General features: G+C 43.7%; 1 protein-coding gene across 1 annotated transcript; it reads left to right on the forward strand.

Annotated features, from left to right (window-relative positions):
* Window positions 1-5,202: 5,202 nt before the first annotated feature.
* On the forward strand, window positions 5,203-54,191 carry N4BP3 (NEDD4 binding protein 3). The gene is made up of 5 exons (XM_040406882.1): window positions 5,203-5,328; window positions 46,801-47,235; window positions 48,037-48,606; window positions 49,816-50,076; window positions 52,253-54,191. The coding sequence occupies exons 2-5, from the start codon at window positions 46,828-46,830 to the stop codon at window positions 52,841-52,843; spliced, it is 1,830 nt and encodes a 609-aa protein (XP_040262816.1). The 5' UTR covers window positions 5,203-5,328; window positions 46,801-46,827; the 3' UTR covers window positions 52,844-54,191.
* Window positions 54,192-72,089: the final 17,898 nt, after the last annotated feature.

Raw genomic sequence — 72,089 nt, forward strand, 5'->3', positions numbered from 1 at the left:
CTGTCCTCTGACATCATCTGTTGGGGGAAAGTCGGGAGCTCCCCACACTGTGGCCTGAACCTGCCACTCTTGGCGGGTCGGGCCGACAATACATTAATGTGTATGGTGGCTTTTGAAGAGGTTATCCAGGATTGACCTGTTCTTATAATACCGCCCCCTCCCTGCTGGACCTGTGAAGCACACTTGCCAGCTCCCTCGGTTCTGGCTCTGCATATCCTTGGCTATCTTCACCATATTTGTGTTCCAACATGTAAACTTCTGTCCTGTATTCTCATGACATTATGTTGTGCCATTCCTCTTTTATTCCTACTTGAAGTTTATGAATAAATGTACAACTAGATGTTATCAGTTGGGGGGGTTGTGTGCAAAGTCGTAAATTGTTTAATCAATGTTGTAAGTGGAAAATTGTTCAGGGACATAACCCCTCAACTTGTAACACCCTGTTTTACCTTTATATATAAACTTCTAGTAGGAATGATAGAGGAACGGCATAACATCATAAGAATAAATGCTCCAAAATTGTAATTTCTTGTGGTATGCAAGTAGACATGCACGGGTGGCACACTTTCGTGTGCATGAGCCCAAATTCTCTTCTTTTTGAGAAAACTGAAGGATTGTATAATCCCAAAAATGGCAGCAGGCTGAAAATCTCTTTACACGGCACTTCTGCTAATCAGCCCAACACTGGACAAGAACAAGAAATAACGCTGTCCAGGGGCAATTTCAGCCTCTCACTGTCAGCCCTATTTTTTTATATGTCATGACGAGGAACTGGTATTTGTGTTCTCTGCCTATAAGATCTCTAAATGTACCACTTAACATGACTACCAGGAAGAGCTCCATCATAAACCCTATGATTCATAAGAGTGATGTCACCAAATAGGGTGCCTAGGGTGGTGCAAGGGCCATATGTCTTAGATTGTTGCTCCCTTTGACCAATATAGTGCCAAGGGTACAATTTAAAATAATTGCTGTGCTATTAATAGCCAATTCCTTAACTGACTCTCGTTCTGCTTTATCTGGACAGATGACATATACTTCTACCGTTCCAAGTACAGTCATTTAGCCTCTTGGGATGCTTGGTTCCATTGCTACAAGTGCACCTAGCATTTATTTAATTAAAAAACTGCTAGAGCAGTCCTAAAATCCTGAGAAAGAGCTGACCTCCCTATCCGAAAATGACTGTAAAGTCGCAACTCCTAAGCCTCCTGCTTTATATCATCTATCAGACGCAATTAGAGGAGGACAAAATGTGGCAGCTATTCATGGCCACCACAGAGGAACAGCTTCTGGGGAGGTATTTTGTGCTGCACTGTGGTAATTGGTTCTGTGGGATGATAGTCTGTGCTGCACTGTGGTATTACTGACCCTACCAACTTGTATTGGCCCCATATACTTGTGTTGACCCACCTTCTGTCAATTTGGACCCACCTACAATGTTTGGGCCACTTTTCGTTATTTTTTTCCAGGGCCACTTTAAGTTCCCAGTCCACCCCTGTGGACAACCACACTTCTCTTGGCTGAGCTTCTACGTGTTTTCAGTGAGAAGAGAGGCCTCCAGACACCTCTGATATAACTCCCACCAGAACGATAAGCTTGGGTGTTATACGAAATAAGCGTTCAGCCATCTACCTTTATACTAGTATGAGTGCCTTCATCCAACCACAGAAGGTTCCAGTGATTTGGATATCTACAAATTCGGTAGATATATACACATACATGCCCGGGTCAGCCAGGCATATACAGTATGTTTTTTCATTGAAGGGAGAGGAGAAAGCCACTGGCAGACAATTCTGGAGAAGGCCTATGTCCTGGGAGAACAACAGGATCAGATGAAAAAATTCAATCTGTCTGATCCTTCTCTCTCCTGAATTCATCAATAGGGAGAGATTCAGGAGCTCCTCGTACACATTAGTTTGTATGGGGGCTTCAAGTAACAGAAATGTTAATCAGGATCGGATACACCCTCCAGTGTACCAAAGGATCTGAAACATTAATGAGTCCAAATGGTTCAGTAGATGGAAGCTCCATTTACATCTGGATGGTGGTAATTTCCGAACATTTTTATGCAAGGAGTAAGAATGTTGCACCACCCTCTTTTTGGGACTTTTTGAACACCCATGCAACAATATTTTGTTGCACGACAGTTTTCACACCACGTTTGACACGTAGAGGTGTCAAGGGTGTGTCGGGGACCATGACCTGGAAACAGGCATAAATGTTGGCAAAAAATTACTCCAGTCAGGGGTTGGTCTAGTTTTTATGCCAGGAGCACAGAATGCTGAAGGTACGCCTAATTTATGACGAGGCACATCTTTTGCCAGCACAAAAGGAGAGTAAAAGACTGGCGTAAAAAGCTGGTCTTTGTAAATGACCCCAATCACTTTTTGATCCACAATTAACCTACCGAACATATGTCCTATGCGGAACATTTATCAGATCTGCTACACTAGTTTTGTGGCGTAAAAATCTTGCAAGCGATGTTATGTGTGACATTATTATTTATTTACTTTATTTTATACACTTATATAGCGCTACTATATTCCGCAGCGCTTTACAGCCCCAATGGGGCTCACAACCTAAGTTCCCTATCGGTATGTCTTTGGAGTGTGGGAGGAAACTGGAGTACCCAGAGGAAACCCACGCAAACACAAGGAGGACATACAAACTCCATGCAGATGTTATCCTTGGTTGGATTTGAACCTAGGATCCCAGCGCTGCAAGGCACTAGTTTTTGTCCTGGGTGGGCCTGGTTTGATTCTTGCTATGGGGCCCTTATTTTTTTATGCACGCCACTGCCTTCCTATATGTATAATGATGGCAAGAAAGCTTATGAAGCTATTAAACTTGGAGCTGCACAGCTTCCGTGCCCTTACAGCCTCCATGCACTGCAGTGTACCTTCCGTCTGAGTGTCTGGGAGAGAATATCTTCATAACACGGTGTCTGATGGAGCATGCTAGGATTTTTTCAGTCAAATTTATACATAGTATGAAACCATAGGCATACAGAGATACAGTAGAGGCTGTGTGCACCTCTATGGCACCTAGCCTTTCTGCTGCCTGAGGCGAAAACTAAAACGATGCCACCCATGCCAATTTCTTAACCTAACCTCTTTGCCACAATGAAAGCGCTCGTTGCCCATGGCCCTTCCGCTGTCCCCCTCTTGCCCCTACCTGGTACTGCCTGAGGCGATTGTCTCACCTGGCCTCATTGGTGGTGCACCCCTGCTCTATGGAAACCCTGTTCTGGCTCTGAAGCCATAATATGACCTTGTGCATTACCCTGAAGATGCCAATAGAGGTACAATGTGGTAGTAATCCGATCAACGTTCCTCCATTTGCTGAGATAGAGATAGCTATACTTCCCAAATTCTGATATTCTATGGTTGTATACAGTTTCTTGGGTGATAGTCAACTAAACATTATTTTTTTTACTGCCGTATGAGAAACAACATAGTATAACCGCATCTATTATGTTACCATTATCGCTAATCATCCAAAAACCGTTTGGATTATTGATACCATTATGACCAGTTTAGGCACAAAAAACTAGAGAGCAGTGTAGCTGGTCTAACCAGCGTGGGACTGGCCCAGCAGAGGATCCTCCGGTGGTCGCAGGCCCTGATACTAAAATGGTCCACAAGAGAAAAAACCAATTTGAAGCTTTCTTTAGAGCCAGTCACTTGCCACTAGGGTCTACAGTGTTTCTTTGAATCAAAACCTATCAGACTTTATTGATAATATGGGAGTTGGGCGCCTAGAATAATTTTCTCTGGCGGGCCAAAGGGACCCCAGTGTGATTATAGGAGGTGCAGAGGTAGCAGTTGCTACCGGGTCCAAGAGCCTGAGGGGGCCCAAAGACCCTTGTGCCACATAAGACATCGGTATTAGGGCTCATGTACACAAACGTTTTTTGCGTTCCGTATACGGACCGTATTTTGATTCCATATACGGTCCGTATACGGAACCATTCATTTCAATGGGTCCACAAAAGATGCGGACAGCACTCTGTGTGTTGTCCGCATCCGTTGCTCCGTTCCGTGACCCCGTAAAAATTATGAGACATGTCCTATTCTTGTCCGTTTTGTGGACAAGAATAGGCATCTCTACAATGGGCATCCTGTTCCGTAAATTGCGGAAGGCACACGGGCGGCATCCGTTTTTTATGGATCCACAATTTGCGATTTGCGAACCACAAAATATGGCACGGTCGTGTGCATGAGGCCTTAGGCTCCATTCAGACGTCCGTATGAATGGTCAGGATCTGTTCCGCAATTATGCGGAACGGTTGCGGACCCATTCGTTTTCAATAGGGCCGGAAAAGATGCGGACAGCACACAATGTGCTGTCCACATCCGCGCTTCTGGTCTGCAGCTCCGCAAAAAAATAGAACATGTCCTATTCTTGTCCGCAATAGCGGACATGAATAGGCATTTTAGTGTTGGATGGCCTGTGTCAGTGTTTTGCGGATCTACAAAACACTTATGGAGGTGTGAATGGACCCTTATAGAAAGTGCATGCAGGTCAAGTTACACCTCTAGCTGGAGGGAAGGGGTTAGGTCAAGAATTTGGCATTAGGGAGGGCCCATGAGCCTTTAGCTATGGCCCTTACCGGGTCCAGAGATATAGGACTGTCTTAGTGACGCTGCGCTAGCTATCCGATTTACTGTCAGCATATCTGTGGCCATGCTCAGGGTTTTCTTTTTTTTCTAAACAACTTGGCCCAAAATCACGGACAGCCAATATTTTTTTACGGACATGGTGGAAAACCATAATGAATGATAAAAATGATAAGGAATACATGTCTACAGCTCAGTATACTGATAAGGACTCATTACCAGCATTTACTGTGAGCTGAGAAATAATGGTAATTACCACTGAAATATTCAAATCAAGTGCCACCAGCCTAAAAAAAAAAAATCACAATGACAGTCATTTTTTCCCCCATATTTTTACAGACTGTGTAGAAATCTCTGGACGGTTGGCAGCCCTGGCCATGCTGTGTAGATTAGAGGACAAGACATAACCATAGAAGATGATAGTAGGAATGTTCCTGTCAGTGTATGCAGAGCGCTCCCTCAGCACTCCCCTCCTGGGCGCGCTGCCATCTGCATGACTGCAGTGTGTGATCCAGGACAGGTTTTCTGTCAGGCGGCAGCAGCAGCAGGGATTAGAGCAGTGACTAATGGGAGTCCAGGCCGCAGCTTGTCTGTGGCTGGAGAACAGGACTGGTGGCCCTGGTTTCACTGGGAGAGGAGTGTTCAAATCTCAGAAGTGTGCGAGTCCGACTCCGCAGCCGCATCTCCCCGGGACCTTCCCAGGACTATGGTGAGTGCCGCGGGATTACTAGAGATTACTATAGTCCCATATCTGCAGGTGGAGGTCGCTTGCACTCCATGGTGGCAGATTAGATTTGAACGTTCTGCTTCATGGAGTCCTTTATGTGGAGGGGGGTCCCTGGTGCTCACCCCTCTCTGTTCTGGCAGTGCCCTGGTCACATGGTGGGATCTGAAGTTTGGGGAGGTCTAGGATGTCTTTCTAGCATGCCCCAGAGTGGGGTCACAGATTTTTTCTATCATGAAGGGGATGTTTTCTGATTTATTATTATGTATTCATCTCTGCAGTTTGTTTGGGTGATGATTCCTCAGACACTGGATTCCTGCACATGACTAGATCTTCCATCCACCAGTCTGACATTCCTGTCTATGGGGCCGTGCACACATCTGTATATTTTTGCAGATCTGTGCAGCCATTACGTAAATGATAGAATACGTCCCATTCTAGTTTGTAATGAGGAGGAGAATAGTCCTCTCTATTGATGGGAGTGCACATGGACGATACGGACAAGCCTTACGCAATTACAGTTTGTCCTTTCATCCTCGGTTTGTGCGCCGATCAAGCCTTGAGACTTTTTAGTACGGTGCAGTGGAGTGTCTTTAAATGTATCCTCCAATAATCCATATGCAAAGAGGTAAGAAAAAGGACCAATAATCCAGAAAGTCTTTCCCGCTCAGAACTGCGAAGAGACGGAGCGCGATATAGGAGTGCTTCTCTCTTCTCATTCTAGGGATCAGTGGGGTCTCAGCACTCAGACCCCCCAACGATTAAAATATGATACCCACAAGTAGGGATGAGCGAACTTATGTTTTAAGTTTGGCATACAAGGCTCAGGTCATCTAAGAATTCCGTTATGGATCCCGCTACCACGGACCAAAGGTTATGGTCCGTGGTAGCGGAATTAATAACAGAATTCTTAGATCACCTGAGCCTTGTATGTCGAACTTGAAACCACAAGTTCGCTTATCGCTATCCACGAAATATCGAAAGTTTTTTGAAAACTCAGTGACGCTTTAACAGTTAGGAGACAGATTTTGTCAGAATGATGAAAAAATAGTGTAGCATGCAGCATTATCTGTTTCTGACAAAAACATGGGTTAGGCCTTATACATACGACGGTATTTTTTTTTTTCTGCATCATTTTCGGATTGGACGTGCATCCATTCATTTCAATGGCACCAAATATAATGAGGATAGCACACCATGTGCTGTTGGTGTTTGCATGTCCGTCCCGTAAAAAAAATTGAACATGTCCTATTGTTCATTTTTTAGACAAGAATCAGCATTTTGATGATAAGGCCCCTGTAAATTGCGCAATGCACACGGCCGGTATCCGTATTTTGTAGACTGCAAAATACATACGTGTTGTGTTTATGAGGCCTAACACTGTGGGGCACATTTACTAAGCCTGGCTTTTTATGCTGGTCTTACTTCCCCCCTCTCATTGCCACAAGATTTCTCGCCTCGTCATAAATTAGGCCTCTTTCACACGAGCGTGACGGATTAGGTCCGGACGCGTTCAGTGAAAATTGCACCATTTTGCAAAGCATGTTCAGTCAGCTTTGTCTGCAATTGCGTTCAGTTTTTTCCACGCAGGTGCAATGCGTTTTGATGCGTTTTTCATGCTTGGGATAAAAAACTGAAGGTTTACAAACAACATCTCTTAGCAATCATCAGTGAAAAACGCATCGCACCCGCACTTGCTTGCAGATGCAATGCGTTTTTCACTGAAGCCCCATTCACTTCTATGGGGCCAGGGCTGCGTGAAAACACAGAATATAGAACATGCTGCGTTTTTCACGCAACGCACAACTGATGCGTGCAAAAAAACCACTCATGTACACAGACCTATTGAAATGAATGGGTCAGGATTCAGTGCGGGCAAAAATGCGTTCACATCACGCGCCGAAATTTCGTTCGTGTGAAAGGGGCCTTAGGTGCATCTATGGCAGTTCTTGCGGCTGGCGAAAAAACTACTCGGGCTCCTGGATGGTGTAGTTTTTCACGAACATACTCCTGTAAATGTTAGTAAATTTGACTAAATATTGTCGCACGACCAGTTTAAAAAATGGACTTGTGACTATTTTAGTTAAAAAAAGAAGTCGCCAGTCCCTTGATAAATGACCCCCTGTGACTTTTTGGAGTGAGGCTAATTGAACTGATGAGCCAGAGCTGCAGTCCAGGGGAGTACATCAGGCTGGCTGCAGCTGTCACTCCATACCTAAAGTCAGTTCTTACTGCAGTACAAAAAGTCGCAGGGTAGCCCGGCAGTTATACGGAATGAGTCGGGATCTGTTCAAGGAAAAACCTTATGGTTTTGTGTGCGCATTCCATGCGGATGCGATCAGCGCTTGATGCAGTTTTTACGCACGTGAAGAAAAAAACTAAAGAATAGCAACACATCTCCTAGCAAACATCCGTGAAAAGCACATTGCATCCGGAGGCCTTCTGTTTTTCATACAAGTCCCATTCATTTCTATGTGACGAGCTGCGTGAAAAACGCTGTGATTTTTATTTTTTATTTTCCTGAATGCAAACGTGAAAAATGATGCTCATTTGTACAGACCCTTCGAATTGAACGGTCCTTTCACATCGCGCATTGCATCTGGACGGAAAACTCGCTTGTGTGAAAGAGGCCTTAGGGCTCATTCAGACGACTGTATATTTATGTTCGCATCCGTTTCACAGTTTTGCGGAACTGATACGGACCCATTCATTTCAATAGGTCCACAATCCATACAATAGGTCCGCATCCATACTTCCGTTCCGCGGCCCCACAAAAAAGATAGAGCATGTCCTATTTTTGTCCGTTTTTGCTGACAAGAATAGGCATTTCTATCATAGGGCTGGCTGATCCGTGTTTTGCGAATCCGCAATTTTCGGACCCTGAGGCTGCATGCACACGAACGTTGTTTGTTTCCGTGTCCGTTCCATTTTTTTTGCGGATAGGATGCGGACTCATTCATTTCAACGGGTCCGTAAAAAACGCGGACAGCACACCGTGTGCTGTCCGCATCAGTATGTCTCTTCCGTTGCCCCGCAAAAAAAAAAGTGCATGTCCTATTTTTTTTCTAGTTTGCGGACAAGGATAAGCATTATTACAATGGATCCGCAAAAAAATCGGATCCGCAAAAAAAACGGATGCCATACGGAATGTCATCCATTATTTTATTTTTTATTTTTTGCGGATCTGCAATTTGCGGACCCTAAAACACATACGGTCGTATGCATGTAGCCTAAGGGCTCATGCACACGACAGTATTTTGCGTTCAGTATACTGGACGTTTTTTGAGTTCAGTATGCGGAACATATACTGAACCATTCATTTCAATGGTTCAGCAAATAATACTGAAGTGTCTTTGTGTGCATTCCGTTTCAGTATTTCCGTACTGTGAAAAGATAGAACATGTCCTATTCTTGTCCGCAAATCACGGTGCTTGGCTCCATTCAAGTCAATGGGTCCGCAAAAAAAACGGAACACATACGGAAATGCATCCGTATGTCTTCCGTATCCGTTCCGTTTTTGCTGAACCATCTATTGAAAATGTTATGCCCAGCCCAATTTTTTTATGTAATTACTGTATACTGTATATGCCATACGGAAAAACAGAAAGGAAACGGAAACACAACGGAAACAAAAAACGGAACAACGGATCCGTAAAAAACGGACCACAAAACACTGAAAAAGCCATACGGTCGTGTGCATGAGACCTAAAACTGATGTGGTCGTCTGAAAGTGAACTCCAGTTTCTAAGCACTATTGGGAAATAGCATAGATAGCAATTCCTAGATGTAGTGTTAATCTGGTACCAGCTGTACTGACTGGAGCAATCCAAAGGATCGGAGACCCTGCCCACTGGCATCCCTGCAGGGGTCATTAGCAGAAGTGTGCAGCTGCAGTATTCTTTCAGGGCACTGCCCCATGGGGCAGCTGTGGTGCCAGGCAGCCATAAGACGAGGAGCGGGGGGGGTCTTATAAAATTCCATGGACTCCTGCAGAGATATGGGTTCACACTTGTAAATGGCACGTCTCGCGTACATAGGTGGTTATCCTGCGGTTCTCTATTAATATTGACAATCCTGCTATCTAACACTTCTCTTCTAAGCAATCTTGGCCATCATCTTCTCATGACGTCTGCCTTGTAGATAACTACGTGCAGAAGCCATTGTTATGCAGTGCCATGTGCTATAGAGGCTAGAATGGTACAGGTGGCACAGTTTACTTTGGGCGTTCAGGTCCCGTAGTATAGTAATTGTGAGCGAGTGTGTTCGAAGGTGTGGTAAACTGGGATGAGCTGGAATATACAACAGGCACACCTATGCAATGTGACAGGATTACCACAAATTGAGGTTTGTCACTGGAATCCCTTTTAACCCTTTCACCGCCATAGACCACACAGGGCTGGTTTTAGACAGAGTTTAGCCCCTGGCAGAAAACTAAAAGTGGGGACCCAAATGCTGACACCCTGTGCGTGCCCCATGAGGCCTGTGGCCTATGTCGGAGAGAATTGCGGGGCAGAGAGGCTAGGGCTTCCGGCTCTGCCATAGAGCTGATACGGTAGGGTGCCTTCACTCACGTCAGATTTTCTGTGATGGGAAAATCAGTTCCATTCACCTGAATAGGGTTGTTTTGGTGGCAGGTGCACACATTTCTGCAAGCCCCATTCAGATGACTAGAACTGCGGCATGTGAAGGCACCCTTAAAAGTGGTGCCCCTCTGGGCATCAGGCAAAAAGTCTCCACAAACTCCCTGCGTTCCAGACTTCTCTCCATGTCGCTATCTCTCTCCCAGACTGCCGCCGTCTGCCCCCTCTCTCAAGGATTCCTCCACATAGTACTCCCACATCCTCACAGACCGCTTTCTAAATACATATCTGTAGTAAAGTGAACACTGTTCCGATTCCTGTGCCCTCCTGGTTCTGTCAGTATTTGCCCACTATTCTTGCATCAGTATTTGTAAGCCAAAACCGTGAGTCCAAAAATATTTCTATTACACCTTTTCTCTGTAGGTTCCCCTCCTGGTTTTGGCTTCCAAATACTGACCATGTGAAAGAGGCCTAAAGATGAGGTAGGGAAGGAAAAGGGAGGACTGTGCAGCTGTAATTGAACAGACACAGTTCTCACTATGATTGGGTAGAGCGCTTCATCAGTGCTGAGCTCAGTCTGCACTCTTCCCTATAGCCTGCATGGCTGTTTAGCTTAAAGGGGGCAATGCTATGGGGACCCTGGGAAAATTTAATGTGTGACTCCCCCCTTACCCAAGCAGGCACTGCTAGTAAGAAATGCCAAAAATTCTATTTGCCAATTTTTTTGGTGGTTATATCTCTGACTGAGTGGCAATCGATATGGATGCCACCCAGCTTCCCCTATGTCTGTGGATCCTTAGACCACTGAATAGAGATTAGAATAGCTCATGGTCCTATATGTAATGGCTATATATCTCTAGCAGGAAAAGCTCCTTAAGAGGCATTTATCAAAGTGGAAAATAAGAGCGATGCCATTTGCCTCTGTGTGAGTGCTTCTTTATTAAAACAATATTAAAGTTGTTACATTCTTCTATATTTCTCTGCTTGTACCCTGTTAAGACGGTAATTGTTGCTTGTACAATTTTCACGTACAACCCATTCATTATTGTGTAGCAGCAGCTAATGGGTGCATTCCTATTGTGCTCCAGTCATTTCCGCCTACCTACATGTGAGAAGTTCACTACACCCCATAGGCATGTCTGAACTGCCAGCGTGCTTGCAGATTTTCTGACAAACCCTGCTATGTTTTCTTTGTCAAGTTATGACTTTGCTGGCAGGTGATGAATTCCTATAGTCCGCTTTATACCGCGCTCCCAATACGTAGACCAGAGCGACAAGAGTCCTAGTAATAAATAGCACCTCGTTGTCTGTATCTGATTAGTTAGTATGGAAAAAAAGCTACTAGTTGTTTAACTTTGCCTTTTATCTTCCATATTCATCATGGCGCAGGTCTTTCATTGTGACTGCTTCAGAGAGTCAAATTGATAGAATCGGAATCGCCTTTTCATAAAGAATGTGACCTGGATGTATTAGGGCTCATGCACACAAACCTATTTTATTTCTGTGTTCGTATGTGGAAACCTTTATTGCAATAGGTCCACAAAAAAAAAAAAACTTAAATTACTGCATGTGCATTCCGTTTCCGTATGTCCGTATTTCCGTTCCGCAAAAAAATAGAACATGTCCTATTACTGTCCCCATTACGGACAAGGATAGGACTGTTCTATTAGGGGCCAGCTGTTCCGTTCCGCAAAATATAGAATGCACTCATCCGTATTTTTGTGGATCGATTGTTTTGCGGACCGCAAAATACATAGTCGTGTGCATAAGCCCTTAGGGAAATTACCAGTTCCCTAAGGCCTGACGAATCATTGGTCAGATAGCCAGTTACACACACAGATCTTTTGTTATACACACCAACTATTGGTCTGATTGGTCAGATAATCTGTGGTTGTAATACAGGCCTAAGGCTTAAGGCACACGACCATTTCTGTATTTCGGTCTGCAAACGACAGATCCACAAAATATGGATACCTTCCATGTGCATTTCGTGTTTTTTATTTTTTTGTATTACTCCCATCAATAGAAAGGACTGTAATATGCGGAACAGAACAAATCCGCAAAAAACACTAACGTGTGCATGCCTCCATAGAAAGGTTTGGGTCAGTGTGCCATCCATGAAGAATGTGGCTGGGACACAGATGAAAATATGGTCGTGTGCATGAGGCCTGATCTACGATTAGAGGTAGGGATGAGCGAATCGACTTTGGATGAAACATTCAAAGTCTATTCGCATAAAACTTTGTTTGAATACTGTACGGAGCGAGCGATTTGTACAGTATTAGAATGTATTGACTCATATGAGTCGAGACTTCGGGTAATAACTTCATAAATTGATTTCTACTGTAAAAAACTATTTCCCGAACCTGCCCAAAAACTTGCGCCGAGCTGTTTAAGGAGGTTTTCAGGGATTTTGTGGTTTTAAATGGCTATACTCATGTAGTTGCGTACCTCATGTTCATCTTCCCCATGCTTTTATTTTTCATTTATTTGGACTCTTGAACTGTTTTCACCATGTATATAAATCACTCTGGATTTGTTACATTCTGTATGTAGCATTTCCTTTTTCTGTATCCAGCTGAACCCATGATCCACTTCTCCTCCTTTCTCTGCCACCGCTCCAGTTCAGCCCCTAACACCCAACTAGTTAATAGCTCCTCCCACCCAGATATTTAAATAGACACTCCCCTATCACTGCCCCTACCAATGCCCAGCTAGTTTATAGTCCCTCCCACCCAGCTAGTTACATAGGGGAGTGTCTATGTAACTAGCTGGGTGGGAGGAGCTATAAACTAGCTGGGCATTGGTAGGAGCAGGGATAGGGGAGTGTCTATGTAACTAGCTGGGTGGGAGGGACTATAAACTAGCTGGGCATTGGTAGGGGCAGTGATAGGCAGTGTTCCCTCTAAGCCTTGGCAGCTGCTGAGCGGGGTCGGCTCAGAGCTGTGCACAGCGCCATCAAAGGTGGGCGATAGGAAAACCTAAGATAATTGTCACTTCAAAGAGCATACAAACCTCTGCGCCATCCCATACAATACAGTATAACCCCTGCGCCATCCCATACAATATACAGTATAGTCCTCTCTGTGATCACTGGACATTGCTCTCCATATAAAAACCATACAGGGAAAAAAAATCTTTGATCCAGAGAACTTACATAGAAAAACTAATAACCAAGAGGCTAAACAAAACCCTGTTTCTGACCCTTATGTTAAAACATAACTTTCATTTGATTGCTCTAATACCTAAACACCTAAATATTTTTTTATTTTTTTTTAAAAAGCTGCTGTTTCTCTAGATGACCTTATGTTAATAGTAGTGGTAATAGAGTCTCAAGGGTCTATAAAAGCAGCTACACTATTTTTTACAAACCATTGAGACTCTATTAACACTACTATCAACATAAGGTCATCTAGAGAAACAGTAGGTTTTTCTTTTTTTTCTTTCTCTTTAGGTGTTAAAACATAACTTTAATTAGATTGCTCTAACACCTAAACGGGGAAAAAAAGAATTTTAAAAACCTGCTTTTTCTCTAGATGACCTTATGTTAATAGTAGTGTTAATAGAGTCTCAAAGGTCTGTAAAAATAGTGTAGCTGCTTTTATAGACCCTTGAGACTCTATTACCACTACCATAAACATAAGGTCATCTAGAGAAACAGCAGGTTTTTAAAATTATTTTTTTCCTTTAGGTATTAAAGCAATCAAATGAAAGTTATGTTTTAACATAAGGGTCAGAACAGAACCGCACACAAAATGTCTCCTGCGGAGTGAAGAAAGACCTTGCTAAGTGCTAACGATACACTGGCTAGGACGTCTAACTTATACATCTTCTTGTATATAGTGATATGGACCATGCTGGTATAACCTGGGCATCTCCTGTATATAATTATATATGTACAGCTGGTATAAGTTATACATCTTCTTGTATACAGTGATATGGAGCATGCTGGTATAACCTGGGTATCTTCTGTATATAATTATATACGTACAGCTGGTATAAGTTATACATCTTCTTATATATAGTGATATGGAGCATGCTGGTATAACCTGGGTATCTGCTGTATATAATTATATACGTACAGCTGGTATAAGTTATACATCTTCTTGTATACAGTGATATGGACCATGCTGGTATAACCTGGGCATCTCCTGTATATAATTATATATGTACAGCTGGTATAAGTTATACATCTTCTTGTATACAGTGATATGGAGCATGCTGGTATAACCTGGGTATCTTCTGTATATAATTATATACGTACAGCTGGTATAAGTTATACATCTTCTTATATATAGTGATATGGAGCATGCTGGTATAACCTGGGTATCTGCTGTATATAATTATATACGTACAGCTGGTATAAGTTATACATCTTCTTGTATACAGTGATATGGAACATGCTGGTATAACCCAGGCATCTCCTGTTGTATATAAAAAATGGTATATCACCCGTTGGTGATGTGAGACAAAAAGCGCTTTTTGTCTCGCATCACCCATGGGTGATATACCATTTTATATATACTTTCCTAAGGAGAACAATAGCTCCTTGATAGACAGCAAGCAGCGGGATCTTCCTATTAAGGTAGATTTACACATCCAAACAATAGGAGCGCAGGGGGGACCTTTTACTTCCTGTTTTATATAGTTATATATGTTACTTTTCCCCCCATTTTCCTTGGCTGAGACAAGCAACATTGCCATTGCAAAACCTGAAGGGAATGCAATGCTGTTCCAGAGAGACTCACTTTAGCCTCTCTAAGATGGCGGCACCAACCAGCATTCCCTTGTTTTGCATTGGCGAGTCTGCTGTGATAAAACCTCCCATACAGTACATGCTGTTTTCATTGCTTTCACAGACATAGCTCCTGCTGCCCACATGAAGGACTTATCACTATCAGGCTAGGCCAGAGACGCATTCACTTCACTCACTCTAGCCTATAGGATTAAAAATAACTTTGATTGTTTAGTGTTCTCCCCTACTACTGACATTCTACCGTCATTGATTGCTGAGCTGGTCTCTCCTGGTATTTCTAGAGTGTGAACTCGTAACAAGAAGTGGAGAACAGCAGGGGACAATAGTGGCACTAGTAGTCTACTAGTGCCACTATTGTCCCCTGCTGTTCTCCACTTCTTGTCACGAGTTCACACTCTAGAAATACCAGGACAGACCAGCTCAGCAATCAATGACGGTTTCTAGGATTTTACTTATTGTAGGTAGCCCATAAGAGAAACTCACTCTCACTGTGTGCCTCTGGCCTGGCTCTAAGATGGCGGTGCCGCCGCCACTATCGCACCTTACTGCCTGCTGCTGCTGCTGCTCAGTCCTCCTCTTCCTGCAAAAAGAAGGAGGAGGCAGAAGTAGCACGTGGTAGCTGGTAGGCGGCGCCCCGCTGTGCTGAGCCGCACAAGACTACGAGGAGGACGTCGGCGCCGTCACGCAGATGAGTCTGACGACAAGTGCTGGCATTTTACCAGCAGCGTTAGCGAACTTAGCGGCACTCTGTAGGCTGAGTGAGCGGGCATTATAAAATTGTGAGCGGGGCCACAATAATTGCTGCGCGGCCGCCCACCCGCGCAGCTTAGAGGGAACACTGGTGATAGGGGAGTGTCTATCACTGCCCCTACCAATGCCCAGCTAGTTTATAGCTCCTCCCACCCAGCTAGTTACATAGACACTCCCCTATTACTGCCCCTACCAATGCCCAGCTAGTTTATAGCCCCTCCCACCCAGATATTTACATAGACACTCCCCTATCACTGCCCCTACCAATGCCCAGCTAGTTTATAGCCCCTCCCACCCAGCTAGTTACATAGACACTCCCTTATCCCCGACACACCCATGGTCATAGCATCACAGGAAATAGGTAAGAGCTGCATGGACATCCCAGAACGGGAGATAGGGGCAATAAAGGTAAAAGGCATACACTGCAAAATCACAGCTGCCTTCATAAATGATTATTTTACTGGATATCGATGCAAACCAGAAAACCCCCTTTAAATATTCCAAAGTGTGGGCTGTCATTATAATAAAACTGATATCTCCCAATTGTAAGCAATAGAAACCAAGGTGTATAGCAGATGTTCTATGTGATGAGAGCGGTTCACTTTCCCATAGTTTGCAGTCATAGTGAGGGTGTCACTCTAGGTGTAGCTCACTACAAGGCCAGCCTGACTTGTCTGGAAATGTAGTAATCCGTGTTCCTTCTGCTTGGTTATTTATAGAGCCGGCTGGATTATTGAAGCCCCAGCCCTATGCTTCCACTCTGCACAGCTGCTCATGTTGAGGTCACTGCATGAATAGTTTCTGTTGGAGATCAACCAGTTTTGCCTGCAGGTGGATTTGTCTTCTAGGTCTCTGGGTTTTCGCTGTTTATGTTACTCATTGCACACATTGCTGCGTTGTTGTTTAGCTTTTGTAATCTGTGCCGATTCCGAGAAGTCGGTCATAGAATGTCCCATATAATTAGACAGCACAATCAGTCATGAGATGAAAGCATCCCTCTGACATTACCTACCGGGGAATTTTCTACATTCTAATCATTTCTTTACCTTTGTGACCTTCATCCAAGCTGGCCCTGAGGAAACACAGGTCAATGATTCCTCTGGCCAGTGGAAGTCCACGTGTAGGGCGGCCGAGGTATCCTGAGTGCCAAGTTATCGTTTAAACTTTCTAAGGGTACTTTCACACTAGCGTTATTAGAATCCGGCAGGCAGTTCCGTTGCTGGAACTGCCTGCCGGATCCGACAAACTGTATGCAAACCGATATCCTTGTTTTCGGGATCTGTATCATCCGGTAATTACATTTTTTTCAAAGATCAAAAGCCATACTAGCTCCTCCTATATCACGGCGCAATGCGCAGACCAGAAAACCGGATCCAACAATTTCCAAAACACTTGGTACCTGATCCGACATTAACACATCTCTATGGAAATTAACGCCGGATCCGGCAAGTGCGGTATTGTTCCGGGATTTCGTCTGGAAAAAAAACAGCAGCATGCTGCAGTATTTTGTCCGGTCAAATACCGTAAAAGGGACGGAGCGGAAGACATCCTGATGCATACTGAACGGATTGCTTTCCATTCAGAATGCATTAGCACAAAACTGATGCGTTTTTTTTCCGGTATTGAGACCCTTTACCGGATTTCAATACCGGAAAAGAATAACGCTAGTGTGAAAGTATACTTTGTGTTGACCTAATCCTTTTTACTGGAAAGTTTAACTCGTTATTGGTTACCTTTAGGCTAGGTCTACACTACAATAAGTCGCGGGACACATAGGGCACAACTACACTGCAACATTTTTTTGCGCAGCAATTTTTATAATAATAGTCTATGGTGTCGCACTGCGACGCAACAATCGCAGAAAAATCTATTTCGAATGGATTTTTTGCGACTGTCGCGTCAGTCACAGCATGACGCATGTTGCGGTGTGACACCATAGACTATCATTATAAAAATTGTTGCGCGACATTGGTGCGACAAATGTCGTCGTGTAGACCTAGCCTTATAGTTGCTGGCCAAACGCTTCTTGGACTGACACCCATGCAAGTTGAACTTGGCCAAGCATGCATTGTAGCAAGCCTCTGCCAGACTCCATTTCTCTGCTCCCATCAGACTCCTCTGGCAGTGGTCTATCTTCTACGGAGAACAAAGGATCAGGCAACAGGTTCTGCAGACTTCATCTTATGTGTATGGGCAATTATGGAGGACTGTACCTGCAAGGGGTTACCTATGCATATAGATAGCTGTATGGAAGGATATGGATCTGTATATATGTTTTACCACCTGATGAATAGTGAAAAGTAGGAACTGAACATTGACTTATAGGATAGCTGCCTTACATCTGTTGGCATTAGAGGCAGAGCTTAAGAGCTCATTTGCATCCCTTCCCTCCTAGAATTCCAGAGGAGCATATATGGCCTATAAGTCTCCTCCCACTGATTAAGGTGCTCGCTCCCTAAGGAGAGTAGTTTCCCCCCTGACGTGGACACAGGCCTCTCGTCCAGTTGAGCCAGTACTCTCTGCTCTGCACTGATGAGGGGCAATCACCCCGAAATAGCTGTCTGCAGATGAGGTGCTGGCTTATTTAATATCCAAGTCATGTTTCAAGGCTTATTTTAAGAGCTGAACATTGACTTATAGGATAGCTGCCTTACATCTGGTGGCATTAGAGGCAGAGCTTATTAAGAGTTCATTTGCATCCCTTCCCAGTAGTTATGCCCAGGTATGTGCTCCCCTTCCCAGTAGTTATGCCCAGGTATGTGCTCCCCTTCCCAGTAGTTATGCCCAGGTATGTGCTCCCCTTCCCAGTAGTTATGCCCAGGTATGTGCTCCCCTTCCCAGTAGTTATGCCCAGGTATGTGCTCCCCTTCCCAGTAGTTATGCCCAGGTATGTGCTCCCCTTCACAGGAAGAAAAAAATAAAAAATACTCACCTAGTTCCTCCGCTGACCATCACCGCTCACGCTCCGCTCCCCAGCATCAGCAGTAGGATACACATAGTACTGCTGTGTAGGTGGAGCACAGGCTGATTCCCGGACCTGCACCGTTCCTTCAACACAGCCCAACAGGGTGGAGGATCGGCAGCTGAGCTGAATGATGAAGTGGGGAGTGGATGGCTAATTGCAAGTCTCTGTGTCCTATGGATGCAGAGACAGCTGAGAGCGGGACGGTTGGGAGTTATGCTTTTGTTCTCTGCGATATAAGCTCCTTCCAGAGGAGTCTGGCAAAAGCTTTCTTCCCACTGAGAACCCATGCTTGCCTGGCCGAGGGGATCAGGAGTAATAGATGTTGGCCTATAGCTACCTTATGTCTAAATGTACTTTCACACTAGCGTTTTTTTCTTTTCCGGCACACTGTTCCGTCAAAAGGGCTCAATGCCGGAAAAGAACTGATCAGGTATATCCCCATGCATTCTGAATGGAGACTAATCCGTTCAGGATGCATAAGGATGTCTTCCATTCAGTCATTTTGACTGATCAGGCAAAAGAGAAAACAGTAGCATGCTACGGTTTTATCTCCGGTGAAAAAAACTGAAGACTTACCTAGTGCTGGATCCTGCATTCAAAATACCGGAATGCCGGATCTGTCCTTCCGATCTGAAAAAAAGGTGAAAAAAATGAATGCCGGATCTGTTTTGCCGGATGACACCAGAAAGACGGATCCGGCATTTCAATGCATTTTTTTGACTGATCAGGCATTTTTAAGACTGATCAGGATCCTGATCAGTCTTACTAATGCCATCAGTTGGCATACGTTTTGCCGGATACAGCGACGGAACTGCTTGCCGGATCACTCTGCCGCAAGTGTGAAAGTAGCCTAAGGCCAGCCTCACGCTTCCTAAGCACATCCTAGATGAGCAGCAAGAAGTTGTCGGTAGCGAATGAATCCTTGAAACTCTGGAGTAAGACGACTCTTATTTAGAAAAATGCCGTGGAGGGAAGTTCCTGCATATCTCGGGCAGGTAGCAAAGTTCAAATGCCAGCTCCAAAAAACAAATGTGTGATGTGAAGTACTGTCCGGTCACAGCTGAGAAGACGTGCAGCAGATGGGCTGCAGTGAGGTATTAGGAACTGCATGCCGGATCCGTCAAAAGGTATGCCAACTGATGGCATTTGTAAGACTGATTAGGATCCTGATCCGTCTTACAAATGCATTGAAATGTCATCCGGAAAAACGGATCTGGCATTTATTTTTTTTTTTATTTTTTTCGATCTGCGCATCCTGTATTGCGTTTTTTTGAATGCCGGAATCTGCACAAATACATTCCTATGGAAAAAAATGCCGGCATGTTTTTTGGATTTTTCGCCGGAGATCAAACCGTAGCATGCTGCTGTATTATCTCCGTCCTGAACAGTCAAAAAGACTGAACTGAAGACATCCTGAACAGATTGCTCTCCATTCAGAATGCATAGGGATAAAACTGATCCGTTCTTTTCCGGTATAGAGCCCCTAGGACGGAACCCTATGCCGGAAAAAAACAAAACGCTAGTGTGAGAGTACCCTAAGGCCTCTGTATTTTCAGTCTGCATCCAATTCACATTTTCTGCATTCCCATTTCTATGGGTCCACAAAAAATGCAGACAGCACATGGATACAGTCGTGTGCAGGAGACCTAAAGAACACCTAATATATGTTAATGGCACACTGGCAGCATGGGAGTGGTCCATTCACAAAGTCCAGAGTGGCCAGATTTTCTTCATGCTCCATAATGAAAAGTTAGGGTACTTTCACACTAGCGGCAGGACGGATCCGACAGGCTGTTCACCCTGTCGGATCCGTCCTTCCGCTATTTCGCCGTGCCGCCGGACTGCCGCTCTGTCCCCATTGACTATAATGGGGATGGGGGTGGAGCTCCAGCGCAGCACGGCAGTGCGCGGTGAGAGGCCGCTGGACTAAAAAGTCAGACATGCAGTACTCTCGCCGTGCACTGCTGTGCTGCGCCGGAGCTCTGCCCCCCCCTCCGTCCCTATTATAGTCAATGGGGACGGGGCGGCACGGCGAAATAGCGGCAGGACGGATCCGACAGGGTGAACAGCCTGTCGGATCCGTCCTGCCGCTAGTGTGAAAGTAGCCTTATACAACCTTCTTCATTGTGTAGCATAGAAAGCTTGTTTACATTACCAGGCTGAAACCCCTTTTAGACATAGTCCTGCTCACACTGCTGAGAAGTTGTTACATTGTATTGGTGCATATAATGGCTTTCAGGCTGAGGTCCAGTGAAGGAGAGAGTTTGTGCCACGACTTTGCCTACAATGATACATTGTAGGCAAACTGTTGCCCTGTGAATAGCACTAGATCTGAAGGGGCTTTCAGCCACTAAATGTGGCTGTATCTTTCCATGCATATATTTTTAAAGGGGTTTTCCAGGTTTTTAATATTAGGTTATCAATATCTGATTGGTGGTTCAACTTCCAGCACTTCCAGAAAATCCTTGTGTCCCATGTGTATGTGGCCTAAAGGCATTGCATTAAGAATGTCTGCACATACCATGCCCAAAAGAGCATGTAGGCCAGTAGAAAGTGACCCTGCACCTCCCTACAGGTTCTGGACACTGGACATGTGCGTGAGCTCTATTTCTTACCATGTACAGTCCTGATCAAAAGACCACTTGAAAAATGCCAAAAAATCATATTTTACATTGTTGGATCTTAACAAGGTTCCAAGTAGAGCTTCAACATGCAACAAGAAGAAATGAGAGTGAGACAAAACTTTTTTTGAGCATTCAATTAATTGAAAATAACGATTAAACTGAAACAGGCTGTTTTTTAGCTGATCCAAATTTTAGGACCACATGCCTTTTAAAAGGCCAAATCTGTGCAAAGATGTGGATTCATTGTCATTTTCTGTCAGGTAGTCACACGTTGTGATGGCAAAGGCAAAAAAACTTTACCTTTTTGAACGTGGTCGGGTTGTTGAACTGCATAAGCAGGGTCTCTCACAGCGCGCCATCGCTGCTGAGGTGGGACGCAGTAAGACAGTCATTTGGAATTTCTTAAATGATCATGAGGGTTATGGAACAAAAAAGTCAAGTGGAAGACCCAAAAAAATTTCATCAGTACTGAGCCGGAGGATCCAATTGGCTGTCCGTCAAGACACTGGACGATCCTCGACCCAAATTAAGGCCCTTACTGGTGCTGACTGCAGCCCCATAACCATCAGACATCTGAGACTGAAGGGCTTCAAAAACAAAAAACGTCTTCAAAGACCTCGTCTCCTTGAACGCCACAGAACTGCTCGTTTGGACTTTGCAAGAGAGCACCAAACATGGGACATTCAAAGGTGGAAGAAAGTTTTATTCTCTGATGAGAAAAAATGTAACCTTGATGGTCCTGATGGATTCCAACGTTACTGCCATGACAAGCAGATCCCACCTGAGATGTTTTCTACGCGCCACAGTTGAGGGGGCGCCATAATGGTCTGGGGTGCTTTTTCCTTCAGTGGAACAATGGAGCTTCAGGAAGTGCAAGGGCGTCAAACGGCCGCTGGCTATGTCCAGATGTTGCAGAGAGCATTCCTCATGACTGAGGGCCCTCGTCTGTGTGGTAACGACTGGGTTTTTCAACAGGACAACGCTACAGTACAAAATGCCCGCAGGACACGGGACTTCTTCCAGGAGAATAACATCACTCTTTTGGCCCATCCTGCATGTTCCCCTGATCTAAATCCAATTAAGAACCTTTGGGGATGGATGGCAAGGGAAGTTTACAAAAATGGACAACAGTTCCAGACAGTAGATGGCCTTCGTGCGGCCGTCTTCACCACTTTGAAGTGATAAACAATAACGGCGGAGCTAATCATTACTGAGTTCATGTTTGGAAGTTGGATTTCTGTTTTGGGGGGGGTTTAGTTTTTTTTTTTTTTTGGAGGTGTGGTCCTAAACTTTTGATCAGCTGAAAAACAGCCTGTTTCACTTTATTCGTTGTTTTCATTAAATTGCTCAAAATTGAATGCCCATTTGAGACAAGTTGCATGTTGAAGCTCTACTTGGAACCTTGTTAAGCTCCAGCCATGCTAAATATGATTTTTTTGCCATTTTTCAAGTGGTCTTAAACTTTTGATCAGGACTGTATGTTCCCGGTTATCAGAAGGGATTCAGTGGAAACTATGGACATTTCCGCAGCATTGGCCTTTGAAGGTTTGGTTACACATTTATCTGCTGATACATTTTCGTAAACTACCACCTCCATATACCGCTCTCCACAGACTATGCACTTATTGTGCAATACAAACTGAACATATTGTGAAGACTGGAAATCCGGGTTTCCATTATTTTGTCTAACTCTAGTGGAGACTACAATAGTAACGCTATGTTTACATCTCCATTAGTTTTTTTTGAGGTCTGGAAATTCCAGAAAGCCAGTGAACCACGAGATAATGAGGTCATAAACTGTATTCAGACTTTCCAGGAAAGTGCGAGGATCTCATGTCATGCCACATTTTGGAAGAGGGAATGCAAATAAGCTCTGCCGCTAATGCCACCAGATATAAGGTAGCGATCTCATAAGTCAATGTTCGACCTTAGAGGCCTTAAGCCATGACTTGGATAACAACTAAGCCAGCATCTCATCTGCAGACTGCTGTTTCAGGGTGATTGCCCCTCATCAGAATAGGATAGCTACCTTACATCCGGTGGCATTGGAGTCGGAGCTTGTTAAGAGGCCATTTGCATAACCTCTTCCCAGAATTCCAGAGGAGCTTGCCTGGCCTATAAGACTATTCATGCCACTTAGGCGCTCTCCAAAAAGAGATGTAGTATTCCCCAAATGCCATATCTGATACCAGTCATTCATCTAACACTTTGCAGTGCAGCTATTAGTTCAGAAACATTGCTGTCTAAGTAACATTTGCCTCAAAATAAAGGGGGACCTAAAGAAATGTAAAGGGGTATTCTTGCCTTCTAATATTGATGGCCTATTTAACTCCCAGCCAATGGCAGGGGGCAACAGGCACACGCCTCCCAAGCCTTTGTTGTTGTCACCTGCCAGTGAAAAAAAAACTGCCAGCACATAGCATCTGTATGCTGTCCGTTTTTCATTGATCGTTGCTAGGTGATGCTGTTATTCTTCACTTTTTCTTCATGTATGCAAATAACGGATGTAAAACGGATGCAATCCTGATGGAAAAATCTCCGAACACAATCGCAGGAAAAAATGATTCAACTTGCCCCTGAACCTGCACTGACACGTCATACATACATTAGTCTTCTGCCGGCCAAACTCACCGAGAATGGTGGGTGCAACCAATATTCTAATGTGTATGTGGGGCTGTCAACTATCTCACAACAAATGAAGTTGGGGGAGAAAAGGAGAGGGCGAAATGAATGTCTTCCTCTGATTCTTTTGTTCTCTTTGGCAGCTGCTTTTTCCACTCTCCCCATAGAATACACGGTTGGCGGAGCTGAAAGTGTATGTATATGTGGAAGCCGGGATGGAGTCAGGAGAGATATGTCGGACGAATGATCTAATGAATGTGTGTGTGTGGGCGCCTTTAGTCTGCCAAACTTGTGGAGGCTGTGGTTCTCGAAACGATCCACTATAGAATCAGTCTGATGTTGGCCATCTTTTATGCATCAGTGGGAACCTCCAAGAACAGGCTGCTATCTCACTCCTGTTCAGATCCCCTCCCCCATATAGTGCTGTACAGAAGATTTTCACCATTTACATCAGTCTCTGTCCCTAATGCGGCTCACAATCCATCACGTCCATATCTCAGCCAGACACACATTTGTTACAATTTTCATTTGAAGCCAGCTAACCTACCAGTGCATTTTTGGAGTGATGGAGGCCTCCCAGGAAAACACTAGGAGAACATAGATGCAGATGTTTCCTGTGATGCACGGTACTAAACACTACATTAAAGGGGTTGTCCCACTACAACAACTTATTCCCTATCCATGGGATAGGGGATGTGTCTCATGGGTGGGGGGTCCAACTGCTAGGGCCCCTGCAGATCACTGGGGCAGGGGACTGTGTTCCCCGTTTGAATGGAGCAACAGCATGATTGGGTGGTTGGTTATTCCACAGGGCCTCTCACTACCCCCTTGATGATAACCCAATCCCGCCCTTCCAACAAAACACACACAGCCACTGATTAAATAACAGTAACATAGACCCTGACGAGGGAGGTCGTACAAGCCCCAAATTTTAAAACATTCCTAAACCCAAACATGGCAATTCCATCTTGCCTCCAGCCACAAAACTCCAGCTCGGAGACACCAACTGATGGACGCCTCTCCGAACCAACTAAATGCCTCAACTATGAAAGTCCAGCCCCCACCATAGAGGCCCTCCCATTTTCCAATACTGTTCAATACTACCAGCTTCTATGACTTCCCACCGCCACGACAGCCACACTACAATACCCCATCTTGACCACCAAACCGACTGCCACCAACCCCACCAAACAACCATACCCGGCACACCCAGGCTCTATACCTATTTCCTCCACCTTCTAAACTTTGTTGTGTTTTTTTATTTATTTTTTTAATCTAAAAAACAACAACATCTAAACAATATAAAAAAGGAGAGGGTGGGCGGGAGTTCGCTTCTCCAACAAAATGGCGCCCCCTTAATGCGGCCACCCCCCTTTTATTACCTAAACCCCACCCCCTCTGCCTAAACCGCTCCAATCCACATTTTAACCCCTTACCTCTCGGCCCTGTACCAAAACCCATAATGTCGGCCTCCCCTTATTTTTTGTCCGGCCTCACTTGCTGGTGTGTCCATTGCTCTATTCCTATGGGGGAACTCAGGAGCCTGTTTTAGTTCCTGTGGATGAGGAATAGTTTGTTGTATTGGGACGTGTTCATAGCCATGTGGTTTGGTGACTCCTCACTTTCCAAAGATAATTCAGGACACTGCACTGATACCAAGTGGTTAAAATGAGAATCTATGTGTTTATTGCGACAAAATGATTGGTTTTGCTAGGTGGAAATCTATTATATCTGATATATAATACATCCTGGTCATTTATAATCACCTGTACCAAGCACTGTTTAGTAAGTTGATCAGTCTTCATTAAAGGCAGGGATGCCCAACCTGCAGCCCTCCAGCTGTTGCTAAACTACAACTCCCAGCATGCCCAGACAGCCTACAGTTATCAGCTTACAGCAGGGCATGGTGGGAGTTGTAGTTTTACAACAGCTGGAGGGCTGCAGGTTGAGTATCCCTGATTAAAGTGAGTCTTTACAGAGTACAGATGTTAGGGTAAAAGGGCCATGGAGATGTACTGCCCACAATCTATCTAACATGTACTGCAGATTAGCTACAACCGTTTGTTCTGACGATAATCGGTCCTTTACTTATACAGAATTTTAAAAAAAGTTAACTTATTATCATCCCATTTTTTCCTTGGAAAAAGTCCATCCTATTTCAAAACATAGTTATCCTGACAGTGGAATGCTCTCCTAGAAAATGGTTGTAGCTGTGGTTAGGGTACTTTCACACTAGCCTTTTTTTTTTTTTTTTTTTCCCGGTATTGAGTTCCGTCACAGGAGCTCAATGGCAGGAAAAAACTGATCAGTTTTATCCTAATGCATTCTAAATGGAAAGCAATCTGTTCAGGATGCATCAGTTCAGTCCCTCTTACGTTTTTTTTTTGGCCTGAACATCCTGAACACATGCCGGATCCGGCATTAATTTCCATTTTCCATTGAAATGTATTAGGGGGGAACTAGTCTCCTTAGGGAGAGAGCACCTTAATCAGTGTGAGGAAACTTAGGCCCCTTTCACACGAGCGAGTTTTCCGCGCGGGTGCAATGTGTGACGTGAACGCATAGCACCCGCACTGAATCCGGACCCATTCATTTTCATGGGGCTGTGCACACAAGCGGTGATTTTCACGCATCACTTGTGCGTTGCGTGAAAATCGCAGCATGTTCTATATTCTGTGTTTTTCACGCAACGCAGGCCCCATAGAAGTTATTGGGGCTGCGTGAAAATCGCAAGCGGATGCTGTGCGATTTTTCACGCACGGTTGCTAGGAGACTATCGGGATGGGGACCCGATCATTATTATTTTCCCTTATAACATGGTTATAAGGGAAAATAATAGCATTCTTCGTACAGAATGCATAGTACAATAGGACTGGAGGGGTTAAAAAATAAAATAAAAACTAATATAACTCACCTTAATCCACTTGATCGCGCAGCCCGGCTTCTTTTCTGTCGTCTTTGCTGTGCACAGGAAAAGGACCTTTGATGACGTCACTGCGCTCATCACATGGTCCGTCACATGATCCATCACCATGGTAAACGCCGATTTGCGTTCCAAAAAACGCAAACATGGAACGCAATCGCAGTGAAAACTGACTTGTTTTAATGTCAAAATCGCACTATTTTCCCTGAACTCATCCGGCCCCAATCCGCAACGCCCGTGTGAAAGGGGCCTTATAAGCCATACATGCTCCTCTGGAATTCTGGGAGGGAAGGGATGCAAATGAGCTCTTAACAAGCATAACACTGATTAAGGTGCTCCCCCCCTGATGTGGACACGGGCCTCTCACCCAGTTGAGCCAGTACACTCTGCTCTGCACTGATGAGGGGCAATCACCGCGAAACAGCTGTCTGCAGATGAGGTGCTGGCTTATTTAATATCCAAGTCATGTCTCAAGGCTTATTTTAAGAGCTGAACATTGACTTATAGGATAGCTGCCTTACATCTGGTGGCATTAGAGGCAGAGCTTGTTAAGAGCTCATTTGCATCCCTTCCCTCCCAGTACCCTTAGGCTCAGTTCACACCTGAGCGTTTTACAGCGCGTTCCTACGCGCTGTAAAACGCTCAACAAGGAGAAACCAATGCTTCCCTATAGGAATGGTTCTCACCTGGGCGTTTTACAGCGCGTACGATCGCGCTGTAAAACGCCCGACGCTCACACAAGTACAGGAGCGTTTTTTTGGGCACTTGTCGCGCGTTCCCGTACATAGACTTTCGGGAACGCGCGACACTGTGTGCACACTTGTCTCTGTATGCGCGCTTGTAAACGTCCGTACAATCGCGCATACAGAGCGCTCCTTTCAGAACGCTCAGGTGTGAACTGAGCCTTACTGACGTGAATAGAAGAAGGTGCCATGTGAAGAGTTCGCCACTGGCCAGCCACCATCTTAGCATGGAATGTGTAATGTTCCTTTTAGCAAGTGTTGTGTCTGCAGAGCCAGCATACAACACCAGAATTGTATTCACAATGGGTGAAACTTTACCCGCCAGGATTTTATTTTTGCCAAGAGCGAATATGGAACAGTTTCTGTTTACAGCTAAGTGGCTGAGGGTTTCAGTGCCAGATAATTGACTTTGATAAAGCATGTCTCACCTGGGAGAGAATAGGAAATGTAGGTGAGTCAGCTGATGATTTATTTAAGAGATTCTCATTTCCCCCCTTTCCTAACAATCAGCGGACTGCTGTGTGACGAAATTGCTTCGGTATCATTCTGGAATTTCAGAAGTAAAATCTAAGTAACACAAGGCTACACAATGATTTTCTTCTTGAAGTAAAATGCCTCATAGGAGGATACATTAAAGGGGTTGTCTCATGAAAAATAGTCTACAGTTTTCAAACCAGCACCTGGATCTGAACTTTTGTAATTGTATGTGATTAAAAATGAGTACAGCCACTAAGTTACTCAATAAAATCTATCTGTATAGCGCCACCTGCAGTTTTCTCTTTTCCTTATTTATCTGTCCATCTTGCTGAAGTGGTCACACATGCTCACTTCCACCAGCCATATCTTCTGTTAGGACAGTGGTTCTCAACCTTTCTAAAGCCGTGACCCCTTAATACAGTTCCTCATGTTGTGGTGACCCCCAACCATTACATTTTTTTCCTTGCTACGTCATATCTAATTTTGCTACTGTTATGAATTGTAATGTAAATATCTGATATGCAGGATGTATTTTTATTGCTACAAATTGAACATAATTAAAGCAGAGTAATTAATCACAAAGACAAAATGTTATATATTGTCAAATATTTATTTCTAATTACAAATAAATGAAATTCTGTATTGAAGCATGGTGTATAAATCAGTGGTGCTTCAAGTCCCCCCCAAATAAATAAATCGGAAGTGCTCAGGGTCCCCCAAATAAATAAATCGGAAGTGCTCAGGGTCCCCCAAATAAATAAATCGGAAGTGCTCAGGGTCCCCCAAACAAATAAATCGGAAGTGCTCAGGGTCCCCCAAACAAATAAATCGGAAGTGCTCAGGGTCCCCCAAACAAATAAATCGGAAGTGCTCAGGGTCCCCCAAACAAATAAATCGGAAGTGCTCAGGGTCCCCCAAACAAATAAATCGGAAGTGCTCAGGGTCCCCCAAACAAATAAATCGGAAGTGCTCAGGGTCCCCCAAACAAATAAATCGGAAGTGCTCAGGGTCCCCCAAACAAATAAATCGGAAGTGCTCAGGGTCCCCCAAACAAATAAATCGGAAGTGCTCAGGGTCCCCCAAACAAATAAATCGGAAGTGCTCAGGGTCCCCCAAACAAATAAATCGGAAGTGCTCAGGGTCCCCCAAACAAATAAATCGGAAGTGCTCAGGGTCCCCCAAACAAATAAATCGGAAGTGCTCAGGGTCCCCCAAACAAATAAATCGGAAGTGCTCAGGGTCCCCCAAACAAATAAATCGGAAGTGCTCAGGGTCCCCCAAACAAATAAATCGGAAGTGCTCAGGGTCCCCCAAACAAATAAATCGGAAGTGCTCAGGGTCCCCCAAACAAATAAATCGGAAGTGCTCAGGGTCCCCCAAACAAATAAATCGGAAGTGCTCAGGGTCCCCCAAACAAATAAATCGGAAGTGCTCAGGGTCCCCCAAACAAATAAATCGGAAGTGCTCAGGGTCCCCCAAACAAATAAATCGGAAGTGCTCAGGGTCCCCCAAACAAATAAATCGGAAGTGCTCAGGGTCCCCCAAACAAATAAATCGGAAGTGCTCAGGGTCCCCCAAACAAATAAATCGGAAGTGCTCAGGGTCCCCCAAACAAATAAATCGGAAGTGCTCAGGGTCCCCCAAACAAATAAATCGGAAGTGCTCAGGGTCCCCCAAACAAATAAATCGGAAGTGCTCAGGGTCCCCCAAACAAATAAATCGGAAGTGCTCAGGGTCCCCCAAACAAATAAATCGGAAGTGCTCAGGGTCCCCCAAACAAATAAATCGGAAGTGCTCAGGGTCCCCCAAACAAATAAATCGGAAGTGCTCAGGGTCCCCCAAACAAATAAATCGGAAGTGCTCAGGGTCCCCCAAACAAATAAATCGGAAGTGCTCAGGGTCCCCCAAACAAATAAATCGGAAGTGCTCAGGGTCCCCCAAACAAATAAATCGGAAGTGCTCAATTAAATCATTGGTGGCAGTGGTGCTCAGCGGCGGTGTCATTAACGAAAAAACTCGGACCTCAGCAGACAGGCGGCCCGACTTACCCGTCCAGACGTCAGGCTCCTTCAAGCACAGGCAGTGATAGGACATCACTTCCTGTGCACGAGGATAAGGGGCCGCGGCCCGTTGTGCGGGCCACTCCCCGGAAAGGGCCGATCGACCCCCACCCAAAGGGGTCGCGACCCCTAGGTTGAGAACCGCTGTGTTAGAAGCTGTGACCGTTACAGGGATAGAGCTGTAGCAGAAAGCAGACTATGCACTGTGATATCGTCCTTCTGTGACAGACTGTATGTCCAATGGACCAGGGCTCCACTTGATTATGAACAGCAGTGGTACAACTCAGTGCATGTTTGTTCTTTGTTGTAAAGTGGAAATCAGCATTCACAGATGTCTTATGCTTCATTGTTTCTACTGTATTTGCAGACATTGGGATGGTCTTCGATGGACTTTGCAGATGTTTGGGCTGTTCTAGGTTTATGCAGATGGTAATCCCATCAGTCCTTGTCCCCAGTCATGGACTCTGAATCTAAGGGCACATCTTCATGGGCCAATACCCAGGGTAATGATTGGAAATGACCCAGTTGTTCATTGCCCACTCGTTTAAAGAGCACCTGTCACCTCTCCTGACGTGACTGTTGCAGTAACTACTTGCAGTCCCATGAAATAACAATTCTGGAACATCTATGATATAGATGACTTAACAGTGTCAGAGTGTGCAAATTCCCCTACTGGAATTTATTAATGGACATCTAGCAGCAATAACCAAGGAGCCGAACAGCAAAGATTTATAGGAAAGGATGCTTCAGAATAGTTAGAATAGTTAATTATTATTTAGTAAAACGGACCTGTCAGGAGTGGGGACAGGTCCTCTAAGCTGTGTATACATGCATTAATCTCCTCCATATGGGGAAGAACTGGCGGGACTACCATTATTCGCCCCTTACAGATACAGATTGTTTAAGGAGAACCTGTCACCTGAGGCCAGCATAGTATGGTGATAGACCCACTGATTTAAGGGATCTGTCACTTTTGAGCTGTCAGTCAATTCTTTTATAGTACTGATGTGTAGAACCTCACAGAGCACTAGTGCTGCGACAGAGAGGAGTCTGATGGGACTTGTTGTCCCTGCCCTCCCTAGCAGGTTTTTTTCCTATGCGTAGCAGGGAAGAAAACGCCAGTCATGGTCAGGAAGCGGGGACCTCATTGGACGCATCTCCCTGGCAGGCCTGGCGCTCGCTGTAACGTATGGTGTGTCGTTACTATTACAGTATTGGCTGCTAGCTCAAATCAGTGGGACTGTCACTATACTATGCTGCTCTCAGTAATGGCAGTATATTAGAGTTGACAGGTTCCCTTTAAGCAGGGCAGTGTGTTTCCAACACGCAATGATTTTGGCAGTGGCAGAAAATGTAAAGGGTAAAAATGAAATTTTTGCTTGTTTTTATTATTTTACGCATATGGAAAGGAGATATATACATATATATACACAAGCAGAGACCTTGTAGCACTCAGTGGGTATTTTTGCTGGAGTAGGGTTCCCACCCCTTTCATCAATAAGTACAAAGACTCCAGTTAGACAGTATCAGATGCGGTATATCCACATGTTACCTTCTTTACTGCGTCCACCCCCTCGTGGCTTCCTCCTCCAAGAGCCATTAGTCTGATGAAGGCACATAGTTGCCGCAACGTTACCTTGCCGCAGCAACCCACATTGAACAAAATAAACAAGTTGCATCTGATACTGGATATAGTACTCTAGATTTGATGGTATGGGGATTTTGAGTCACTTCTCTATTCTTCAAGTTTAGAGCTTGGCAAAAGCCACAACCCCTGAACCTCTAGACCAGTGTTTCCCAACCAGCGTGCCTCCAGCTGTTGCAAAACTACAACTCCCAGCATGCCTGGACAGCCTTTGGCTGTGCGGGCATGCTGGAAGGTGTAGTTTTGCAGCAGCTGGAGGCACACTGGTTGGGAAACACTGCTCTAGACCACAATAATATACTGTATAGCAAAAAAATGTTCTATAACAAGCAGAAAATGTTGACCAGTGATGTCCATGATCTGACATTATTGATGATTGTTGGACATTGGGCCTATTTGGATCTATCTTGAAAATATTGGGCCATCGTGCTGGAAGGACTCGTTGATACATGTAGCAGCTTATGTTTTTTGGGGAATTTTTCTAGAGTTTTCTGCGGTGTGCAGACTTTTTGGAGTTGACTACTACAAGGGCTTCTCCTTTATTACCCTCCTTAATGTGCATTGTGCTATCAGCAGGCAGGATTCTGTTTTCTGTTCCTATAATATGACACACCTAGAACGAATTGTACACATAAACCACCCACTTACTTTGGGATGTACAGAAGATCTTTTGTTGAGGACAACATGAAGGAGTTCTGCTTAATGAAGCTTGATGTAATTACCATGGACGTAATAAACTTTCCTCTCTGTGCATTTGAAGATGTCATTTTGGGAATGTTGTGACTGTAGTCATAGAGAGCATGCTATCTTTATGGCCATGTCAGTAGATAATGCATCAATCGCTGAATCGACTAACATGCCAGCTTGCTTTTGATCTTGTTGGCTCCATGTGCTGTAGAATATTAGTAGGAGCATTACATGGCATGTCTTGTTATCATGCCATAAAAATAATTTGTGAACAATGGGGCAGATTTAATAATTCTGTCTAAGATTAAGACAGCTTAACCTTACTAGATAGTGTAAAGATGCGCCAGATTTATCAGTGACTGACGCTGGATGGTAAATTTGGTGCGTCTTTTGTTTAGGATATATATATATATCAGATGAGCCGAAGTTATTACTTTAGGAAGTCTCACAAGATGTCTCATAATTTCATAAATCAATTTCTACTGTAAAAAAAACATTTCCCAATCTCGGGTTCGGTTCCAAGTGGTACAATGGTAGGTGGGGAACCGATCGCGCATTTTGCATTGGAGCCCAGGAGCTTCAACGTTCCCTCACCACATATCATAAGCAGTTTGACTACTATATTGTTTGGGGAAAGTTCATGGCTCAGCAGTGGTTGACAGGACTGCACTCTTATTATTTGACTGCTAGCAATGGTGCAGCCGCTCTACAGACATGCACCTATGCCTGACTGCACAAGCAGAAAAAAGCTCATTGTTTCTGCCAGCATCTCCTGGCTCAGTATCGACAAGACAGTTCTCAGAAGATTAGTATAGCTGATCCTGTAATCTCTCCCATCTCTGGTTTTAATGCCGGTCTAGTGATTTCTATTGCATGGGCGAATGAGGGCTCTACGCAGGGCCTGAAAGAGGGCATTATTTCAACCCTGGGAGCAGGTTTTGCTGCTCTAAGATAACACAGGTTTGCCTTAGGCTGTAAACGGAGCAGGTTGCAGTCTGGATGGAACGGGGAAATATGGAGTAGAACCAAAGCGTTATTTTATGGGAGGAAAAAGGAGATCGTGCTTGGTCTAGGTGGCGACGCATGTCCATCTGACGGTAAATTATTATAAAAAATCTGTGTCTGAAATGTGGATCTTAATTTGGGTTGTCAAATATCCTGGTTTTTATGGACTGGTTTTAGCAGGAAACAGCGTGAATAAATATTCTGTAACAGCACTTTAATAATAATGATCGGATATTCCCAGATCTAAGATTTATTTCCTCCTGGTAAAGGGAAGCTAAAGTTCTTGAAGCTTTCTAGAAGTTTGGCAGATATAGCATGGGTTCTGCACATCCTCCATCTTCAGCTGGTCTTTACCCTTGTCCCCTAACAAACGGATGTTGCATATAGAAGATTTCTCTCTATATTCCTTTTTTTTCTCTTCTTTGGGATGGGAAAGGGAAAATATTTTAGGAATGGTTCTTTTGTTTTCCTTTTAAATATCAGTATATCTTGGTAGTCCTAAAACCACTTGTTCATCTGAAATCTACTGAATGTCACTGTTCACAACAAAATGTCAGTCAAAATCTAAAAATAAATGTGCTGAAATAAACTTAAAAGTATAAGCCTGACTCATGTACAACTTTGTATGTATATGTATATACATTATCATGGAGATTTTTTTATTTTGTCAATTTATTCAACTTCTGAGAAGTGTAATACATTCACCTTTTTAATGACCTGAACTAGCAGCATCATAGATTCTGTGGTCAGGCCGAGACTTGCAACTGTAGTAAGGGCACAGAAATGCACCCGAATTATGCTTTTGTGACGTTAATGGGTGCTTTTGACTAAGCAACTAGACGCAATAGTCTAGGAATCTGTGGAACAATGTCCTACTTGTGATGCACTTAAGTAAACAGAGGCAGATTGGGAACTTATAGTGGCCCTGGAAAAAAACCTAAAAGTAGCCCCAGTGGATCCAAACTGACAGAAGGCTGGGCAACACAAGTAGGCAGGGACAATGGAATTACACCAGCAATACTAGAGCGCAGTACAAAATACAGCCCAAAAGAACCAAGTACCACAGTGCAGCACAAAATACTGCCTCGGCAGATCCAAGCACTACAGTGGAGAACAATATACCGCCTCTACAAAACCAAATATCACAGTACAGCACAAAATACTAACCACCTGCCCCACAGTATGAAACTGTATCATTGTCCTGAGGAAGGCTATACAGGAGGACACCTGTGTCCACTAGCCAGGTGTAGAAGTACCTGATGCACCAAGCATTAATTAATGCTGAGAGCAAAATATCTTTATGTACCTGGCTGGTGGCTATGAGGAGGGTTTGGGTGGCGCCCTAGGTATCGGCCCACCAGGAAATTTCCCTGTATGGTCAATGGCCAGTCTGCTCCTGTATATTAAGCTTGTAAGGGGGTCAGACCTAACAGAACTGATATTTTTGGCTCAGAGTAATGTGTGTGGGTTGCCACTTTAGGATGGCGAAAGGAATTAGGTAGACACAGTTGTAGCTTACACAGGGGGTCTTTACTTGATGTATGTGGGTTAGTAAGCTTACAGTTACAACCGTCTTTGACAGGCAACAGGCTAAGCAGTCACTGTCTCTCTGATGGGACAGACTTATTTAGTGGCAACAGACAGATTTGACAGTCTCTTTAAGAAGCAACAACCCACAGTCCCTCTGGCTCGTGTTGCACCAAACTTCCAGGGCATCATAGCTCTGGCCTCTTTAGAGTGGCAGCAGTGAGGTGGCTGGATCTGCACAGTACCATACAATCCTTAAAGGGTTTCTGTCACCTGAAAAATGGGTATTAAGCTGGCTGACAGTAGCGATTTGCTAATGTCAGCTGAACATAACTATATTAGTGCCATCTCACTGCGCTGGGGAGATCTCGCTGCTGTTCAGTATTCGGCGCAGGCGCAATGAGAAAGCTGGCAGCCGGCGAGCGCTTTTCACTCACTGCGCCTGCTACTGAACGGGACGGCGCAGGCGCGAGATTTACACGGCAGACAGGGCCGGAGGTAGGAGACCAACACTGCCTGGCCCTGTCAATCTAGTGTAGCAGGGCGTGGCCAGAGGCTGGAGAACGGAGCTCCTAGAGGCTAATTATCATATTATAAAAGTTTTTTTTTTCTTCTCAATAACGGCGGCAGGCAGTGAGGTGGCACTAATATAGTTATGTTCAGCTGACATTAGCACATCGCAAATATCAGCCAGCTTAATACCCATTTTCCAGGTGACAGAAACCCTTTAACAGGCACTCCCAGGTTGCAGTATCTGACTTCTCAACCGCTGTACTTCTCCGTAGCGGTATGCCTTTCTTCTTGACAGTATCGCACACAGTCTGCACACAAGATGGCTTGAAGGCAGACTGGTCTTGGTTACAGGCAGGGGCGTTGCTAGGGTCTGAAGACATCCGGGGCACGAGCCCACAAGAAACCATGCCCCATCCCATGAACCCACGCCCTCGTCACCACAAAAATGGGGGGGGCCTTCACAGTAGTTATTGACCCCTTTCAGCAGTCCCCCCTTCAGTGAATAGGGGATGGGGTTAATAATGGGGTTAATAACTACAGTGAAGGGCCTAGCTGTCTAGGCAACCCCACAGATCATCCATAACAGTTCCATCCACAGATCCCCCTCCCCATAACAGTGCCATCCACAGATCCCCCTCCCCATAACAGTTCCATCCACAGATCCCCCTCCCCATAACAGTGCCATCCACAGATCCCCCTCCCCATAACAGTGCCAACCACAGATCCCCCTCCCCATAACAGTGCCAACCACAGATCCCCCTCCCCATAACAGTGCCATCCACAGATCCCCCTCCCCATAACAGTGCCATCCACAGATCCCCCTCCCCATAACAGTGCCATCCACAGATCCCCCTCCCCATAACAATGCCATCCACAGATCCCCTTCCCTCCCCAAATCTGTGCCATCCACAGATCCCCCAGCCCTCCCCATAACTGTGCCATCCACAGATCCCCCAGCCCTCCCTATAACTGTGCCATCCACAGATCCCTCTCCCCTCCACTCACAGGAGTGTACAACTGTACATTATTTTAAAAGATAGTGACCTAGTCTTACTCAGTCAGAGATTCTCTCTTTCTAGTCTCACTCAGCTAGTCAGCTCCAGCCTCCAGGCAGTGCGGGCGGTGCTCACTCACTGACGTCACGTGCCTGCGCCGCCTAGTGGGAGGAGCAGGCGCCTGACGTCAGTGAGCGAGCGCCGCCTGCACTGCCTGCTCTTACCAGAGGCGGAGCTTCAGTAGGAATCACCGAGATGAGCGGCCGGCTGCATAATCTGGGGATGATTTTTCAAGTTAAGTTAAGTCTGCACTCTGCAGGCACAGGGTAGGCGGATTTAGACATGAGCGGCGGGGCCGGTGTAGCGCAGGAGAGTCAGAGCGCCGGCCGGCCCTGCCAGTGCACTGCCAGCAATACATTTGGGGCACTGGTCAAAACATCCGGGGCTCAAGCCCCGAATGTTTTGACCTAACGACGCCCCTGGAAACTTACAGGCCTGGGCAGCTTTCAGGATGCTTGGACTAGGCTGTGTCGATCTACCCCTCAGTTTCAGCCTGAACTCCTCTGTGGTATTTGGTTTCAGTTGCCCTAGCTGATCCTTGAGGTGCTCTACCCTTATTTCCAGTATCAATCCCCTCCTCTTACCTAGCTAGTTGTAGCAGCAACTTTATCTAATTCTTAAAGGGAACCTGTCACCAGTTTTATGGTGTCCTAACTAAGGGCAACATAAATAAGGGACTGATTCTCTTAGCACAATGCTGGGTCACTTTCTTTAATTGACCCAGTCAATCTGCCAACATCTTGTATTGAAAAGCTCCAGCTGATAATGATGAGTCATGAATATTTATGAGCTCCTGACTCTCCCCGCCCACCTGCTGCTGAATGACAGTTTGTTTCCATACGAATCAGCAGCAGGTGGGAATGGGAGTGGCTATAGCTCTGAATTAAATATACGCTGGACTCAATGACATCACACCGGACTCCAATCAGCTCATTAGCATGCGGCATCTTTGTGTGTATATTATGAGATAACCATCTGTCACACCAGTAAGTGAATACATCTAAGGTACTTTTTAGTAGTTAATGATTGTATATAATTAGTTAGATTATAATCAAATATCCACATGACAGGTTCCCTTTAAGTCTCCTGCCTCCTCCTGACCATGAGGTCTGCTGAGCACTGCTATTTATGTTACCTTTGCCATCTCTTCTCAGCTATATCACTACGACACTACCTAGGGACCTTATGCAAATAAAGTTACAAGTTCCGAAAGATCTCTAAACCCACAGATATTATAACGTGGCATATGATTATATGTGCAAATTACATAGCACACTTACAGGGAATGTGTCATTATAAAATGACCTATTGTTTAAATCATATTTTTATGTTTAACATATTTTTTAAGGATTTTAGTATTTTAAATTTTCTATGTCAATATCTGTTTGAACAAAAAACATAAAATCCTGCAGTTTTCCCACTGGCCACTAAGCCTAATAGGTGGTGCTTCTTGATCTGTACAGATCACTTTACTGCAGTTATCTGCTTATCTATCATTCTAATCTTGACTGTAATGCTATCACCTCTGTGTATAGATAAGACCGGATCCACCAGTCACAATAGGTGATTGTCAGAGCTTATCTATTCTTTCCTTGTACAATGACCTCTGCACAGGTCACAGAGCATGCCCAGAACACTCTCCCATAGAAGTCAATGAGGTCCCCTCCTGACCATTGCGTCTATGGCCCATGTGGCTGCCATAAATCAATTTTCTTAATCCGTTCTAAATTCTGTTAGGAACAGCTCAGGCAAGATGGCCGCCCCCATAATCATGTTTAGGAAAATAGAATAAATGAATCTGTAATTAGAAAATAAAAACAGATTATATAAAAATGTGTGTTACTATCTGGTTTTAACTGGCAGATAAAATTCCTTTAAGTACTGGATGAGATACCAGCGTGCATAAATATAAAATAATAGCAATTCTGGGATGTTCTAGCAACAGTCACGTTACAGTTCAACTAGGGGGGTCAAACGGTACCCCATAGTAAGAGGATCTGTAAAAGATATGGGTTTCTTTGTAAGTGGGGCATGGCTGATTTTGAATGCTGTTACAAGATGTATGACAAGTGTAGGCTGTGCTGTAAGAAAACTCTGTAGGCTGTTCAAAATGTTGCCTGGTGAAAAGTACTCAAGAAAAACTGAAATCCAACTGCACAAATGCGTGGCATACACAATTCTACTAACATATAGAATATTTACTTTTGCAAAATAGCCTTGTAATATTACACTGTGTACAACAATGAAAGCGGTAAAACGCGAACCGTCGTATAAACAAGCCGTCATCGGTATGTGCGTAGAGTTGTGAAGGATAACATGAATGTATGTGTCGTGCTAAATAAGGCGGTCAGTCTTTGTATATTGTGTTTTTAACAAGATATGAGGTGTGTCCTATCCAAACAGCCTCCCCTGCTTTTCTTCCCATTTGTTTACCAAGCGTAAATCGGTCCAGGCCTCTCTGCAATAACCTGTGCCCTGGAAGCTGCCGTGTGTATCGGGGTTCATATGGTGAAAATATCACCCAAAGTTTACAAAAATGATATAGAAAATGAAGTAAAGGGTGGGTTCTTTAACAATGTCTTCAGTAATATTGACACTATATTGTTTTCTTGCACAATTGAGTAATGCTATATAATACCCACTACTGGCCCGCATCAAAGCACCGTTAGTTTTTAGTTTTTTTTATTGTCGCCCAGCTGACAGGCATTGTATTCATAAAGATAGTGCTGATCATCTGATAGTGCTGGAGTGTATGGAATAGTGGGAGGACACAGAATAAGTAATGCTGTCTGGATGTTGCAGTTGGCCGGGGTTATGGCTTTACGCCGCAACCAGGGATCACCATGTCACAGTGCAGCCATTGAACTGAATAAGGTTGCATTGTGACTCCCAAGTTGCCGAGACCCCAGAATTTTTTTATTTTATTTTTGTGATTCTGTGGTTGTGCAACTTGCAAATCATGCTACAACCCCCATTCTATTCAATAACTACACTGGTTGTGGGACTGGTGTCATGGTCAAGATTGCCATGTAGCCTCAACATGGGCAACATCTGTATGAGGTTTGTATGTTCTCCCTGTGTTTGCGTGTACTCCTTTTTATTTTTTTTTTTATTTTTTCACATTCCAAAAAACTTACTGATAGGCTAAGGCTACTTTCACACTCACGTTTTGGGCGCATCCGTCCGTTCAGATAATACAACCGTCTGCATCTGTTCAGAACGGATCCGCTTGTATTATCTGTAACATAGCCAAGACGGATCTGTTTTGAACACCATTGAAAGTTAATGGAGGATGGATCAGTTTTCTATCATGCCAGATTGTGTCATAGAAAACAGATCCGTCCCCATTGACTTACATTGTGTGCCAGGACAGATCCGTTTGGCTCAGTTTCGTCCAACGGACACCAAAACGCTGCAAGCAGTGTTCTGGTGTCCGCCTCCAAAGCGGAATGGAGACGGAACGGAGGGAAACTGATTCGCATTCTGAGCGGATCCTTTTCCATTCAGAACACATTAGGGCAAAACTGATCTGTTTTGGACCGCTTGTGCGAGCCCTGAACGGATCTCACAAATGGAAAGCCAAAACGCTAGTGTGCAAGTAGACTAACTGGCTATGAAATTGGTTTAAGTGTCTGAGAAACTAGCATGTGACGATGGTCTCTTTACTTAGGCAATGCGATGAAATCTGATCATGTCACAGGAGTTCTGTATGAAAAAAAGTTTCAGTATAGAGAGAAGTGTATAAAATGCATATCATTTTCTGTTTCTTGGATCAGAGGCTTTTTAGACCTGCCAACAGAGCTGAATGTAATGCGTTTGTCAATCTCCATCCTTGGTGGCAGATGCTAAACTGGCTTGGTGGGCATGTTTAGTGGTGGTTTTGCTTCTTGGAAAGCCAGCGTGCACATACGGAAGGCTAGAGCCTCCTGTAGTGTGAATTAATTATTGTTCTGCTAGGAACGCATGGAATTCGCTCTGTGACTCTCTTGAAGACTAGTTATTGTGTCTATGACAATTGAGGTAAAACCAACGCATTCCAGCCACAAGCAGGACTGACCCGCAGCTTACCCTTTAATGTTTGGACTCCTGGTTTATTAATCAAATAGACCCATATCAGTAAAGGAATGTCTGATAAGCAGAGTCTGCTGTGGGAAGTAGGCGTCTGGGAGCATTAACCCATTAGAATTTTTTTTGTCCAAGCCTCTAAACAGTTGCGAAAGACTAGTAGTTAATAAAAGGACCCATTCACCAAAGGTATAGTCTCCAACCTTTTTACAGTTGTATTCACCCAGGCCAACAATGGGACAAATACAGATCTGGTCTTGCTTTACTTACAGTGTACTATAATGGTTTACATCCAGCCCCATGACACGCCATTCCTTCCATCATTTGGGCACCGAATGAATTAGTAGATGGGTACCATCCCCCCCCCATATGTTTTAAGGTATTTTCGCCATTTCTACACAGCTCCGACGGTCCCCCACACACTGTTTACATCTCTGTTTATTTTTGTATAACTTCCTGCCGCTCTGCACTGTGGGTCCCAGCGCAGCGCGGCATCACGTGCTTTCAGGTGACTCTCCTCTCCGCCATGACTCCGCCCCCTCATTGTTATTCCGCCTCCTGCCGCACATCGCCATGTCCTCCATGCATCCGCCCCCCTTGAATCATATTCAGCCTCCTGCCGCACTCCCCCCCCCCCCCCCCTTTAGTAACGCCCCTAAACTCCTCCTGGCTCAGTCCTCAAAGTATTGCTTCTATCTCCAGCCTGCCTCCCCATTTGCCTGCATTGGAGGCGTTTACTATGTTAATTAGCATAGTTCCCTTGCCTCCTTAATTGTGAACAACACGCCCTGCCCGGTGACATCACCGGACCGGAGGATCGCGGCTTAGCGCAATCTGTTTCCGAGCGCTCTGCAGAATGCCTGCGGCTGATGGTGATGTCACCGGGCTCCCTGCGAAGTGGAAGAAGCGGCTTCGCTCTGCAGAAGGGACCCGGTACATCATTGAATGTGAGAAGACTCACTTCCGGCTGAGAATTTGTGTAAGGCCTCATGCACACGACCGTTGTTTGCTTCCGAGTCCCTTCCACCGATTTTAGCGTTTCAGGTGCGGACCCATTCATTTCTATGGAGCCGTTGAAAATGCGGATAGTGCACCGTTTGCCGTCCGTGATCCGTGGTTCCAGTCTGTCAAAAAAATATAACCTGTCCTATTATTTCCTGTTGATGCTCAGACTCTAGGGCATTGAATAAAAATAGCCAAAACCAACTATTTTGAATAGTGCAGAAAATTGCATGTTTGACATGGGCCCCCTATGTGGCGATCAGTAGGGGTCACAGTGGATAGGTGATAATTGTTTCTGGCTGGAATCTGTTGAAAGAAGGATGGGTCTTGTTGGAACTGATTTGGCATCTGCTGGCGCAAAGTTGTTTTTAGCTGATACCTGTCCAAAAAATCCAGTATAAATAGTCACATTTTTGGGATATACCTGTATTGCTTGTTTATTGGCCATGGTGTCCACTTGTGTAAAATTTTAGAGCAATGATTAGTCACACTCCTCTTAAAGGGGTTATCCTATGACTAGTGCTTATCACATATCCACAGGATAGCTGGTAAATATTGGATTGCAGGGAGTTTGACCATTAGGGGACCCTGACTCCCCTCTCTGAATAGAGTTCGTGTGTATGATGGTCCACTGCTCTATTCACTTCTGCGGGACTGAAGCAGCACCTCGTTCGCTGGGAGTCCCAGTGGTCGGACCACCTCCCTCCCTCCCTCCCAATCCTACATTTATCACCTGTCATGTGGATACTTATACACTTTGGTTCACTTTGGACACTGTGTCTCTAGTTTAAAGGACAATTTTTATAGTTATATCTCTATTTTCTCTTTGGGTTGATTTCTTTTCTAGCCTCCTCTTTTCTTTCTCTATGGATTTGAACATTTTGTATGTACAGGGAGTCTGTATAAGAACATGTGCTCACTTTTCTGCATGAAATCCTGTGGGCGGCCTTCAGCTGTCACTGACTCAGTCTCCCTGTAATAATCTTGTAGCAACCTTTTTGGATAATTCACATCGTCTTTAATGTTCTGTATGATTCCTGTCACAGAATTCTATGTGCCAGGGTGGATGTGACTAAAATATAGTAGCTCAATCTTTTCTCTCCTCCATGTACCAAACTTACTTATGGACTGCAGCCCAATAGTGCTGTCCCTTGAAAGTATTTCAGATCTTTAGTGGGAAGCAGATTAAATCCACTACCTTTAAAACATAGGAAGATTTTGAAATCCTAATTATTGTCTCTGTCTTCCATGAGAAGGTTTTTCCATATTGGAATTTTATATTGTCCAGTATAACAGGGTAGCGGTTTGTGAACATTTGTGGTCTGTAAAATAAGAAGCCATCTCTGGACATGTCTAGTGTAGAAGAGAAACAACTGTGAGGTGCTAACCATAGAGTACCATTCACTGTTCCACCACCAAATGAATGTCGTCTTCATAATGCATTGATCTACTGCTATGCAGATGGTCAGGGGTTTCGGGGTACCCTTTTTGTGGGTATTGCACTTCAAAGTGTAAATGTTACATTTGTAGTCAATAGGATTTATGGTTAAAGAAGCACTCCTACAAAAATGTTTATTCTCTGACCTGTTAGAAAGGTACTTGATGTAAATTGTAGTAACCTAGTAACATAGTACATAAGGCCGAAAAAAGACCTTTGTCCATCCAGTTCGGCCTGTTATCCTGCAAGTTGATCCAGTGAGTGAAGGTAAGTTTCCTACCAGTGCCTGTATTTGTGAATTATAACCTCCCTTCTGATTCTTAGCTGTGTAATGTGACCAACTTTCTGCCTTTCCAACTGAAACAGGACAGGAAGTCAGTTACTTCATTCCTATGAGACTGACATTAAAGGGAAACCGCCATCACTTTATGCTGCCCATACTAACAGCAGAATATAGTAGAGACAGGTGAGATGATTTCAGAGGTCTGTCATTTATAAGTTAAAAGAACCAGCATCATAATCATTGTAGCACAGGGCTTGAAAAGAGTCAAGTCTACCTGAGAAGAGTCATGGTTATTCCTAATCTCCTGCTCTCTCACCCATCTGCTGATGATTGGCAGTTCTCTCCTAGACAGAAAGAGAGACAACTCGGTAGAAGACTGTCAGTCATCAGCAGAAGAGCAGGAATTCATGAATAACCATGACTCTTCTCAGGTGGCCGGGACTCTTTTCCAGGCCCAGTCTGCAATGATTGTGATGCTGGTTCTCGGCAACCACTTACTATTAGCTGATGAGTGACACCGCTGAAATCAGCATTTCTGTCACTATTTTATACTGCCCTCAATACGGTCAGCATAAAGTTGATGACAGGTTCCCTTTAAAGCTTCCATAGGAATACATAGAGAAACTGGCTTCCTGTCCACACATAAGATACTTATTTGGAGAGTCAGAGTGTTGGTCACGTGACACAACTGAGGATCAGAAGGGAGGCGATAACTCACAACTACGGTCACTGGTGAGAAGATTACCTTAACTGTTTACATCGTGTACAGGTCAGAGAATAAATTATGTGGGAATGTATCTTTAAATGGGTTATCTTGGGACATGATATGCCACTAGTGTCCACCCGAGACAATGTCCTCTGTGACCCCAATAGATCATTAACAATAAAACTTATTCAATTGCGTATGCCATCACTTTACGATTGGTGGGATCTGACCTCTGGGACCCTCACTGATCCTGAATGAAGAGGCCACAGTGCTGCATCCCCTTCACTGTTTTTCCTCATGTGAATGGGGCCATGCTATAGTACTGCTACTGTGCAGGGAAAACTTTGAAGGAGGTGCAGCATAACATGAGAACTGCGACCACCTCATTCTCTGGAATGATGGGAGTCTGAGAGATCAGACCCCCGGATGAGAACTCCTGTTTGTTCCTTTTCTGTGCCAGGAACATTCTTATTTTTATTTATGACATTTCTCTTAATGCTGATTCTTTTGACAAATGCCTCAGTAATGCAGAATATGGCAGAACTGGCTCTGCAGGCTCCCATAGCGGAGATCACGAGCTGGGAAATGCCTCCTCTCAGCAGCTCACAATACCCTCTAGAATCCCTTTAAACAGATGCCAGGGCTGGAGGGTGCCATGGCCAGATGACAGTTTACTGTGTCAATAGATCCTTAGTTTGCTACAGTGTCAGTGCAAGGCAAGATTCACATCTGCGACATCGGGTTTCCATCAGGTTACCTGAAAACGAATGTGCCCCATTATAGTCAGTGGTGTCTGTTGGGCCCCAATCATGTCAGTCATATGATGAGTCTGGCACTGCCCTTATTTTCATTTTTCTGTTCCTATAACGGAACAGAAAATGGCATTGCGAGCGCAATGAGTAAGTTTAGGCTGTTTTAGCACGCAGAGGATTGCCTAGACTGGATACAATTGTGGCAGAATTTGTGAAAAGAATTAGGTCTGTACTGGTGGCTGTAAACAAGTTTATCATTCATTGCCAGTAGACAGAGATCTTGAAATGGAAGTACATTAGAAAGTTGCAGAACGTTTTTCATTTTACAGTGCAGATCGAACAACCACAGGTATAAGACATGAGGAGGAGTACATGTGTAATCTTAGCAGTGTTGTGATTAATGCTGGACATTCTCTTATGCACGTGTTCTCAAATGCAACACTAATGAAGATACACATAATATATTTACTCTAATTTGTTACTGTCATATTAAGAAGTCATTATGTAACCATACCGTACATCCAGTCCTGCTTCATTACAAGTCTATCAGAGCTGGCTGTTGCCTCTCCTTTTTAATGATAGTATAATATCTGCTTACTACGGCATAAATTAAAGGTTTCTACAAGAATTGGGTTAAATCAGCACATCCATGTGCTTCTAGAAGACATTACATAACATTGAAAGAAAACATCTGGGAGGAGAAGCATTGTGTAAAAGTGCTGCTGGTGCATGAACAGTATGTGCCAGTACATAGAAGGTGGCTTGCTGCAGAGCTTGAAGACCATCCATGGTTCACTCTGGAGGCAGGACTCCTTAAAGGGAACCTGTCATCAACTTTATGCTGCCCATACTAACGGCAGAATAAAGTAGAGACGGGTGAGTTGATTTCATTTATAAGTTAAAAGTAAGTGGTTGCCGAGAACCAACATCACAATTATTGCAGACTAGGCCTGGAAAAGAGTCCCGGCCACCTGAGAAGAGTCATGGGTATTCATGAATTCCTGCTCTCCTGCCCACCTGCTGATGACTGACAGTCTTCTACCTAGTTTTCTCTCTTTCTGTCTAGGAGAGAACTGCCAATTATCAGCAGATGGGTGAGAGAGCAGGAGATTATGAATAACCATGACTCTTCTCAGGTAGATCTGACTCTTTTCAAGGCCTGGGCTGTAATGGTTATGATGCTGGTTCTCGGCAACCTCTTACTTTTAGCTCATCAGTGACACACCGCTGGAATCAGTGCGTCTGTCACTATTTTATACTGCCCTCCGTGAGGTCAGCATAAAGTTGATGACAGGTTCCCTTTAAAAAGATCTGGCCCACACTCTTTAGGGCTCATGTACACGAACGTGTGCCGGCCGTTCTTTGGATTGCATGGGCACCATCCATGTGGCTGCAGCAGACGGATGTAGACCCATTTAACTTGAATGAGTCTGTGATCCATCCGAACATGTTCTATATTTTTCCGGTGCAGAGGCATGGAGAGAAACTGGTCATGTGCATGAGCTACGTCCACACAAGCTGTATATGTATGCCTGAAAAGTGGATTAGATTTTTAAGACGGCTCATCCACATGCTACGAAAAAAATAAAATTGCAACGTCAAATTGATCTGCGGTGCAAATTTCGCATCCGTAGCATGTCAGTTTATGCTGTGGATTTCCCCCTTTTGAAATGTACAGAGTAAACTCTTTGGTAAATCCACATGTAAATCATGTAGATTTTGCTGCAGAATTTTCCACCGCAAATTTAGACCCTAAAGGGTGTTACTAGAGTTTAGACCAATACCACCCTTACACCATGGGAACCACCGAGGTGATGGAATCATAATTAAAGTTATTTGTGAAGTTCTTCTAGTTGGCTATTTTTCACTGTGTGCCTTTTTTTAAAAAGTTTGCAACTTGATAAACTAACAACGCTGAATTTTCCACCCACTTTTCAAAAGCAGTAAGAGCACCGTAAAATTTGAAAAAGTTAGAAAATTGACATCTGTCAAAATGTGTGACTTTTTCTGCCAGAAAACCAATGTACAGGCCTTGATAAATAACCCCCACAGCCTTCACTAGAGATATTAGCATAGCAATGTCAAGAGGACTATACATGGAGTAGTCCTAGTATTATTCTATTACAGCACAGAATAGTATTTATATGCAGTAGTATGCACTTTCAGCAGCTTGATCCTCAGTGATCAGTCATATTAAGTAACCAGTGGCACTACAATTACCGCTATATATAGAAATGACACTGGAAACTTCTGGCTAACAACGTGAAATTCTTTTTCAGAATTGTCAAGACATTTGTTGATTCTCCATGGCAGCTGCACAAACGTTCAGCCTGTCCTGTGACTCTAGGAGGCATCATCTCCGATCTTTACACTCAGACCCTTCATACAGGTGCAACATGGGCAGCGTGAGCAGCCTGATCGAGAAAAATGACTTCTCACCAGATGGCATTAACTTGGACTTCAAGCCTATCCCGGATTCACACAGTCCTGGAAATATCTTCAAGAGGGGTCTAAATCAACAAGAACTGCTTAGCTATTTGAGCATCACAAAGAAAGATGGTAAAGGCGGCAAGAAGTTCTCCTCAGGGCTGGTATTTCGCAGGGAACACAGCGTGGACGGAGGAGAGAATGACTATCCAGTTTTGTACCACAAAGAGCGCCGGGGGACAGAATTTAGTAAAAGCTCTCTTCCAGAAAGGGGACGTTTTGAAAAGGTAATTACTTCTCATTTCATAGAGAATAATTTGGTCTATTGTATTAAATCATATAATGACCCTGTTGGGTTTACACCAGTGCAGTTTCAGGTACATTATTAGCAACTGAAATAGCTTCAATACACACATAATCCACTAGAGAGCTCGGCTACACTGACTGCAGGAGAGCAGATGACTTTTTAGAACTGGAGAAGTACCATTCGGCACCCTCAAATTTTGGTTTGGGGACTGTATGGTTAGTTCTCTGTATACCAACTATTTTAGCCCCTTATGAATATATATTGCTGCCCTCATTTAATTCCTGACATGACAAAATGCCCAAGCAACCAGGAGGTGTGCTATTCTCTTGTTGTTCTCTTGCATTCTCCAATTATCTGCCATTGAAAGGATTAGAGCAGGCATCCTCAAACTGCGGCCCTCCAGCTGTTGTAAAACTACAACTCCCACAATGCCCTGCTGTAGGCTGTTACCTGTAGACTGGTCGGGCATGCTGAGAGTTGTAGTTTTGCAACAGCTGGAGGGCCGCAGTTTGAGGATGGCTGGCTTAGAGTATGCCACATGACAAAATACACGTCGGAAAATCCGACATGTCTTTGTCATGTAGTTTTGGGCAGAAATCCGAGGCTGAGCAGATTTGTAGTTTGTCATGGCGCAGATCGGACCACAGATTAGGCCCTGTTTAATAAGGAGCATTTTTTCAGTTGACATAAACTACAGTGCAAATTATCTCATGTAGGAAATAGTCATACATTGTGACTTGCATTATGACATTTACCTGAAGTTCATATATTTCTTTTACAGACACGTTTTGGGCAGTCTGCTTTGAAGCCATCAAATGCTAAGAACTTCATGTCAATGCAGAGCTTATGTTCCTCAGGTGGACATAAGTTATCCAAAAGCAATGGCAGCCTGAACACATTAGGCAGTCTGAACAGTCCTCCTCGTCGTGGGCCACTAAAGTCAAACAACATTCATCATATTAATCAGCACGAGAGTGAAAATGAGGAGAATGAGATCTTGTCTGATTCCAGGCAAAATTCCATAAACAGCTTTACTACTTATAGCCCTGGGTTTAGTGTAGCTCGTGGTCAAATCAGTGCCTCCACTGGACATATTAATCATATTGGGGGATCATTAGACAGAGCATCCCGCGGGGTGCGAGACATGGTATCCGAGGAGAAGAAACTATCCTGCAAGAGTATGGCAACCTTGAGTCGTCTACATTGTTCTGGAGAACCTCCTCCTCCATATGAGTACTCTCAATCTGTAGAAGATGTAGCCCGTCAGCTAGAAGAAAGGCTAAATGAAAAGGGTATGGAACTAAGACAGCTTAGAAGGAGTCCAAGTGACAAAGATGATCCTTTTACTCAGGTAAGTCAGTTTGCTGCACAAGGAAGAACATTTCATGTTCAATACAGTTGATCTCAGGTGGTAAAAATGAGGCCTCCACTCACCAGGACCACCTTCAGCTGCAAGCCCAGAATATGGAAAGATAACTTTTTTCCCACTGGTTTCACAATAGTGGAATAATGTGCACAGTGATGTCACAATACATTAATAATCTACTCAGTAAAGTTACACAAATAATTATACAAAAAGTGATGTCACAGTACAGCAATGCACATAAGAAAGCTCCCTGTGTACTCTGTGACATCATAGTATAAGAAAAAAACATAATGATGTCACATGCAGGTACGATGCTTACATAATGCCTCACTACAGAAATAATGCAGGAAATAATGTGAACAGTAGTAATAATCATGAAGCACCATATTAAAAAAATAACACACCCCTTCAATTGAAAATGGGACCCCTTAGGTAGCTATGATTGCTATCCCGGTAGTTACATTCGTGGTTGATCTCCTGAACTGTACATCCTGTAGTGTATATAGAGTGATCTTAATGACTTTATCGTGGCCATGTGTCAATGAAATACTTCACTGTCATACCTTAAAGGGATATTTCCGTCCGTCCGTCCGTCCACAGGATGTCATAAATGGCCGATTGGTTCAGGTCCCACCTTTGGGACCTGTACCTATTAGTCAAAGACGCAGGGGGACGTTTATTATGACCAGCGTTTTCCATGTCTGTCTTAAGTCCCTCTGCGCTGCTGGAGGAAACGCCAAAGTTGTGCAGAGGCACAAGGCTCCACATAACTTTTACCCTTCCTCCAGCAGGCCATGAAACAGACTTGAATCTACATCCGCTCCCTTGCTGGCTTAGATTTAAACCATTTTCCACATCAAAAACTGGCATGGAAAATGATAAATGAGCCGGGCTTGCTGGAAAAATTGTGTGCAACAAAATCTGTAACTTACATATGCCACTATTGTGGCGTATATTATGTTAATAAATGTCCACCACAGTCTTTCCTTTCTTTCCCACCATGTGGATTAGCTTAAGCTGACTGTATTTTCATTTATTCGTTCCCTCCATCTGTCCACTGACCTAGAGTGACACCTTCACCCTCCCTCATGCCTTGGCCATATATGTTTTGACCCAGTTTGTCTGTCAATTCATTGTATGTATCTTTTTGTTTAAATGGAAGACATGATGCTATTGAACTCCTTTTCTCTGCAGGTATTTGAAGACAAGCGTCGTCTTTGGATGGAGGAACTTGATGAATTAAAACAGATGTACATAACTAAGCTGCAGCAGATCTCCCATCAGGCCCTGCGCAGCCAACGAGCCTTACAACTGCAGCTTTATAAGGTTCAGCAGGAGAAAAAGCGCCTTCATGAGGAGCTCAACTCCGCGAGAGCAGAGTGTGAGCAGCTAAGGCAAAAGCAGCCAACCCAGACTGAAAATCTTAGTCCTAAACTTGAAGAATCAAAATGGGAGGTAGGAGAATTCAATGTGAATAATTAACATAGTTAATGCTAATATATCCAGTTAGGGTGCAAAAGTTTAGGAAAAAAGTGTCACTGGTGCTCTGGGTCCAGCACCCAGCTCCCTTGTCCTCCTCTTGCAGTCCCCAGTGGACCAGAAGTGTGCTGTCTACATGTACGTTACCAATGCCGGCCTATTAGTATCCTCATTGGTGTCACGTGCAGTTCCCAAAAACGTCATTGATTGATAATGGCACACCACACATCTGGTCCAGCAGGGACCGGAACAGAGCAGAAGTGAGACTTTATATTTTTTTGAACCCTGCCCAACCATATAAACAGGGCTTACTGGTCTTGAAGAACTGCTTTAATGTTTCACTATTCTAGATTAGGGATTGCTATAAACATCATATAGTAACAGCCTCTAATGTGAATATTTTCTTACAAAATTGGGTGAATTTTTTTATTTTATTTTTTGGATATCATTTTTAAGTCACTCCATGTTTTCTACTTCCTGTCTTGGCAATTAACTCCCTCCTTTATTTGGACTTTCTCAGACCATCACTGTCACCATAGAGAGCCCCCATGTAGTGACACAATTAGAGTATCGCACATTACACTGATAAGGGCAGTGCTCTTCTCTGGCATCTTTATCTAGGTCTATCAAGAAGACAATAGAGCTGACATACTGTTATCCCAATTATTCACCCACTATTTGTCTCTCTGTGCTATAGAAGGACAATATTTTGTATTTAATTTTCAGTGGCATAGTATTGCCAAAATAAAAAGAACTGACAAAAACTATGAATATTTAATTTAAAAAAATTAAGCCTTTCTGATTTGAAATGTTCCTTTAAGGCAGGCATACACAATACATAAATTTAAGTCAGATCAGCCGACTAGATAATGGTGGCCTCTCAACTTTTCCCCAATTACAGATATTGGCGGGGAAAGAAGAATCTGGCATGTTGGATTTTTTTTTCCACATGGGAGATTTGAGGGATCTCTCATCAATGAAAAAAACAAACTATGGCTGTGTCACATAAAACGTGAGCAGTAGCTTAAATTGGTTGTCCACCCTTTTTTTAAATGATGACCTAACTTGGAGCCTATTCACTCATTGATGTGAATGGGAGAACAGTCTGGACTAGTTTTTCTTTTAGCTAGTGATTATATAATTTTAGGCAGCATATTCTTTTCCACATGGAAGAATTTTAAATGGCACTGATGCTGGACCCCCTATGGTTTTATAGAACGGAATAAAGGTTAATTTTTAATGGGCTGTTAGGGAAGGGCTGGGTCGCTACTGGGACAATTAGTCCTTTTAGTGCAAAGTCCAGTTCTGTGATGCCGAGCTCTTGTTATTGAATCTTGATGCAGAGGCCAAGGGAATAGTGATATCTATCAGTGTCAACCTCCACCAATATTGTTATCTCTTGTGCCGCTTTTCGCCAATAATATCTGCAACTGCCAAAATCTAGGGAACATTTTTCAGGAAAACTGAAAGTCACAGGTTGGGGCATGCTGAAGAAAGGCAGTCCCCTAAAGCAAGTAGCCACATTTAGTACTTTTTGGAGCTGAATACAGATTTTACATAGCATTGGACAGCAGCTGATTCCTTCAGTAGGTGAGGGCGGCCACTCGAGGGATTTTAACGTAAAGGCATGCAGAATCTGCTAATTGATTATGTTGCTAAATGTTCTCAAATTGCCTGATCTTAACATTGATTTTCAAAAAAAGGAAAAAGGAGTTACAATTGTAAGTGTGGGGGATAAGTATCTGATCAGTGATAGTCCACCCGCTGAGACCCCATCATTCACAAGTACTGCAGTCCCGTGTTCCTTTGCGAATGGAGCAACAGGTTGTACTACACCTGTACCCTACTATCTCCACAAGCATCGTAGGTGAGGAATTGAGTGGCAGTGGACATATGCAGCCTGCCACTCCATTCATACAGCCGGACATTGGTCATATCCCCAATGATTAGATACTTGTCCTCCATCCTCATACGGTCTTGTGTATAGGAAATAAGTTTCGAACTTGGCACAACCCCTTTAAGTCAACAGCTTTTAGTGAATGCATATATTTCCTTCCTCTATACTATTGTTGCACACAAGCAGATATTCTGAAACCCATACTTTAATATCATTCTGTTTCTCATTCATTTATCTGTTGATTTCATTTTGTAGATTTCGCAGAAGGCTGGAGAGATTTCTTTACTGAAACAGCAGCTTAGAGACTGTCAAGCTGAGATTACACAGAAAATGGGGGAGATATTCTTGATGAAGACTCGACTTCGGGAAACAAAAGCTTCAGCAAGAGAGAAGGAGAAAGAATCTACAGACTTAAAAGCTCGTGTTCAGGCTTTGGAGGTTGCCAAAGAAAAAAGTGCTCAAGGAACTATGTCTAGCATGGATGACTCAAAGTGGGGTCAAAAAGATGGCTCAGAATCTTCAGATGTAGAGAGGCTAAAAGCAGAATTGATGCTGGAGAGACGTCAGAATGAAGCACAGATGCTGAATTTTGAGAATGAAAGGAAAATCTGGAAAGAGGAAAAAGATAAAGTGTTAAGGTACCAGAAGGAGATCCAGGCGAGCTACCTAGAAATGTATCATCGCAATCAAGCTCTTGAGAGACAGCTTCAAGAAGTTAGACCAACTCCAGTTCACTCTCCTAGTAACCCCCCGCTTTGGATGGAAGAATTTAGACCAATTCCTGTTCAGACTCCTAGTAACCCCCCGCTTTGGATGGACGCTGTGGAATCATTTGAGACAACATGAAATATAAAGTAGGCAGTACTTTCTGCAAGTTAGGTAAGCGCTGGTCACAGGAACAGGTGGTCTGTTTATTTATGAGTTCAGACAATGGGAACTTCCACGATTCTTCCCCGAGTCTATTGCTTTCTGTGGAATGGTATTTTGAGGTATGGATAAACCAGATCAGTCTCTCTAGGTTACTGTTATTTGACCATTAAATTTTAAATTGCGCTAAGTCATTGTGACTCAAGTTGACAGATGTTGGCATCACCCATCAGATCTTCAGTTTGGTAGGACATAAGGGAAAACCACTCATGTACTCTTCAATATATATCTATATGAAATTACTTATTCAATGCTAGTGAATAAATATGAGACTGAACAAATCAGACATCCTTGGTGCACATTGTGAACTGAAAATTGACATTGACACAACTATGGCTGGAGGATATTAGTCCATGCCTAGAGAACAATGCAGCACTTTATCTATTGCCTCAGGTGACTTGTTTATTGAGGCTTGAGAAAATGTTGATTTCTTTTTAGAGCTGTGAAGACAAACCTATATTTGTAGGAGCTTGGAATACAATGTACAGCAATTTAATAACTGGATGCAGTTTGAGGACTGGGCCAATACACTCCTTGGTCTGGCTGAATATCGTCATGGTGAATAATACAAGAAGCATAGCTTTAGTAGTCAGAAATGACTAGGTTCAGCTGGCTTGTTTGACGGAGGTGGCTCCTCTACCCTTTTAGGAGTCTGCTTACAGTATTTCTTAAGATTCCAAAACTGGTTATTCGGGACCAGTCACATGTAATGTTATAGTCAAGCAGTGGTTAGGAATCTGTCCAAACATAAAGGCAAGTCAAAGAAAATGGCCTATTAATTTGGGAAGTAGGTGACAGACAGGAATTGTTTGAAGTGACTAATTTATTTTTTTCATGGCTCTTAACCTAGTATACCATAGTATCAGGTGAAAAGATGACCTGTCAGCTCTTCTGACATGACTATGTGAGTAATTACTTGTATTTTTAGTGGCTTTTCTGTGAACTCTACGTTTTGCCGCTCCTCAGTTATTCCTCCCATTGTCAAGAGGATGTGCCCCTACACCGTCTGACACTGTGAACAGTGTCACTGAATAAGCCCCCATTGCCAAAATTATGGTAAAACCCAGTTGTCTATTTATTCATACATTTTCCATTCCGAACAAGAGAGGAACAGAACCGTGCAGAGTTATAAGAAACAATGCATCAGATTTCTTATTCTGTAAGTATATCATACCTCCGAATGATATAAACCTGTGGCGAACCCAGTAAAAAAAATAAAAATAAAAATTCCCTGAACAGTGAGTGAAACAAGGTGCTGTAATGTCCGTTACTGTATGTTTTAGCGACCATGGCTACAACAAGCTTTGCCTATACAATTTAAAATGTCACACATTGTGTGCTTTATTCTGTATTTTTGTGACTATTTTTTTAACACTTTTCAAATTGGAATATGAAAAATAAATGTTTTTTATTTGTAACATTAAAAGCTGTAATATTGTGATTTTTCTTAGAATAAGGGTTCATGCACACAAGTTTTTTGCGTTCAGTATACTGGCCGTTTTTTTAGTTCAGTATGCGTTACTTATACTGAACCATTGATTTCAATGGGTCAGCAAAAAAACTAAGGTGTCTCAGTGTGCATTCCGTTTCCGTATTTCCGTTTTTCCTTTATGTTCAAAGATAGAACATGTCCTATTATTGCCTGCAAATCACGTTCTGTGGCTCCATTGGGTCTGCAAAAAAAAAAACGGAACACATACGGAATGTACTCCGTATCTGTTTCATTTTTGCGGAACCATCTATTGGAAATTTTATGCCCAGCCCAATTTTTTCTATGTAATTACAGTATATGCCATATGGAAAAACGGAACGGAACTGGAAACACTACTGAAACAAATAACGGAATAACTGATCCGTTAAAAACATCCCGAAAAACACTAAAAAAGCCATACAGTCGTGTGCATGAGTCCTAAGAAATCTATTTCCTTGGGGGGATTTACCCTGTCTTTATTGAAACTGTTAAACAGGTTAATGCTGATGGTGGCTTGCTGGTCTTGCTTATTCCACTGGAGTACCTTATTTATTTATTTTTTTCTTTATATTGACTTTGGTCTCCTGGGTTATCCTGATAGGAAATGCATAGGCAACAAGAACCATAGGCAGTTGATGGTAACATAGTGGATAAGGCCGAAAAAAGACATTTGTCCATCCAGTTCGGCCTGTTATCTTGCAAGTTGATCCAGAGGAAGGCAAAAAAAAAAAAACTGTGAGGTAGAAGCAAATTTTCACCAATTAAGGGGAAAAAAAATTCCTTCCCAACTCCAATCAGGCATTCAGCTGGAGCGCCGAAATCTCGCGATGTGCGAGCTAGCGCATGCGCAGTGTCTGCATCATGTTCATTCCCTGTACTGGCATCCGCACAGGGAACGAACTACGCATGCGCTAGCTCGCGCATCGCGAGATTTCGGCGCTCCAGCTCTGTGACGTCAGGAGGAGATTCGGAGGACGCGGTGCTGGGCTCCTTTCCGCTTGACTCATCTCCGGATACAGGACTCATATCAGGTCATTTGCATATGGATCAATAAAAGCGCAGAGAGCTGTGGGGACTGGGTATTGCAGATGAGCTAGTGGCCATCTAGCAGCCCGTGTCCCCAGCTCTATGCACTAAATCCAGGTGACAGGTTTCCTTTAAACCTCATCTGCCACTTCTCTGCCCAAGCCTGCAATCTATCCAGATCCCTCTGTAGTAGTATATTGTCCTCTTCCGTGTCAATTACTTTACACAGTTTAGTGTCATCTGCAAAAATGTATATTTTACTGTGCAAGCCTTCTACAAGATCATTAATAAATATATTGAAGAGAATAGGGCCCAATACTGACCTCTGTGGTACCCCACCAGTGACAGTGACCCAATCTGAGTGTGTACCATTAATAACCACCCTCTGTTTCCTATCATTGAGCCAGTTACTTACCCACTTACAGACATTTTGTCCCAGTCCGAGCATTCTCATTTTATATACTAACCTTTTATGTGGTACAGTGTCAAATGCTTTGGAGAAGTCCAGATATACGACATCCATTGATTCCCACTGTCAAGTCTAGAACTTACCTCCTCATAGAAACTGATTAAATTAGTTTGACATGACCGATCCCTCATGAAGCCATGCTGATATGGCATTATTTGCTTATTTTCATTGAGTTACTCCTAGATAGCATCTCTTAGAAAACCTTCAAACAGTTTACCCACGACAGATGTTAAACTTACTGGCCTATAGTTTCCGGCTCTGTTTTTGGACCCTTTTTGAATAGTGACAACAATTTTTGCTATGTGCCAATCCTGTTGAACACTCCCTGTCAGTATAGAGTCCTTAAATATCAGAAATAAGGGTCTGGCTATGACATTACTTAATTGTCTTAGGTAGAGTTGAGCGAACACCTGGATGTTCGGGTTCGAGAAGTTCGGCTGAACTTCCCGGAAATGTTCGGGATCCGAACTCGACCCGAACTTCGCCCGGAACCCGAACCCCATTGAAGTCAATGGGGACCCGAACCTTTCGGCACTAAAAAGGCTGTAAAACAGCCCAGGAAAGGGCTAGAGGGCTGCAAAAGGCAGCAAAATGTAGGTAAATCCCCTGCAAACAAATGTGGATAGGGAAATTTATTTAAATAAAATAAATAAAAATTAACCAATATCAATTGGAGAGAGGTCCCATAGCAGAGAATCAGGCTTCATGTCATAGCAGAGAATCAGGCTTCACGTCACCCACCACTGGAACAGGCCATTGTCAGATATTTTTAGGCCCCGGCACCCAGACAGAGGAGAGAGGTCCCATAGCAGAGAATCAGGCTTCATGTCATAGCAGAGAATCAGGCTTCACGTCACCCACCACTGGAACAGGCCATTGTCAGATATTTTTAGGCCCCGGCACCCAGACAGAGGAGAGAGGTCCCATAGCAGAGATTCAGGCTTCATGTCATAGCAGAGAATCAGGCTTCACGTCACCCAACACTGGAACAGGCCACTGTCAGATATTTTTAGGCCCCGGCACCCAGACAGAGGAGAGGTTCATTCAACTTTGGGTTGCCCCGCAATATAATGGTAAAATGAAAATAAAAAGAGGATTGAATGAGGAAGTGCCCTGGAGTACAATAATATATGGTTAAGGGGAGGTAGTTAATGTCTAATCTTTACAAGGGATGGACAGGTCCTGTGGGATCCATGCCTGGTTCATTTTTATGAACGTCAGCTTGTCCACATTGACTGTATACAGGCGGCTGCGTTTGTCTGTAATGACGCCCCCTGCCGTGTCGAATACACGTTCAGACAAAACGCTGGCCGCCGGGCAGGCGAGCACCTCCAAGGCATAAAAGGCTAGCCCTGGCCACGTGGACAATTTGGAGACCCAGAAGTTGAATGGGGCCGAACCATCAGTCAGTACGTGGAGGGGTGTGCACACGTACTGTTCCACCATGTTAGTGAAATGTTGCCTCCTGCTAATACGTTCCGTATCAGGTGGTGGTGCAGTTAGCTGTGGCGTGTTGACAAAACTTTTCCACATCTCTGCCATGCTAACCCTGCCCTCAGAGGAGCTGGCCGTGACACAGCTGCGTTGGCAACCTCTTGCTCCTCCTCTGCCTTTGCCTTGGGCTTCCACTTGTTCCCCTGTGACATTTGGGAATGCTCTCAGTAGCGCGTCTACCAACGTGCGCTTGTACTCGCGCATCTTCCTATCACGCTCCAGTGCAGGAAGTAAGGTGGGCACATTGTCTTTGTACCGGGGATCCAGCAGGGTGGCAACCCAGTAGTCCGCACACGTTAAAATGTGGGCAACTCTGCTGTCGTTGCGCAGGCACTGCAGCATGTATTCGCTCATGTGTGCCAGGCTGCCCAGAGGTAAGGACAAGCTGTCCTCTGTGGGAGGCGTATCGTCATCGTCCTGCGTTTCCCTCCAGCCACGCACCAGTGATGGGCCCGAGCTGCATTGGGTGCCACCCCGCTGTGAACATGCTTCATCCTCATCCTCCTCGTCTTCCAGTAGTGGGCCCTGTCTGGCCACATTTGTACCTGGCCTCTGCTGTTGCAAAAAACCTCCCTCTGAGTCACTTCTAAGAGACTGGCCTGAAAGTGCTAAAAATGACTCCTCCTCCTCCTCCTCCTCCATCTCCATCCTTAGAACGGCATTGGGCCCCACCAAATATTGCTGTAAATTCTGGCGTCTACTGGGACCTGAGGTAGTTGGTATACTAGGACGTGTGGCTGTGGCAGAACGGCCACGTCCTCTCCCAGCACCAGAGGGTCCACTAACACCATGTCCGCCGCCGCGTCCCTTACTAGATGTTTTCCTCATTGTTACCGTTCACCACAATAAGAAAAAAATAATTTGGCCCAATCTATTGAATTCAAATTCAGGCCTTTTTTTACAGGCACCTAACACTATCTGGCTATCTACTTGGGTACCGTATTACACTAATACAGGCACAGCAGTAACCACAGATTTAGCTGAATATAAATTGTAGGCCTAGCATTTAGGCAGTGGATGACAGGTATACGTTTACGGACAATTAGACTTGGAGATGCACGGTAGCGTTTGAAGTTATTGAGACTGACCCTATCCGCACCTTCAATCTAATATACCCTTTTATGGATAGATTTAAACTTGGCCTGATACAGCAGAAACCACTGATTTAGGGAATTGCTAAGTTGGGAATTGTATTTCAACCCAGAACAAAAACTGTGCTTTGGCGGACACTAAATAACTTTGGCCAAAATGTACACCAATGCCTCATCCAGCATGGAGGCAGGGCGGAGTGCTGGTTGCAGAGTGCTATTGCATTTGTGTTTTTTTTTTTTTTTTTTTTTTTTTTTTTTTTTTTTTTTTTCACTAAATAACTTTACCAGCCACAGCAGTAAACACAGATTTAGCTCAAAATAAATTGTAGGCCTATTATTTAGGTGCTGGATGACAGGTATACGTTTACGGACAGAATTAGACTTGGAGATGCATGTTAGCGTTTGAAGTTATTGAGGATGACCCTATCAGCACCTTCAATGTAATATACCCTTTTATGGATAGATTTAAACTTGGCCTGCTACAGCAGAAACCACTGATTTAGGGAATTGCTAATTTGGGAATTGTATTTCAACCCAGAAAAAAAAATATCCTTTGCCAGACAGCAGACAGTATTACAATTGGCTAGCCACAGCTGAAACACCAGATTTAGGGTACTGCTATTTTGGCAATTGTATTTCACCCCTCAATAAAATAGCAAGCACAGCCAAGCCCCTGATGTAGGATATAGCAAAAAAAAAACACACTATTGATGGTTAAATGTACTTGGTGGCAGCTTGTGCTGGCGCACCACAAGACACAAAATGGCCGCCGATCACCCCAGAAAAAAGTGACAGAAAAAAAACGCTCTGGGCAGCCTTAAAACAGTGAGCAATTAAATAGCAGAGGTTGAATGATACACAGCTGTACATCGATCACTTCAGTAATTGTTTTTGAAGACTAAATCACTGCCTAATCTCGCCCTAACAGCAGCAGCTGCATCCTCTCCCTACACTGATCAGAACAGAGAGAAGTGCGGCGCTACATGAGTCCAGCTTAAATAGAGGCTGGGTCACATGCTGCACTGGCCAATCACGGCCATGCCAATAGTAGGCATGGCTGTGATGGCCTCTTGGGGCAAGTAGTATGACGCTTGTTGATTGGCTGCTTTGCAGCCTTTCAAAAAGCGCCAAGAAAGCCCCGAACCCGGACTTTTACGAAAAAATGTTCGGGTCCGTGTCATGAACACCCCAAAATTCGGTATGAACCCGAACTATACAGTTCGGGTTCGCTCATCCCTAGTCTTAGGATACGGGGGTGTATGCCATCTGGTCCTGGCAATTTTGTCTATTTAAATTTTGTCTATTTTAATCTCTTTAAGACGCCGCTATACTTCTTCCTGGGTCAGATAGGGCACTTTTAATAGGGAATTAACTTTTACATTCTGCATTACATCTGACAGTTTATTTTCTTCAGTGAATACATTGGAGAAAAAAATATTTAATAGCTTTGCTTCCTCCTCATTGCTCTTTGCAACTCCCCCCTCATTACTCTGTAGAGGGCCGACACCTTCAGATTTATATTTTTTACCATTTATATAATTGAAGAACATTTTAGGGATAGTTTTGCTCTCTTTGGCAGTTAATCTCTCGGTCTCTAGTTTGGCTGATTTTATTATTTTTTTTTTACATATTCTATTTTTTTCCTTTTATAGTTTTTCAGTGCTTCCTCGCTATCCTCCTGTTTTTGTGATTTAAATGCTTTCTTTACAGTTCTGTTTATCCACATTGTTTTTTTTCTTGTTCCTTTAACCTTTTATTCCTATACGGTATGTACCTCTCACAATTAGATTTTAGGAAGCTTTTAAAAATATCCAATTTTGTGGCTGTATTTTTATTTTTGAGGACTGTCCCAGTTAGTTAGGCCTATGGCCTCTCTAGTTGGCTAAATTTAGCTTTTTTGAAGTTTGGTATTCTTGTACCTCCCTGAAGAAACTCTTTTGAATGAATTGGAAGGTTATTACTTTATGGTCACTATTTCCCAGTGTCCCCCAACCTGCACATCTGTTGTTCTGTCAGATCTATTGGTTAATAGTCCCTCTAGTCGGGTCCTGAACCAGTTGGGAGAGGTAATTGTCTTTTGGTTATTGCCAAGAACCTGTTTTCTTTATGAGATGTACAGCTTTCAGTTTCCCAGTCTATATCTGGGTAGTTGAAGTCCCCCATAATAACCACCTCATTATGATTTGCCGCCTTGTCTATCTCGTTTAGTAGTAGATTTTCTGTGGCCTCTGGTATATTAGGTGGTTTATAGTAAACTCCTATTAGTAATTTATTGTTGTTTTTTGCTCCATGTATCTCAACCCACAGTGACTCCACATGTTCATGTCCCTCACTTATATCTTCCCGGAGTGTGGGCTTTAGACAGGACTTTACATAAAAGCAGACCCCTCCCCCTCTCCGGATTTGGCGATCCTTTCTAAACAGACTGTAACCTTGTACATTAACTGCCCAGTCATAGCTATCATCCAGCCATGTCTCAGTTATTCCCACTATGTCATAGTCCTCCTCACAGTTCCCCAGTTTTATTAGTCAGGCTTCTGGCATTAGTATACATACATTTAAGAGGTTTATGTATATTTTTTACCCTACACCTTCATACAGCTTCATTTGGGGTTGTCATCCTTCAAATGCAGCTAGAATGCTTCCTGGCCATTCAGTTCACCATTCCCTGCCCGTTTTAGAGCACTACATAGTAGACAACCATTTAACCCAATCATCATTTTAAAATTATACACAAAAGATTTTTATTGTCTGCTGAGATTGTGATCTGTGATGCTGGCTTTTATGGAGATTGTCAGCAGAAAGGAAGGGTAATAACCGCTTCGTCCCATTAAAGTGAAGGGAACCAAGCTGTAAATACTCTGCATCATCACCACTATGTAGGTGGCAGGCAAGAAAATATTGAAGGGGTCACAGTGTGGGGGAGCAATGTATTCTCTTCAAACAGCTGATCTGCAGGAGTGTAAAGGGCTGGACCCTCACCAATCTGATATTGATGGCTTATCCGAAGGCTACTTTCACACTTGCGTTTTTGCTTGACACGGCAGGGATCAGCAAAAAACGCTTCCGTTACTGATGATACAACCATCTGCGTCCGTTATGAACGGATCCGGTTGTATTATCTTTAACATTGCCAAGACGGATCAGTCATGAACTCCATTGAAAGTCAATAGGGAAAGGATCTGTTTTCTATTGTGTCTGAGAAAACTGATCCCTCCCCATTGACTTTGACTTGTATTGTGGGTCACACCGGATCCTTTTTGCTCTGCATCCCATGACGGAAAGCAGTATGTTGCAGTTTTCTCTCCGGTATGGGAACGCAACCAAATGGAACGGAATGCATTTTGGAGCACTTCGTTCTGTTCAGTTATGTTTTGTCCCCATTGACAATGAATGGGGACAAAACTGACACTTTTTTTTCCCTCTGGTATTGAGATCTTCTGCCGGATTTTAATACCGGAAAATGTAAATGCAAGTGTGAAAGTAGCATAAGCTGTACTATCCCTTTTTAAATGTAAGACCAGCTGAAGGCTTGTTCACACATGTCCACCCCTGCCGTTTCATGTGTGTTTTTTTCCACCAATAAGTTTTAAATTGAAGGTAAAAATAATCCCATTACTTTCGTTTGGATTCTGTTCTGACACGAGTTGCATCAATTACCCCGTTGTAACAGATATACATGACACGCCTGGTGATATGCCATATAGAGTATATCTGCAAGACCTTTTGTCCTTTTATTGAAGCTGGAGATTTGAAAAAAACTGTGCTAATGAAATCTGGCCATTTCCCCATAATAGCTAGTCACATAACTGTTTTCATTTATCAGTGTACATGAGCAAAATGGGAACTGGAAATGTAAATGGTTTGTAGAGATTTGCTCTGGGACTGAAGTAATATGTACAGGACTCTACAAATTTACTGAGGTGTTTGGCAGGGACAGTGTTAGAATAAAAAAATAAATTTATACAGTATTTTTCGCTCATTAAGACGAACCAGGACATAAAACGCACCTAGGATATAGAGGAAGAAAATATTTTTCAGCAGACCTCAGATCAGATCTCCAATGTTAATCATACCTCACATCACATCAGATCCCTATTCCTTCTTACATCTCAGATAAGACCCCCATCAGACCAGGCGTCAGATCAGACCCCCAAGCTTCATGAGGCCTCTGTATCAGACCCCCATTCCTCCTCAGATCAGACCCACAAGCACCCTCAGACCCCCATTCTTCCTCAGATCAGACCCTCATTCCTCCTCAGACTGCTTTTGGGGGGGGGGAGAAAGTGTTGTAGTCCAAAAAATACAGTAATTGTCCCGCTCCATCCTTTGCTCTGGGCTTTGTTGTTCTGACTGCAGCAGTGACATGCCTGTATACCATGTGTGACCACTGCAACAGATTAATTCTACCAGGACTGTGGAGGTCCAGCTACAGACTGTTGTACAACCTTTGAAGACATGCAGGGGATATTTTTTTCCATGCAGCTGTTCTGCTTCTTAGTTCTGTTATCTGAAAGACCGGACCACTCACCCCTTCCAGTTATCCTGTACTGGGGCGAAGGGAGGGGGAAGGGGGAGAATATATATACTATATGTGTGTGTGTAGATCACATGGATAATGATGATGAGATGACAATATTTGCATTAATGAATGTGAATGAGGAAAAAGCTCTGATAATGGTATTCTGATAATGACAAGTTATAAGCAGACGAGAATGAGTAAGAATCACAACGCATAATGTGACGTGTTCTGTTTCACTGAACTTTTGTCCTTTCGAGTTGCAGAATTCACTCATTTGTAATGTTTTCTTTAAAACAACAGGCCGTCTAGTTTCATATCATTTCCCTAAGTCAATTACATAGAGTGCTAGAGCAAGTACACACTTGTCACCAGCAGCTGCACTGAGAAGAAGATCTGAGACAGTGGGTGTCTACAAAACTTGGCAGGCCGAGCTGAAACCAAGCCTAGCTATATGTGAATCCCACACAAAAAACAAACACCGGAACTGTTTCATCACATGCCCAAAAATGTTATTGATTGTCAGCGATTCAGTACGTTTTTCCTTTTTTTGGGTGAGGTGTTAGAAGATTCATCTTGCGCAGTCCTACATGATATTTAAACCCTTGATACAAGATCAGAGGCTGCTACTTGCTTTGATCTGTACGTAGAAGTCTACAATTAAAATATACCTGAATGCAGAGCTTTCTGCTAATTCTAGACAAGTCACTGACAGTCCATTTTATTACATTTTAAAAGGAAGAGTGTATATAGTCCAGAAGTTATTCATAAAAATCAGCAATGCCCAACCTGCGGCCCTCCAGCTGTTGCAAAACTACAACTCCCAGCATGCCCCACGACAGCCTTCAGCTATTAGCGCATGCTGGGAGTTGTAGTTTTGCAATAGTTGGAGAGCCACAGGTTGGGCATTGCTGATTTAAACCAATTGGGTGGATTATCATGTTGAGTACCTAGCCAACTCCTAAGTAGAAGAGGCAATTGCTCAAAGATTGGCTTAGCTGAAAGAACAATCTACATTTTTGTATGCCTGAAAAACACACTGGTGCTTCACCAGAGACACGAAATGGATGCCAAATTGGGGAAAAAAAGCATCGGTGTCCTGAATTTCATAGTTCAACAAATTTCTCATTGACTTTCAACTAACTTATATTGCACACCTACTTTATCCAGCTCACCTCTCTGGTCTTGTATTGCTCCCGACTCCTGAAGCCTTGGGTGAGTCCCAGTTTAAGACAACGCAGAAAATATGAAGAAAGACTGCTTCAGATACAATAAACGTCCTCTAAAACTTCTCCTTTATTTTTATAATGAATAGTACAGCAGGCCATATAAGTGATAGTTACCATATGTTTTATTACATAGTATGCTATTCACACGATGCGGTTTCTGTCCAGTCAGAATTTGGAAGCCTAGGGGTGGAGACTGTTTTTGTCCCATGGTCTGAGGCGAATAAGGGTTAATCTGGGGAAAAGACCTTAGCATCGTGTGATAAGCATCTATGACTTGATTATGTGTGTATAGGTAACAGGTGAAAATCATGATGGAGTGACCAATGATGGAGGCCTTTCCCTCCCCTTGACTTTGGAGAGGAGGGATTAGTGCACACTTAAATTCATGCTCTTCATTGTGATACTTTGTTACGACTAAGGACGAGGTGTCTGAAACGCGTTAACAATCACTGTATACAAGGTGGATGTGTCTGCTGTACTATTCATTATAAAAATAAAGGAGAAGTTTTAAAGGACGTTTATTGTATCTGAAGCCGTCTTTCTTCATATTTTCTACTTTCAACTAACACCTGGAGCTGGCTTTTTTTAATTTTAACACTTTTTAAACGCACAAAAGTGCTGAAAAACACACCAGTGTTTTCATTGCCAGCACTTAATTTATGATGAGGCGCATCCTATGGCAGTCCGTGTGCCTAGCATGAAATCTATGCTAGTTCAGCCCACAACACTGCCCTTTTTCAGAAAGTGGCAAGGGCAGCGTAGAAACAGCATTTGCACAAAAATTTTGTCGGAGGTCTCCACTGATTAGATACAGTTGTGTTCAAAATAATAGCAGTGTGTTTAAAAAAGTGAATATAGCTCAAAATCCTTCTAATAGCTTTTATTTCCATACACACAAATGCATTGGGAACACTACACATTCTATTCCAAATCAAAACATGAAGAAAAATATATCAAATTTGTGTTGTTCCTCTAAAAAAAATAATTGAAGAAAAGTGAATATGACTGTTCAAAAAAATAGCAGTGTTTGTATTCTTCTTTACAAACTCAACATTCACTATACAAAACTGAAAAATGTTTGAAGATTTTGCTTTCCTTTGAATCACTTAACTTAATATTTAGTTGTATAGCCACTGTTTCTGAGAACTGCTGTACATCTGTGTTGCATGGAGTCAACAGACTTCTGGCACCTGTGAACAGGTATTCCAGCCCAGGATGATTGGACTACATTCCACAGTTCTTCTCTATTTCTTGGTTTTGCTTCAGAAACTGCATTTTTGATGTCACCCCATAAGTTTTCTATTGGATTAAGATCCGGGGATTGGGCTGGCCACTCCATAACATCAATCTTGTTGGTCTGGAACCAAGATGTTGCACGTTTACTGGTGTGTTTGGGGTCGTTGTCTTGTTGGTACACCCATTTCAAGGGCATTTCCTCTTCAGCATAAGGCAGCATGACATCTTCAAGTATTCTGATGTATTCAAACTGATCCATGATCCCTGATATTCGATAAATAGGCCCAACACTGTAGAATGAGAAACATTCCCATATCATGATGCTTGCGCCACCATCCTTCACTGTCTTCACAGTGTACTGTGGCTTGAATTCAGTGTTTGGGGGTCGTCTGACAAACTGTCTCCGGCCACTAGACCCAAAAAGAACAATCTTACTTTCATCAGTCCACAATGTCTCTTTAGGCCGTCAATGTGCTCTTTGGCAAATTGTAACCTCTTCAGCACATGTCTTTTTTTCAACAGTGGGACTTTGCGGGGGCTTCTTGCAGATAGCTTGGCTTCACATAGGCGTCTTCTAATTGTTACAGTACTCACAGGTAACTTTAGACCTTCTTTGGTCTTCCTGGAGCTGATTGTTGGCTGAGTCCTTGCCATTTTGGCTATTCTTCTATCCATTTACATGGTAGTTTTTCGCTTTCTTCCAGGTCTTTCAGGTTTTGGTTGCCATTTTAAAGCATTTGCGATCATTTTAGCTGAGCAGCCTATCATTTTCTGCACTTCTTTATATGTTTTCCCCTCTTCAATCAACTTTTTAATCAAGGTACGCTGTTCTTCTGAACAATGTCTGGAACGACCCACTTTCCTCAGAATTTCAGAGAGAAATGCACTGTGACCAGCATGTACAACATTTGCTGCCTTCCTTCCTTCCTTAAATAAGGGCAATAATTGCCACCTGTTTTCAAAGAATGAATGACCTCACTCATTGAACTCCACACTGCTATTATTTTGACATGCCCCTTTCAATTAGTGATTCAATTACACAGAATAAGCAGCATGCATGTCATGACTGTTGGATTTCTATTACTCTACTACACCTGCTAGTAAATTATTTGCCATGTAGAAATATCATTTCTACCAAAAACAGTGATTGATCAGGTTAGTGATGTCTGACTGCTATTATTTTGAACACAACTGTAGGTCATCGGTTAAACAAAATCCTGGAAAACCCTTTTAAAAAATTTTCACACTAAATATCCCAATGGTGTAAATCCACCCTAAAAAGTGAGAAAATTTCACTCCCATTTAAAAATAAAATGTATGCAATACTGACTTGTAGGGTCATTACTTGCACACATTTAAATAAATAATAAACATAGAAAATTGGAGATGCATACATTTGCCTAGTGTTTTTTGCAGTCTTTTCCTGAAGCTCAGAGCCTTGTAGAAATCCTGCAAAGAAAACAAGTTCATTTGCTGATGTGTTCCATCAGCCACTCCCCAGTTAAAAATGGATGGGGTACAAATAAGGGGCAGCCAGTTATTTTATAGCTAGACCAAGGATTATGAGAAGGAGGAAGCAAGACATAACATTATCTCGTGGGACACTAAAGATTTGAAATAATTAAAGGGAGTCTGTCACTTCTTTTTCACCAATATATCTAAGAGCAATGTACCACAGAAGATTGCATACACATCCCAGACATACCTGTGTGTACTTTGTGTCTTGTATTCCATGTCCAGGAAAAGCACTTTTATTCTGCTGGAAAACAGCTCTGAAGTGCCCAGCTCTGCTGCTCCAAGTGCCCAAAGCAAACCAGACTGAAGAGGGGAGGGCTGCTTTAGCTGCTCATATCTTAGGATTCGTACTAGCTAGAAATATGGGCCTGACCTGGCAACCTTATAAACGATTCCAGAATGACAGCATTATATCCACTATATCAGAAGATATGGTCGTTAGAAATTGAGTCAGGAGTGAAAGCTGTTTTTACTTCGGCACTTGGGAGCTGTTTTCCAGCAGAATAAAAGTGCCTTTCCTGGACATGGAATACACCCACATGGTACACACCGGTATGCTTGGAAAGGGTTTGCAATCTTCTGTGGAGCAGTGCTCTTAGTTATATTGGTGAAAATTAGGTGACAGACAGACTCCCTTTAATGCTAGGAGCATCTGGTACTTCTTGTAATGCAAGGCACCAACGAAACAGACCAATAAGGGTGAAGTCAAAGAGGTTTATTAACAAAATAAACAAAGTCCAGGTAAACTTCACTGGGCAAATATCAGGCAACCAAAAAAACGAAGGAAAGCCAGGAGTAGTCCCGATCGGTGCATAAGTCTGTGCAACTTGTCAGGTAAACGGATGCGTCGCGGAAAGTCCCGAGTCCTGGGTCCCACTGGAACGGACGGAGTCCCAGCAAACTTCAGTCAGTAGCTAGCAGTACTGACCTGCATCTGGATAAGGAAGGATAACAGTGGGCACTGACTGACCTGGGAGGCCACCTTTTATGTGCCTGCTAACAAATCCCAGGGCGCTAAGTGTCCACTCCCCATAGGTCATGATCCTGCCCTACACCCGTGTACAAGGCTTTGGTCGGTCATTAGTCAATTAGACCAACGCCGGCCCCCTAATCTGCTTTGAACTTGCAGCCAGGTGCTATTCCCTTCGCTGGTCGGTGAAGCGCATAAGAAGCGCGTATCCCCTTGCGAACCCGTTTTCGAACGAAAATGCGGATGCACAACAGGCTTTGCGCGAGCGTGTCGACATACATGGACACCGGAGACAAGCTCGGCCAATCTGTCCCCGAAAGCTATGAGGTTTTCCCCTCCGGTGCACATGCAAACGCATCCCAGCGACTGTTCGCAAAGGGGTCAGAGCTGGTGTATCAATGGAGACACGCGTAACCTGTCCCGCAGCTCCACAAGGACCCTTTTTGGTCACATCAGAGTGCGAGACAGGTGAGGATCTGACACTTATACACCTGGCTGGCCCTCCTGCATTCAACTGTATTGCTATCCTCAAGCCATTGATAGTGTTGAATGCTGCATTGGGGGGTGGCCCTTTTTTGTGCTGCACTGTGTATTTGGTTCTGCAGGGTCAGTATTTTATGCTGCACTATAGTATTGTTGCCCCCCCCCCCCCCTATGTATATTGGCTCTGCCTTTTGTCAATTATGACCTGCCTACAACATGGGGCCAAATAAGTTTATTTTTTTCCAGGGCCACTTTAAGTTCCCAGTCTGCCCCTTCCCAGACGTGTCTAAAACAACAGTTCAGAGAACTCTACAGTATATGGATGTCTGAAGAAGACAAATGTTCACTCCACCTCTGCTAATGAAGTCATAATGGCAGAAAAGGCTTCAATTTTTGTGTCAATATTGGAATTGGACCTCTGCTGATTGGCAAAGGGTTGCCTTCTCTGATGAGTCATGTTTTCTGCTTCGTTGAATGGATGGAGGGTGAGAAACATCAGAGAACAAACACCCTGCAAATGTTTTTGTTGCATTCTCTGGGCCCACTCATCCATGTGGAAGGCACTGTAAACCAATGAATCCATCCCTGCAGATCATGTATACCAGGGCTGACCAACCTGCGGCTCTCCAGCTGTTGTAAAACTACAATTCCCACCATGCCCTGCTGTAGGCTGATGGCTGTAAGCAGTCTAGGCATGCTGGGAGTTGTAGTTTTGCAACAGCTGGAGAGCCGTAGGTTGGCCATCCCTGGTGTATACCCTTACATGCTGATTGTCTTTCAGGACAGGATTTACCAGCAAGGCGATGCGACATGTTATATGGCTAGAAATGTCTGACATTGGTTGGACTAGCATGACCAAGACTTCCAAGTACTACTCTGGCCCCTCAATTCCCCAGACTTGAACCCAATTGAGCATCTGTGGGACCACCTCAATCGTCGTGTTCACTCTATGGATCCTTCCCTACGCACCCTCCAGAGTTGTGGGATGCACTGCGGTCAGCATGGCTCCAGATACCACTGACAACCTACCAGGACCTTACTGAGACCCTCCCAGCCTGTCTAGCTGCTGTCCATGCTGCACACCGTGGTTACTGGTGGTCATAATAATGTGACTTGACTGTGTATATACTTCTCAGCTTTAGCCATTGGCTGCCCCAATAGCAGGCGGCCGTGCGGGTATCAGGAGTTGCAACGCAGGTGCCGGGGAGTGGGGTAAATAGTGTTTAACTACAATACTAGCCTGCATCCTTAAAGGATTACATTTTTGTTTTATTAATATAATCTTTCTTGTTGGTAATTTTTCAGATAGATTAGTACTGTGACTGATGGCATCTCCTCCCTCTTGCTCTGTACCTCTGACTGCAGCTGACATAATATATTTAGTAGGCAGCTGCTCGGGGATTACTGTACATCACAACCACCACTTGGCAAGGAAATGGGTGAAAAATGAATATGGCTATGAATGGCTGTCCTTGCTGCAGACCCTCTTGAACTCATTATGGCGGTACAGATTTATTATTATTTTTTTTTTATTTTTTAGCAATTCAGCCAAAAGCAATAAACTGTCTTTTTTTGGCATTCTCTACGGGTGCAGTTTATACAATGGACAATGGCCCTGATTTATCAATCTAATTTATTCTTTATTTTGGAGTAAATTGCGACTTTTCTGTCATTTTACATGCAAGACAAATTTATTAATAGTCTGCAACAGAATGTTATTTTTCTTTCGTCAATTTCAGAAACCCAGATGTTTCATGGGAGTTCCTATGATTTATCATAGGGAAGGACGAAAAAATTGTCTCAACCAGAGGTCGCAATAACGCCTGTACAAGCGTCATAGTTTTACTCCCTAAAAATGTCTAATGCGTATGAATACTCATGATAATTTCACTGCTGCCATTCATGAGCGCACTAAGCGCTGTGAACGACACAGGCATCACAGCAATACTGCTGGCGCCTGAAAGCTCCAATAACAAAGCTCCGCACAGTACAGAGCTTTATTAGTGAGGAGGCTGCTGATTGGCCAGTATCAGCGTGCTGACGCACCATTGGCTACTCCTCTCACACCCCCTTCTCCTGTACGCTGAACACATAGCAGCAGCAGCAGCATCCATTTAATTTATTATGAAAAAGGGCGGCACGCGCCATTACCGTCTGCTGATAAAGGGAAAGCATGGCGGGAATGGAGCCTCTGCGGAGCAAAGACCATGAGAGAAGTGTCAGGCTTGTGCCCAGGTGATGTCACACCAGAAGTGCCCTGCAGGCTTCTATCTGCTGCTGGGAGCTCCAGGTGGAGGTTTATGAATAGAAAAACTAATAGCTAAGAGGCTAAAGAAAACCTTGTTTCTGATCCTTATGTTAAAACATAACTTTCATTTGATTGATCTGATACTTAAACACCTAAAGGAGAAAAATAATTTTAAAAACCTGCCGTTTCTCTAGATGACCTTATGTTGATAGTAGAGTTAAAGGGGTTGACAGAGTTCAGAGCAGAACCCAGGCAGCCCCCCCTGACTTGAGCATCGGAGCAGGTCATGCCCCAATGCTCTCCTTTGCCCTGCGCAGGACCGCGCAGGGCAAAGGTATTTTCTGGAGTTCCGGTGACGAAACGGGCCCTCCATGGGGCTGCCATATGGAGGATTCTGCCCAGCAGTGAGCCCGGTGATGTCACCGGCACTGATGGGCGGGCTTTAGAGCTGCCCTAGCCTGTAAAATGGCTAGGGCAGTGCTAAAGCCCGCCCATCAGAGCCGGTGATGTCACAGAATACACTGCTGGGCGGAAGCCTCTGCCGGCACTGTGATATTGCAAATAAAAGAGCCCTTGCCCTGCGCGATCCAGCGCAGTGCAAGGGAGCGCATCGGAGCATGAAATTCTCCAATGCTAACATCAGGAGGGCTGCCTGGGTGAAAAGGGCTGCCAGTTCAGCTCTGAACCCGGACAACCCCTTTAAGGCCTCTTTCACATGAGCGTAACGGATTAGGTCTGGATGCGTTCAGGGAAACTTGCACCTTTTTGCAAGCAAGTTCAGTCAGTTTTTTACGCATTTGTGCAATGCTTTTTTTATGCGTTTTTTTTTTTTAAGCGTGGGGCCAGGGCTGCGTGAAAAATGCAGATTAAAGAACATGCTGCATTTTTCACGCAACGCAGCACTGATGCACTTATGTACACAGATACATTGAAATGGGTCAGGATTCAGTGCCGGTGCTATGTGTTCAAGGCACACATTGCACCCGCGTGGAAAACTGGCTCGTGTGAAAGAGGCCAATAAAAGCAGGTACCCTACTTTTATAAACATTTGAGACTCTATTTACACTACTATAAACATAAGGTCATCTAGAGAAGCAGCAGGTTTTTAGAATTCTTTTTCTCCTTTAGGTATTAGAATAATCAAATGAAAGTTATGTTTTAACATAAGGGTCAGAAACAAGGTTTTCTTTAGCCTCTTGGTTATTAGTTTTTCTATATAAGTATCCTGGACCACTGAGAGGTCTATTTTCTTGTATGGTTTATGTATGGAGCGCACTGCCCAGAGATCACAGAGAGGACTATAGGGTACACTACACTATGCAACATTCTAATATATTGTACATAATACTGTCCTATTATATGCCTCCTGTGCATTCGTCCCAGACCCCACCCACTGTCACTAAGCCACCCATTG

The sequence above is a fragment of the Bufo bufo genome, chromosome 1 (assembly GCF_905171765.1).
Source record: "Bufo bufo chromosome 1, aBufBuf1.1, whole genome shotgun sequence".
NCBI lineage: Eukaryota > Metazoa > Chordata > Amphibia > Anura > Bufonidae > Bufo > Bufo bufo.

Excerpts from the sequence above, each read along its gene's own strand:
- N4BP3 (XM_040406882.1), top strand. The coding sequence starts at position 46,828 with ATGGCAGCTGCACAAACGTTCAGCCTGTCCTGTGACTCTAGGAGGCAT. Across the intron at positions 47,236-48,036 it reads AAAGGGGACGTTTTGAAAAG|ACACGTTTTGGGCAGTCTGC; the intron begins GTAATTACTTCT and ends TTTCTTTTACAG. Across the intron at positions 48,607-49,815 it reads AAGATGATCCTTTTACTCAG|GTATTTGAAGACAAGCGTCG; the intron begins GTAAGTCAGTTT and ends TTTTCTCTGCAG.